The 72,089-nt window shown below is 32.4% G+C and overlaps 2 protein-coding genes across 3 annotated transcripts; both read left to right on the top strand.

The window, feature by feature from the left end:
* Nucleotides 1-20,983: 20,983 nt before the first annotated feature.
* Nucleotides 20,984-28,465, top strand: LOC139491198 (perlucin-like protein). The gene is made up of 5 exons (XM_071278671.1): nt 20,984-21,303; nt 23,433-23,509; nt 25,777-25,861; nt 27,241-27,456; nt 28,373-28,465. Exons 1-5 carry the CDS (start codon nt 21,168-21,170, stop codon nt 28,378-28,380), a joined length of 522 nt encoding a protein of 173 aa, XP_071134772.1. The 5' UTR covers nt 20,984-21,167; the 3' UTR covers nt 28,381-28,465.
* A 3,173-nt stretch (nt 28,466-31,638) lies between these two features.
* Nucleotides 31,639-63,763, top strand: LOC139491197 (sacsin-like). Of its 2 annotated transcripts, none has more exons than XM_071278669.1 (10): nt 31,639-31,706; nt 38,297-38,468; nt 38,960-39,088; nt 40,666-40,813; nt 42,328-42,532; nt 43,522-44,393; nt 46,120-46,270; nt 48,661-48,938; nt 49,455-60,391; nt 62,638-63,763. In XM_071278669.1, the coding sequence occupies exons 2-10, from the start codon at nt 38,358-38,360 to the stop codon at nt 62,914-62,916; spliced, it is 13,110 nt and encodes a 4,369-aa protein (XP_071134770.1). In that variant the 5' UTR covers nt 31,639-31,706; nt 38,297-38,357; the 3' UTR covers nt 62,917-63,763. The 2 variants fall into 2 exon arrangements, with proteins under 2 accessions (XP_071134770.1, XP_071134771.1); XM_071278670.1 differs by lacking the exon at nt 31,639-31,706 and adding an exon at nt 31,986-32,121.
* Nucleotides 63,764-72,089: the final 8,326 nt, after the last annotated feature.

The raw sequence follows: 72,089 nt of genomic DNA, 5'->3' as shown, positions 1-72,089 counted from the left end.
CAGAAATTATAAGATCCTTTATAAAAGGTATTTAGAACAAAGTGCAGGAGAATCATAATCTTTTTAATTTCATTTCATGGTACTTTTGTTAGGTTAAACATATTTATTAATTATAGTTGATTGGGAAACAAATTATTGCAACTTACATATAAATCCCTTTTCACTTTGGAACTTTTGTTGTCAAAGTAAATAAAAATTTCGAGATGAACCATAGAGTTTTTATACGGGACTTATTATGGTATCCTGTTGTCCATATTCGTCCATCGTCAGCATGTCGGTCAAAAACTCAAAAACGCTGTAACCAATTTACATGAAACTTCGGTGAATTGTCTATTGAAGTATCATCCCGTTCGAATTTTTATAAATTATTCATTTTACGTCTCCGAGTTATGGGATTTTATTAGACAGAGTTTCTCAAGAGCCTGTGTCACTCACCTTAGTCCACCTTAGAAATACTGATTTCAAATACATGAGGGGAGAAAACTGCTATAAGGGTTAACCAAAACTCTTCGACTTAAATAGGTTGAAGTTGCGCCTTATTGTAAACAGTTATTTGGCAAACACATTATATCATTTACTGTAACAGTTTCTTTTGAATAACGATAACAAGCAAATTTTAGAATTTATTACCTGACCTTTACCTTTGACCTTGACCTCAATTTCCTTCAAAATGACCAAGGACTTCATATCATAAGACTGTAGACCTCTCTGACTTGTAAAGTATGAATTGATCCAACTTATCGCCTATCTTAAATTTTCAAAGGGAAATAACTCCCATAAAATATCTTCCGATCACTCCAGTCAAAATTAACCAAATCATTCTTGGTGAAAACAGTTTGTTGAAATCTTTTACGGTTTTAGAGATATAGCGATAAAAAGAACTAGAGGCTCTCAAGAGCCTGTATCGCTCATCTGACTCTATTTAGGGTTTTTTTTTAAGTTCCTTAGTCATATAAAAAAGAGATAAAATTTGGCTACAAAGTTACAAAAATTGGTCAGCACCTCATAAGGAACATTTATGCTATGTAGGGTTTCATTCAATTTAGTGGTTCTCTAAAAGAAGACTATTGTATGCATTTCCCCTAGGGTCCTATGTTAAACTAAACCCCTCGCTGGCGGCCATCTTGGATGATGGATCGGCTACAAAGTAACAAAACTTGGTCAGCATCTCGTAAGAAACATTAATGCCATGGTTGGTTCATTCCATTCATTGGTTCTCTAAATGAAGTAATTTGTATGCATTTCCCATAGGGTCCTATGTTAAACTAAGTCCCCTGCTGGCGGCCATCGTGGATAATGGATCGGCGACAAAGTAACAACACTTGGTCAGCACTTCATAAGGAACATTCAGGCCATGTTTGGTTTCATTCCATTTAACGGTTCTCTAAAAGAAGTCATTTGTATGCATTTCCCATATGGTCCAATGTTAAACTAAGTTCCCCGCTGGCGGGCATCTTGGATGATGGATCGGCTACAAAGTATCAACACTTGGTCAGCACCTCATAAGGAACATGCAGGCCATGTTTGGTTTCATTCCATTCAGTGGTTCTCTAGAAGAAGTTCAAAATGTAAAATGTTAACGAAGACGGACGCTAAAAGATAAGAAAAACTCACTTGGCCCTTCGCGCCAGGTGAGCTTAAAAGGGGACACGGGGGGATAACTCCTATAAGAATAAGTGTTCGGTCACATAGGGTGAGTTTTGAAACCCCAATTACTGTATAACATCATTGGTCAAAAATCCATTCGATATGTTGTAAGACAAAAAAACATCTCAGACGGCAGAAGAAAAAAAAATAATCATAAAAAAAACAAAAAATCTTTCCACGGAAAGTGGAAAGAACTCATTACAACAATCTTTTGTTGGTTGATACTATACGTGTAAGTCTTTTTTGTTTAAAAGAAACAAACCGATAAAAACCCAGTTACAGCCCAATGCAATTAATAGACTGTTTTCTGCTTTAATGTCTGGTGTGGTCCTTTTGAAATGTTTTCGTCTTTCATTTATTTTTATACTTCGTCATCCCAGTATCTCAGATCGTTAATCTATGTCCTAGCTTATGCTATTTCTAACGAGTTATTTATTGTGAATTATTGCAACTGTCTTTTTAAACTGATTTTTACCGACTGCTATTGCATCGCTTTCTAAACTTAGGAGAGAATTTTGAGTCGGTAAACATATTTGTCCACCACCATAATTTATGTCGGTCATATGCTATATAAAGGCAAAAGTAGTATACTGCTGTTCAGTTTTACACTGTCATGATCGGAGTACATGTACTCTGTGCTTGACTTTGTTGCTGTTTATAATATTTGTGTTTGGTCGAACATGTTTGCCTTCTTGTTTTAATTCCCTTACCTTTCATATTGCAATATTACCATAGTTCATGGGAAATCATGACAAATTCAGGGTATCCAATTACATTTAACGACATTCTGGTGAAAATGATAAAATTTTGAAGTGTGGTTTATTTTGCGAGATATTAAACATACATCAAATAGGATTACAGTATTTTCACGCAATTTGATTTGAAGTTTGAAATATGTATGGATAAATTCAAATAAAGAATACACATAAGTTATACCCTTTTCCAGTTTGCCCTTTTTGACGCTGGATCGGATTTTCGGGAATATCGGCTGTCCATAGCCCTAACCTCCTCAACTTGCCTCTTTAACTCCGGATTGCAATTTGTCATCCCATCTTTTGTAAGCTTCCTTACTTGGTCCGCCATTCTTCTTTTCAGTTGGCCTTCTGTGCACCCGTACAACTCCATAGCAGCTTGCGGCAGTTTTGCACGCTTCCTCTTCACCTCCTCTAACACCAAACTCCAATTACATCTGGTTTTGGTGTAGGCTCTTAAGATTATAAGTTTTCTATGAAGCTCACTTCAGTGTGGGATTTTCTGGTCGGAGTAGCTATGCTCTTAGTGGGTTCGAAACGAAATGGTCAAACCGACACGTGGAAAAAAGGTAACATTGTCGCAAAGGTCCTTCATTGGTCAGTACAGAAAAAAATCGTCCGTGCATGGTACGGGTCAAAGGTAAAACAGACTAGGTTTAAGTAAATGATAAGTGAATTATTCCCCATATATATGGTTTTAATGCGCAAATATAATAGTTTATTAAAAAAAAAAAAATTGTAAGATATTTTGTTAATTTTTTTTATTTTTTTTAATACAAATAAACCTATAGATGTAAAGCATAGGTTTGCAAGTAGAATTTCTTTGGCCTTCAATAATATACACATGTTCATCTTTTCATTTTGTTTATGATTTTGAACATTCTTATAACATATCTCAGAAGTCTATAGATGTGGTTGCCGTTTAAAAAAATTTCAATCATAAATAGGATTTTAGAACACGAGGTTTCACTACCGCTACATGTATCTACTAATGATCAGTACAGAATTTTATCAGACAGACATTTTGAATTTTGGATAGTTTATGTGGAAACGTTTGAAAATTTATTAACTGTTATTTCTCCGAGAGTAAGAAATTTTATTCTCAAACTGATAAAACAGTTCCCATAACGAAAATTTCTTACTCTCGGAGTGATATAGTTGTGGAAGTTTTGTACGTAACTTTCGATCTATTAATGACATTTTTTTTATTCGTCAGATAATTTAATTTGCATCCGAAGATATTATAGATTATCCATTAATATTAAATTAAACACCACAAACGCGAACGGCGAAGAGGACACCCATACACAGAACGTTACATGCACATCTTTGTTTCAAATTACACGGCAAAATGCATTCTGATATTGAACTTAACATATAATTGTGCATTTTTTCGTTTTTAGTTACATGCCTTTTAATATCTAGTTTTTATAGGCAAAGTTAAGTTAATATATCTTATTGTTAACGACGATCGAGGCGCATGAATTGTATTATTTGTAAAATCAAGATCAAGATTAAGATTGCCATATCTTTCAATGTTGAGTTTATTGAATTATATGATCTCATATGAACAGCGTATCGCCGAAATTTGTGTATCATTGGTTTTAGAATCCAAATATTGATTTTCGTAGCATAAAGCGTGCTTTAATCGACAGTTTTGAGAGCATGATACATTTGTAGACTTTTCACCAGTCGAAGACCTATATAAACATTTTTGGTTGATTTTTATCGCTGTTGTGATGTTGTCTTGCTGTCGTATTGTTGATTGATACGCACGCACACAATTACATTTTTGAATCCGTCAACATGAAATATAAAATCAATTGAAGAAAGTATGAAATCAAAATACTAGTAAATTTGATATTGAAAATGAAAATCTTAGTTCTTCGCCTCTCTGTCTTTTTCACATATATATCTAACTATTTTGTTTTCTATTTTTCAGATAGTTATTGATAACGTACAGATATATGCTATATGTCTCTTCCGAATATCTTGGCCACAATAACGATGCCTTCTGCTATCAGCAAATCCGGCAGATTGGTCCAGGACTGGAAAATGATTTCCCAGCACACTGTTTTATACTGGCTGATAGTATCTACCAAAATGCACCACCTCTTGTAACTCCTTTTTAATATACGGATATCGTTCGAAGACCAAGACTTGAACAGAAGAGAAAACGAAAGTTTAATCTATTTCACAGAAAAAAGAAGGGTGTATGTCGAACACGTTATTAAGAAACTAAAAACATTTAGGGTAATTGGTGCCCTTTACAGACACACAAAATGGGAAATGTCATCTATTGTTGAGCTTTGTGCTGCCCTGGCTAAGAGAAGAGCTGATTTGATTAAAGACGTTTACAGGTAATACATATACATGCTATTGAATATGTTTAGATACTGAAAAAAATCTTAGTTTATGTAATTAGAGGTGGTATCTGTTTGAATTGTTTTCTCAAAGTTCACAAATGGGTTGGTTTAGATTATAAACTTGTTCAATTAGCATTGTCCATTTACTTTAAAATTCCTATTAGTGTTTAAAAAGATATACATCGTCCTACTTTTTAATTGTTCATAAATGTGTCAATAACAATACCTTGGAGAAAGCGGGGCATCTCAAAATTATCGAATAACTTATATATAATATTTTTATTTACTTTGAGCAGACACAAAAATAAATAAGCATCAAAACTAAAAAGAAGTTATTTTTTTCTGAAAAACAAAACGTTTTTTATTATTTGAAGTGCTCAAAATCCCTTTTCCATTGCAGAGGCTACCCTCAAATATTTCGATATTTTGGTTTGTTATGATAAACCTTAAATATGGTAACATTGTTTCTTTTAATAATTAAACAAAACTAAATTTAAAGGGGAACTAGCTACGAGATATATAAAAAATCTTAAAATAAGATTGTTTTTGTTCAATCAAGAATGAAAGTGAAATAGCGAAATAATAATTCGCTTTAACCAGCCGAATGGTTCAATTTTGTCAAATTAAGCTAAGAAACATTGATAATTAATTATTCACTTGCATAATAATTCACTTGCAAGTGAATAATTCGACCTCATTCAATACGTATTCATGTGAACTTCAATTTAACCCCCTAGCTTCAGATTGACAACGCATGCATTGTACGTGTACTGGTTATTTAAAGGAAAAGAATGTCAACAATGAAAGTGAAACAAAGGTAAATTATTTGATATTTGATTCGATCCACATAATATCATTATACGGGTAAAAACGATGAGAAACATATATTTGTAATTTATAAAATAAAATTAAACAGACCTATCGAAATCCAGTTGCACGAGTTGGCTTAATCTATTTATATCTTTATCTATGTTACATCGCTTATATGGTCATCTGAGGTCAACTCAATAGTTATTTAGATGGCGTCTGGACTAAAATACATACGAAACGTCAAATCGAATTAAGTCATTGAATTTGATTTATCCGTGTCCACTGGACATGGCTGTGTATTGTTGCATTTTACAACAGAACAAGTTTATAGGTTGCATTTCTGTAAATATTGACAATGCAATTTCCCATAGGAACTCCTTTTACGGCTAAAACTGTACCACTTTTACTATGAAGTTTTGAAAAAAATCTTATTCTAGAATTGAAAGTTCATATGCACCACAATTTTTTTCAAAGGTCAAAATATAGGGCTGTGCGGCATATTTTCAACGTTTATATGCCCTGAACTTCTCAGAGTTTAAACTTACACTAATTTTCTTAACTACCCCTACCTCGAATGAAAGGTTACCACAGATTTCAATGTAAACAATATGCACGTGTTTATTTACTGGTAACATTCCCAAGTTCTGTCTCTGCGATATGGAACACAGAGAGCATAACTGGGAACCAGTATGTAAACAAAATTAATTTTCTATGAATATTCTATTACTCCCCAAAAGAGGCGTGTTTTGAGAAACAGCTGTATTTACAAAGTGCAACCTATACAGACATTTTATTCAAATAGAAAACTCTCTAAAATCACTTTTTCTCACATTAATACTCATTTATCAGAATTAAAGTCTTAAAGAAATCACTGTGTATACTCTAAGTTTTTCTTTACTTTACATTTTATACCCCCTCCCCTGTTTCAATTTTTTAAAGAATTTGAAAACAAGACATTAATTATTGCCAGCTTAACCTATTGGCATATTTCTGATAAAAAATGCCTAGAACCTGTTAAAAACTGTTTTGATAACATATTGAAAGCATATCAGAATATCAGAAATGTAATGTTTAGCAATCAATCATTACAACATTTAAGATTATATAAAGTATCCAATCCAACCTCTATCTCCAGTCCACATCTTACTGTATGCCTATTTGTCAATTAAAGAACACATTTTCTGCCTCAAATGGTCAATTTAGAATTCTTGTCACAACAGTATCATCTGTAACCATATATCTGACACAATTTAGCTACTATATATAATAGAAGTGTTCAAACAAAGCCATATTTGCAATAGTTGTATGTATGCAGATACCAGTCTGAGATATAAATTCACTTAAAATGTTGTATAGATGACTGCTAACATCTGATTTTTGCATAACTTCCAAGCATAGTTATTGTTTTTTATATCAAGAACTTTAAAATCATAAAATCATAGCATTTACAAGTTAAATTATTTGTTTTATGACCCAGGGGGTAGGCAATTTTCTATGTGTTTTGCCCCCGTGGTTCCTAAATCATTCTGCTGTTTCTAGCAATTGGGAATATTTAGTACATATTCAGGATAGAACACACTATTGTAAGTTTTCTTGAGATATTTTTGTTTTTCTAGCTTGTATTTATTATGCCGTGGTGACAAAAATGCAGATTTAGGTGTTGCGGCTTACTTTTGGGTTATCGAAAGGACACAAATACCCCATAAATAATATTCAGGAAGGATCTATGAGTTTCAATGACTGCGAAGAGTAAATATAAGCACTTCTTAACAATTTAACTTATAAATATGCAAATATTATGATTTAATTTTGTATCCAGGACTTTAAGTAAACTATGCATACTGTAAACTGTGAATTTATGCTGAGTCATCATATTCAAGGCCCAGGATTCTATCAATCTTCATTAAATATTTATAAAACTTCTTATTTGAGTTAATTTCTTTAAAATCTGTGAAATAAAGCAAATTTGGTTTAATTCTGAATGTTCCCCTTTTTACCCTATATAGGTTGCATTTCTGTAAATATTGACAATGCAATTTCCCATAGGAACTCCTTTTACGGCTAAAACTGTACCACTTTTACTATGAAGTTTTGAAAAAAAATCTTATTCTAGAATTGAAAGTTCATATGCACCACAATTTTTTTCAAAGGTCAAAATATAGGGCTGTGCGGCATATTTTCAACGTTTATATGCCCTGAACTTCTCAGAGTTTAAACTTACACTAATTTTCTTAACTACCCCTACCTCGAATGAAAGGTTACCACAGATTTCAATGTAAACAATATGCACGTGTTTATTTACTGGTAACATTCCCAAGTTTTGTCTCTGCGATATGGAACACAGAGAGCATAACTGGGAACCAGTATGTAAACAAAATTAATTTTCTATGAATATTCTATTACTCCCGAAAAGAGGCGTGTTTTGAGAAACAGCTGTATTTACAAAGTGCAACCTATAATGGTTATCAAAGATACCAGGAATATAATTTAGTACGCCAGACGCGCGTTTCGTCTACATAAGACTCATCAGTGACGCTCATTTCAAAATATTGATAAAGCCAAACAAATACGAAGTTGAAGAGCATTGAGGATCTAAAATTCAAAAAAGTTGTGCCAAATACCGCTAAGGTAATCTATTCCTGGGATAATAGAATCCTTAGTTTTTCGAAAAATTCAGTTTTGTAAACAGGAAATTTATGCAAATGACCACATAATTGATATTCATGTCAACACCGAAGTGCTAACTACTGGGCTGGTGATACCCTCAGGGACGAAACGTCCACCACAGAGCTCTGCCAATTCCCTGTTAAGTACCGGCATTGTCCAAAGGAATTGATGGATTAAACCTGGTAAAAAGCAAACTAAGCTTATTATATATATATATGTTACAGTAAATTGGTGAAATTAGGAATTACACGTAATTACTAAACATTTCAGTAAATACCTGTAATTAATTACTAGCCAATTTAGTAATTACATGTATTTACTAGTTGTTTCAGTGATTACTGGTATTCACTGATTTTTTTGGTCATTTTTACAGCTATTTACTAACATGATATTTTTGTTATAAAATTAAAGAAATAATTAAAGATACCAAATAAGAAAATAAAAGGGTATTTTAGGGCTTACTTAATTAAGGATTACGGAATATAAGGCACATTAAAAGTGTATACTATTTAGTGTTTGTAACTAAAACTGGAAATGGTAGTTTTGGAACTCTCTAAAACTTGTTTTCCGCATGCAAGACAATGCTATCAATCCACTATTGAGAAATGCATTAAATTGTGAAAAGTTAATAGGCAACTTCGTCACCTCTTTTTGCTGATAGACATTCAATAATGCCAATTTTGGTTGAATAATCTTGATAGTGCTTTTTAAAAAATCTCATAATTTCTTTAAATCAAAATCTCCATCAGGCATACTAGCCCAATGCCACAAGTTAAATTCCTTTTACAAAATGGGTTTATTTAAGACTTCTTTTGTCAGACTGTTGCGATGAAGCTGACATTCTTCACAAACAAATTTATACACTTTGATGGTGTTAAGAGTCACATTTTTTATTTCTGTGTTTCTCTTTTTTGTGAGTTTTTCAAGACCTCCAAACTTAAGCTTATAAACCTGCAGCAAAATTGAACTGTTTTAACAGTTAGTAAATATGTTTTAAAAAATCATTTTAAAATTAGTAATTACTGGTAATAACTGGGCCGTTTCAGGAACTACTTGTATTCACTAAGTGCATTGGGGATAACATTTAATTCCTAAATTTTAGTAATCACATGTAATTCCTAATTTCATCTATTTTCTGTAACATATATACTATTTCAAGTTGCGATTGTCTGTCATTTGTTGCTATATCATATTACAGTGTTAATATTTTGTTTAAAATAACGTCAATTGGATATGAACGGCAATATAATTGTCAATAAAACTTCGCGTAAGATTTTTTATTTTTTTAAAAATTGAGACGGTTGATTTTACGGACGCCATCACGAGTTGGTTTACCGTTATGGAATAACCGTTTCACAAATGATATCGGATATGTTCCTTACTTCGTAACTACAACCCCCTTCCCTTTCATAAATATGACCTACCGAATTAGACTATTTACCGGATTTGTTATCTCATAAGCAACACGATCGGTGCCACATGTGGAGCAGGATCTGCTTACCCTTCCGGATCACCTGAGATCACCCCTAGGTTTTGGTGGGGTTCGTGTTGTTTATTCTTTAGTTTTCTATGTTGTGTTATGTGTACTATTGTTTGTTTGTTTGTCCTTTCAATTTTTAGCCATGGCGTTGTCAGTTTTTCGATTTATGAGTTTGGTATCTTTCGTCCCTCTTTGATCAATGATTTTCAACTTACAATTGATAACTGCCTGCACGAGTCATTAAATTTGACGTTTCCGTGTCCACTGAACGTGCTGTGTGCTCCTGATATTAACACAGCACAACCAACCTCACCCCTTAAACAGTTTGATTTTCGATCAAATTTACCCTTGGAGATATTATTTGGCATACATTAATGACCTGGCATTCCAATGACACATAAAAACAAACACCCGAACAGGCCATTATGAAGTATTTTACAACTACAGATGAATTATGTTTCTTTGTTGCAATAGTGCAATGGAAATCAATACTTGTTTAAAGGTTTTTATTTCCTACCAGTAGAATATCGGTTTATTTTTATCGATTATGACGAGCAAACTTCGTGAATGTCTCTCGTGCTATTTCATAATGAAGAATGATTATTGTCACACATATTTGTCGTCCTAACACGTGTTTAAGGAACTTTGAAAAGCAAGAATTATATCTTTGCTGAGTTTTTTTTTTTTCGATTTCATTCTTCAAAATATTCTAATACAAGAACAAGAATGTGTCCCAAATACACGGATGCCCTATCCACACTATCATTTTCTATGTTTAATGGACCGTAAAAATGAGATAAAATCTCTAATTTTGCATAAAAAGTAGAAAGATCATATCATAAGGAGCATGTTTCATAAGTTTCAATAAAATTGAGAAAGGAAATGGTGAATATGTCAAAGCGACAACCACCCGACCATAGAGCAAACAACAGCCGAAGGCAACCAATGGGTCTTCAATGTAGCGAGAATTCCCGCACCCGTAGGTGTCCTTCAGCTGGCCCCTAAAATATGCATAATAGTACAGTGATAATGGACGTCATACTAAACTCCGAATTATACACAAGAAACTAAAATTTAAAATCATACAAGACTAACAAAGGCCAGAGGCTCCTGACTTGGGACAGGCGCAAAATTGCGGCGGGGTTAAACATGTTTATGAGATCTCAACCCTCCCCCTATACCTCTAGCCAATGTAGAAAAGTAAAAGAATAACAATACGCACATTAAAATTCAGTTCAAGAGAAGTCCGAGTCTGATGTCAAAAGATGTAACAAAAGAAAATAAATAAAATGACAATAATACATAAATAACAACAGACTACTAGCAGTTAACTGACATGCCAGCTCCAGACCTCAATTAAACTGAATATTTGTTTTTTGGTATGTAGATTTATTACAAAGGAGCAAAGACTGGCGTCCAGGATATGAACCATCACACAGTAGATTAAATTGTGTAAATATGATAAAACTGTTCAAGTTGATTGGACTTCCACTTCATCAAAAACTACCTCTTTGACTTATAATAGTTTTCATTCACTAATTGTGACTTGGTTGGAGAGCTGTCCATTGCCACTCATACCTCATCTTCTCATATCTATAAATCAGAATATTCAATAAAAATCTTAAACTTTAGTTTTGTGTGATTGAAGGTCGTTTGACAAGCTATTTAAAACAGTTTAAGGAAATTCTGCAAAAGATTAAATCAAAATCGGTCGGAACTTCCCCTTTTTGTTTTAAGGTCTTTTAATGTCAAAATTAACTTATTATGTTTTTTCTCTCACCGCTGTGTTGCTTATGTAAGTGCTCGATGATTTATTTTCATAAGATTTGGTTTTTGGTTAAAATCTAGTAAAAATCTGAATATGAAATAAATACAGATGTTTTAATACACAGATGTTTCCATAATACGTTCCTAAATTTCACTTTCTTTTTTAGAAGGTTAATCGTTACATTGCGTTACTGATATATTGTATTTGATTCCCAACACAAGATTATATTTCGTTTTAATAGAGATTTCCAATAAAATGACATACGTACCTAACTCGACGTACGCACGTAACGGGTAGGTTATTGCTACATTTGTAACCAATGAATATTGTTAAATCCGTTACTAAAGTGTTTAACTAAGTATTCCTAAACTATGAAACCCATTCATAATAAATTTTATCAATACCAAATATTTCTAAGAGAATGAAAAACGAAAGAAATCATGATTTTAATGTATCACGTAATTATTGATATTCCCGTCTAAACTTCACTGTCATAAGACCACGTAACTTAACCTATCATACGAATCATTTGAGTTGTCTTTTATGGTTTAAACCATGACTTTTTTTTTCTGATATACTTTGAAAACTTTAATAAACTTTTTATTATTTGATACTTGTATTGCTTTCGTTTGTCGTTATCAGATTAATGTCCCTTCTTCTTTTCGTGTTTTAATGTTTTGTCATATTTAATTTCCGTGGGTATTTATTATTAGATATGGTTTTTTTTGCATTTTCAGAAAAAAATGAACTCAAAGTGTTAATCAGAATGTGTCTCTGTTAAAATTGATAACTGGGATTGCTTCATACTTTATAAAGCATCATTTCAAACGTTCTCTTCTTCTACAGTTAGTCTCCTTAATTTGCAATCTCCGGTTTTTCAACAGGGAAAACGTATGTCAACGGGATTTGTATATTTAAAAACAAATAATACAGGACTTTTACTTTTTTTTTTTTAATTTTTATAGTTGACATACAAATTCAAATGAAAGTCAAGGAACATTAAAGAAAAAGAATATTGAAATTGATAATAATGTATGTAAATAAATATGTACACCAATCCGTTATAAAGATTGTAATTTGGAAGGTGTACGTGATTAGCAACTGATGATCACTGATGATTAATAATCTGCATATAAACATTTACCACTGTGTTTTATCATAAGTACTATAGCTTGAGAGACTAAATCTCCGTCGTAAGTACATGCATTATATATAGCTTGAGGCTTCCACGTCGTTAGTATTATAACTTCGGGCTTAATTCCTATCTGATATTTTATCCAACTTATGTCGAGATCTTATTTTACGCATACATCTCTATGATACAATTTTTTTTTGATAAATATCCAAGTTAAGGCCAATACCGATCATAGAAGAAGGTTTATCAAATGATCATGTCACAATTAAAACAGTGAGAGCGGGTTTGACTCGTGAGATTGAAACGAATCATAAAAAAAGCAATTTCTATTATTTCAAAATAAACTCCATGTACCGAAATGATAGTATCCACAGCTGCTGAACACTATCTTAAAACAACTAATAAAGAAAGAATAATCAACCAGTTGATAATATTGATCAATAATGTCGTACTGTTACACCATTGTCCTTTTACATTTGTCATGTTGTGGCCTCTTATAGCTGATTATGCTATATAAGCTTTGTTCATTGTTGAAAGCCGTACGGTGGCCTATAGTTGTTAAAACGTCTGTGTCATTTGGTCTCTCGTGAAGAGTTGTCTCATTGGCAATCTTCCATTCATCTTTCAAATCCATTTCCCTCTGCAATTAAAACAAAGTGGAAAGGGATTAATATAAGTTGCAAAACTTGTTTCTCAATCCACTATAAATAGATATGTTTAAAGTAATTAAAACAAATAACAGCATAATTAAATATCAGTAAGATAGTACGTGTATAAGCTAAATTTTAATATCAAACTATACAAAATAATGCCCCGCACTACACTATATTATAACAAAGTCAATTTAAGACGTTCTTTGTCTGAGAGACACAATTGATGCCCTGCAGATGCAAAATGCTATTCTAAAATAACTATATCATTTAACCGCCTATACCCCCAAACTGACAAAGTTCATCTATCTCCCAAAAGAGCAAATGTTCATAAAAATCAAAACTCTGACGACACGCACACCTTCAATATATAAACAAACAGTCAACATTGTGAAAACGTCCTAGCAGTTTATATACGGCTAGGACTGTCGTGTCTGTTGTGCATTACATTTTTAGACATGTGTACTGAATTGGTCAAATGGGAAAACAAGTTAAAATGTCGATTTTGGAATCATAATACTGCAACTCTTAGTTAAAACAAAATCTTACAAGCATACCTGATCAATAGTAGATAATACAATATCAAAATCTGTCAACTTTGAAACTCCTCTTCTATTGTTTAGTCCTAGTCTTGGTAACACCTTTCTTTTTAGATATTCATATCTTTGAAAATAAAGAAAGCCTTGAATAATCAATAAGTAAAAAAAAATTATAAAAAGAAAGAAAATAATTAAATGTTTTCTTTTATAAAGCAGTTCAGTTTCTTTTTCTTTCTTTGACTTATAAGTGTCTTTTCAAAAGCAATCAAGTGATAACCCAGGTCGGAATATTAGAATTTATCATTTGTGCTATTGAAACGGTTTAAAATCATGTGCAAAACATTCGAAATCAAACATCGAAAAATTCAGGTTCATACATAATTAATAAAAGAGAAACGAGATCTATATATTGTTTTTGGGAGAAAAGTTTCAATTACTGTTCAGAGTGTTTCGCTGGCGTTTCTTTTGTATTTAGATTAGACTATTTGTAAAAAAAAACATGTACCGTTTAATTGATGAATGCATTAGAATCGATCGTACTCGTAACTTACTATGAATGATGACATTGAAAGTACAGTATTGGTAAGATGCAGTATAAATATCAACATAAAATGAATAATCATGGGGAAACAAAGATATGGTATATAATATTGTCATCTTGGAAACAACAAACTGTTGTTCTACACACATTGGCTACACTGACTTAAGTTAACTAGTATAAAGCATGTGTTTTAGCAAGCACATCTCTTCGACAACTTAAAAGTAAAAACAAAAAACAAAAGTTACTATCATTTTCCTGGGGGAAAAGAAGAAATACAGTGCATTGGAGAAAAAATAACTATTTTGTTTCATTGAAGGAAAAAACACTATTTTGTTAACTTTTTTTAATATAAAACCGAAAATACCATTGTATACTACACATATTATTATTTTCTGTCATGGAAATGTACACATAATTTCATATTGCTTTGCATAGTGGAATAATGTTTTTGATCCCCGGATATTAATGGTTTAGTTGCGTCAGGGTGTTATTTACATACGGATGCCTAACCAATCAGATTGCAAGATTGTAGCTTCTAAGAAATAATAATGTTACCTACTTCATAGGAACAGCATGTCGCTGGTTTAAAAGATGACAAATTATTGTGTGTGTATATCCGATTCTATGGTAATGTCGAATAAATGCTTCAATATCTAAAATAAAAATTTATAAAAAAGATATGATATGATGTATGCTAGCACGACATATATTTCGAAATGTAGTAATCATTATCCTAGATATACATGATATATATGTGATTTAGTGTAAATGTAATTTAATGACAATGTGCATTACATGGTCTTCTATCCAAAGTTATCCACCTCCTGTTTTTCAATTTTTACCAGCTTTTCAGAATCCTGTGATTTTATCATAATGTTGCCTTCAAAATAATGTGTCCGCTAACCCCTTCTTTTCTTTTCAGAATTTCGTTACATATAGTTTAAAAAGCCATATTTGAAATTCTTGATGTTTTCAATAGTTATTGCAACAACAAAAAAAAAACGGCCGATGTTAAAGGTATGAAAAATCTAGAGGGACACATCTTCCGCCAGATTTTCAATTGCTCATATAGGTTAGCGGCAATAGGTGAAATAAGACATTAAGTTTATACTATGCAATAAGCTAACGCCTAGGCATTAAGTAATTAAGCTTATTTCCAAAATCTGATGATGAGTATACAACCTATTTCCGAATATAATTTAAGGCAATAAGTGAACTGGAGTATTTATGTATATTCGGTGATTTATTCTTGATGTAACCTAGTAATACACATATTTCAAAGATCTTCAATTTTTTGTATTTTTCGTTTTCAAAACAGAATTAAATAAATACGTTTTGTGAAATTATACAAAAAAATAAAAAAAGATTTTAAAATTTGATTGTATCCAATAAAAAATGGGGTGAGATTCAAATTAATAATTATAATAATTATTTAGAATTGTTTTACACTTTACTACTTTAAATAATAACATATTCGGTGCTAACGACAATGCATGTTCAATGTAAATACGCCATTTGAACCTGCAAGGAGTTAGACTCGTGACCACGTTTACTAGTGGCAGGTACTTTTCTTGCTGCTTTTCGATGAGGCCACATAAAAGTAGAAGTGTATGAAATAAACGGAAACAGCAAAGGACACAGTAGAAAATGATTTATTTTATTCTTTATCTTCAGTGACGATCCGTGCCATAGTATATGATAAAGTAGAGCACCAATGTGTCCCGTCTTTCTCAAAATAGGAATCGTTAACGGAGTACTTTAAAATGACTAAAATCTGGAAAAAAAGTATAACGTTCTTTAACTATTCAAAAATGCCCATCAATCATTTATGAATTTGACTTTTCTGCTTTAAGTACAAGACTAGTAATATTTCCTTTAAGCATCGACTCGTGGTGTTTTTTTTTTTGGTTATGAGAGCCAACCTGATGAAACTTTATGCAAATGTTGGCAGTGGTGCCCCGAGGTACCAACAGCACTTAGCTTCTACAATATAGCTACCATTGCAATGGAAACCTGAGAAAAGTCTAAAATTGATCCTATGAGAAAAACATCAAACCAGCATTTTGTAAAGGAATATAAGATTAAACTAAAAAAACATCGTGAAAAGTATAACATGGCATAAGTCAATTTCCAAAATGGCCGCCGTTACCATAAAAACTGCAAATAAGTAATTCTGTTCTACTCTAAATAAACTCCTGATTTTTCTGAGGATGACATTTACATAGTTTTTAAAACATTATAAAGTCTGGCCTTATACCTTCGCTAGCCAAGGGATAAATGATCTTTATGGACACACTGAAAAACAGCTTCATACAATCTTACCAAAAAATGTTTAAGCAAGAAGTTTAATAAAGTTGAACTGAGTTGACAATCGCTTAAAATTAATCAAACATGATTGATATGGTCTTCTAGCAAAATTCAGCGATCTCATCTATATATATGTTGTCATTGAGTATTTATTGGTGAAAGATGCTGGATGTACCTGATGAGAATCACTGACTGGCGATAGGAAGTATAACGCTGTATTTAGAAAGTTACAAACTGTTAACTTGCACATTATTCCATGGTAATGCAGTAGTGTTTACGTCACTTGAAAATTGAGACGTCAAGTATAAAAAAAATTATGATTAATCGTGGAATACCAATTGCAGTTGATAGCGTGTAATAGGGAAACTATCACTAATGTGAACCCAGAAAATTCAGTATGTGAACACATAAAAAAATAAAATGTACAGGTACATGAATTACAACTTTACATGAGAGACTCAAGCTTATAACGCATGTCAAGTTTATACATATAAGCCCATTCATACCACATATTCAGCTATAAAAGGCTCCACAATGGCACACGTTAAACAATCCAAACGAGAAAACAACGGCATAATTTATGTACAAAGTAATTAACCCAGCCACAAATGACAACCAGTGAATAACAGGTGCCTGACTTTTTTAAACATATCTAGCGGAAATTGTTATTTATTATGCACTTTCATGTAGCTGAATCTTTGTGTCAAGAATAACATAAACCAGATAATTCTAGCTCTATTCAACTCTGAACAATGAAATAGTTCATATTTAAATATCAATTGGTATTGGTTTTATTATCTACTGAATAAAACATTTGAGAAAGTAATATTTTCTAGTAGGAATAATCATCGGAATATCCGTCCATAAATGATCTATTATACATTTAATCTGGAAAATATTCAGCAATAGTTAAAATTCACCCTGTAATAGTTCCCATCTTAGATATTTTTAACGCTTACCTTCTTTGACGTTTGATCCAGACCGCAGTACTGTGTTTACAAATATTTCTTTGGAGTCTCGTTCTAAAATTTATTATTTTCTCAGATAATTGCACAGATGTCAATCAATTTAAGGGCAGTCACTATCATTGATACACATACGTATTTTTTCACAGCCAGTCATGTGACTTTGTCTGTCATGGCATGTAAACCTTAAATGCTTCCGACTGAAAAAATTAACATCTGATATATTATATGCATATGAATCATGTTATCAAAATTAGGAGCGGTACTGTCAATATACCGTAACAAAAACGATATATTTTCGCGTTTTATATCGCCGGGTTGCAGGAAAGGACCGCCCCCTCCCAAACAAAATAATAAATAGATAAAATAAAATGAAACTGAGACTACTCCTTTCTAAATTATTTTAGATTAATTAAATACTGAAAAAACACTATAAGAGGTAAGAATAAAAATGGTCAAATTCATAAATAATGAGAAGGAGAAAGGCGATTGAAATCAAATACAAATATTCATATAACATAGCTGGTGTTTTCCAGGTATATATATATAGCTCAAACAGTTTGGTAGAAATGATGCAATCGCGTATATATACAATTTATATATTGTGCTGACAACGGTTCCGAATTGGTTAGGGGAAATAAATAATAATTTCGATAATTCCACGGAGATCGTTAATGGTATTATGAAATAACCACAGTGACGAGTCGGCAATAATTGCATAACACGGCCGCGACCATCACTGACTAATGTGTTAATCAAATTAATTACAATAGAGTCGGCATCAATCTTACACGGCCGCGAATGTGCTATAGCTATGTAATTAAATAAATACAGTTACATGTATCAAAGTCGGCATCTATGTCATCTTGCACGGTAGAGTTTGTTAATGAAGTCAATCTACATCATTCGCGGAGTCGGTCAGGAACTTACACGGAGTCGGTCCAAAACTTTCACGGCGTCGGTACAAAACATTCGCGGAATCGGTAAAAACATGCACGGATTCTGAAAACTTACACGGCCGTGAAAGTACTATATAAAACTTGAACGGAGTCGGGGGGGGGGGGTCCCATGTGGTTTTCCATAGAAATACGACCGCCTACAACAAATATGTAGCACTTTTGTTATTAGTTATCAAAGGTACCAGGATTATAATTTTGTACGCCAGACGCGCGTTTCGTCTACATAAGACTCAACAGTGACGCTCATATCAAAATATTTATAAAGCCAAACAAGTACAAAGTTGAAGAGCATTGAGGATCCAAAATTCCAAAAAGTTGTGCCAAATACGGCTAAGGTAATAAAATTCGACAGTCGACAATACGACAATAGAAAGGTAGAAATATATTTTGGTTATAAATAGATTGCTTGGTGAATGCACCTCCTTTTTCTAAATATATTTTTGTATTTTTATTGTAATATTTTAACCTTTTTTCACCTATTTAATATGTTCCTGTTCTTATCAAAAAGATATAATAATATAAGTAGTATTTATATGTGTTATCCATCAATTTCTATTTTTCATGTTAAAAGATATATAAGAAAGACGGACAACCTAAATAAATATATCCATCGAAATGAATGATAACAAATTAGAAAGCACATGTAGTCTATAATGCAACCATTCCTTTCGTTGTTTCGGAAGAATTCACGAGATTAATCTTTGAGTTTTTCTCATTTAACCAAAACATACTTGTTATATTTATGTGTCGCTATAAACGAAGTATTTGTTCAAATCTTAAATAAAACAAAGTTGTTTTTTTTTGTGTTTTGTCCGTGTTATAAAGATTGAATATACCATTATCAGAAAAATGGTCGATTTATTGCTTTATGATAATAAAAGTAATAATTCTAATTGTTAATCTAAAAATCATTTAATCACTATTACTGGTGATATTCAATGCATTTTTATACAATTTTTATTTTCAATATCCTGTCATATTAACTCTTACGCGACAGCGTTAATGACATCCTTGGTAGAATAGATATCTAGAATATACATGCTGAGACATGTCGCAAGTCGGTACTAACATAATCACAATGTAATCCAAAGATACAATGTAGGTCTTAGGACAACTTCGTTTAACAGGCCCTAGGTATATACGATGTATTTAATATGTTGACTAGATTCACAAGCCTTTTTCAATTTATGTGGTGAATGAGTATCAATATCCAATGTAATGATATTCCCTTCATTTCTCATTATTATCTTTATTTACGAAAAAGAATTACCAATGTTATACTGTTAATAAAATTTTAATGTACTGCTTTATTATTTCTTGATCATTTAAAAAATACTCTTTTGGAATGTGTTAGTAATAAAACTCAATTTTGATATTTCGATTAAAACTGTTAATCGATTTTCAATTCAATAAAAATGTATCTCACCCTGAAAGGTTTTATCAGCTGAGGCAGCTTTATGGTGCTGACATGGTTTAAAAAAAAATGCAGTCTAAAAAAATATTTATAAATTAAGAAATTGTGACCCTACTAAGGTTTCAACTCCTTTAGTAAAAAATGAATTCAAATGGATTTGGCTTTTATTTTTAGGTCTTTTTTGGTTACAAAGATCGTCGAATGATTAAGTGCTTAAACATGCTTATCTTAAATGCTTTGGGCGCACACACTTTATAAAGTGTTATTTTATTTACTATGCGTCGCTGAATACAATATTCCATTGATGTTCGTAAAATATTGTATCGAATGATGTATAATATAAGCAAAACATAACTTATATTCCATGAACAACTACATCTTTATGTTTTACTAAATGACAGTGGTGTCTAAGGATAACCTTTTTACTTTTAAAAATTCAAAGATTGCCTAAAGACTCTTAAGGCATATATAATTCGTTCAAATTTTTTCGAAAATCCTACAATGCTTATGTGAAAGATGATACGCATTTAATTATGAATTAAAGGAATTTTAGAAAATATTCACGAGGAATTGTCATATATTCTTTTTAATAACGAGGACGGAAATGCTTTCACATGTGCATCTCCTTTGTCATTTCAAATACGAATACTAATACAGTTTTGCACGATAAAATAATCGTCTTTAAATTATGTGCCTGTAACACTTAAAGACTTTGTTCTTATTTTGCTCTAATTTATTGGCATGTTATTCTATGTAACTAGTCTCAGGTAAAGAAGTTGGGATAATGAGACCCTTATATGCCTCATACTACAGTGCAATTGAAATAGTTCAAAACATTTTTGAATTTGTTCTTCATTATAGTAAAGGGTGCTTTATTGTTTATATAAGCACACTAAAAAAAATACTATTTCAAGACGTGGCGTGATTTTTCGTATTAATGTTGAACTTAAAGTTTACGTTTGGTTATTTTGGGTATATCTACTCATCACGGAGGACGTTATTGGTCTACCATGTTTAATTAATGAGTCAAAAGAGGATTTCGATAAATCCAGAAAAGCTCTCACAGTGGTACAAAGCGATATTGGAAAAGTTGTCAATACTCTGGAGAGTAATCATCAACAAACTATTAAAACATTAGAGTCGGCACTAATACAAACGGTCTCAACCATGGAAAATAATGTTAAAAAAACAACTGATGTTTTAAAGAACAACCTGAGGACATTACAGTCTACATTACACAACATGGGTCAGAAGATAAAGAAACTAGATACTGATTTCAAAGTGTTGGGAAAAGATTTTAGAAGTAAGTTGTTTGATATTTCATGGTGTACAACTTATTTACCACAGGCGTAGATAACCTTGACTGTTTTGGTGCTTCGGAACTTTTTAACTTTTATTTTATGGAAAAGTTTTTACTTATATGGGCGTTACTCATAAGTCTTTTAAAGACAAAACTTGCGTCTCGTGTAAAAGATTTTAAGTCCGGTATCTTTGTTGAATTTATGATGTAATATTGACAATATTCTCACCGAGTCATATAAGTTACTTTTTCGTTCTTTTTCTTCAGTTTTCTTTCAATGATGGTTATATCAGTTAGCTCCTCATGGAGCGCAATTCTTTCTTTTGTTTCGATTTGCCCGTTTTTGCAGTGACGTCATTGTTTCGATAGTGTATTCTTTGCATTAGTTCAAACTTCTTTTAAATAACGAAACCGTTATAATTTGTTTTAGAAAAACCACTACAAATTGTACCACAAATTAAGGAATAAACCATGAAAGTATTGTTTCTCTTCGAGGACTTTATTCGTAAAACTAACAATTTTGTCATTTTAGCCGAATAATCATTTTTATGACCTGTGTTTTTCACCATTAAAGCAACGTGTGATTCCTTTATGATAGTTCGTGATTAGTGGTAATTAAATTATGATGTAAACTGTTCTTGCTAACCTTTGAATTTCCTACTTTGTTTTGATAAAAAGCGACCATGCTTGAAGGCGTTACAACGTAACAAGACGTCTTTTTGACGATCATAAGTAGAAAACAGTCAAGTCTTTCTACATATCACCTAAAACTTTATCAATTAACTGATCATAAATACCAGGATTGCCATTTTATATTGCGCCAGACGCGCGTTTCGTCTACAAAAGACTCATCAGTGACGCTAGAATAAAAGAAATGTTATCAGGCAAAATAAATCACGAAATTGAAGAGCATTCAGGACCATAAATACCTAAATGTTTTGTCAAGTACAGCTAAGGTAATATATTCCTAAGGTAGAAAAGCCTTCTGTTAGTATTTCAAAATTTAAAAACATTCGGCGACCCATGCGTTTTAAAGTTTTTGAAATAAACAATTTCGATTTTGAAATATCGTATGCTGTTGAAGCAAAACCAAATCTAAGAAGTGTCTATAAGCACACTTAAAGCAATGTGTGAACACTTTTATTTCGTCAAATTTAAAAATGCTCTATCCAATTGAACTAGAGATAAATGATACAACAGATACAGTTAAGTCGGCCTCATATTTTGACTTACATCTAGAATTTGACAATGAGGGTCGATTGAAAACAAAACTTTACGACAAAAGAGATGATTTCAGCTATCCAATTGTGAACTTTTCATTTCTAAGAAGAAAACTTCAAGCAGCACCTGCATACGGTGTATATGTCTCCCAATTGATACAATATTCCCGTGCTTGCATTTCTCATGATGATTTTCTCGATAGAGGGTTGTTGCTCACAAGGAAGCTATTACATCAAGAGTTCCAAATGGTGGAGTTGAAATCATCTCTTCGTTAATTTTACGGACGCCATCACGAGTTGGTGGAACGCTATGGAATAAACGTTTCACAAATGATATCGGATATGTTCCTTACATAGTTCCTTACTACAATTCCCTTCCCTTTCATGAATGTGACCTACCGAATAAGACTATTTACCGGATTTGTTATAACATAAGCAACACGACGGGTGCCACATGTGGAGCAGGATCTGCTTACCCTTCCAGAGCAAATGGGATCCCCCTAGTTTTTGGTATAGTTCGTGTTGTTTCTTTCTTAGTTGTCTATGTTGTGTCATGTGTACTATTGTTTGTCTGTTTGTCCTTTTCATGTTTAGCCATGACGTTGTCAGTTTATTTTCGATTTATGAGTTTGACTGTCCCTCTGGTATCTTTCGTCCCTCTTTTAAGAGTTTTTTGTTGTAGCTTAATAAGTTCTGTCGTAAAGTTTTGTATACATGCAGAGCTGAATTACCTGTATGGAGAATAGTATGCTTTTGCAGATGTCTGTTTTTCACTTTTAAATGTGTCTAATATGAAGAATGTTGTAAGATATAAATGTTTTGTATTTTTGTTGCGTTTTAAAATTGTGACATTTGATAGGTATGCATATCTAAGTAATGAAAACTTTCTTTCACGACAATTTTAACTGATAGATCTTTTCAATAATTTCAAATATGATGGACATTGTTACTACTATAGTGTTGACAAAAAAGACTGGTTTACAGTGGAGGTAATAAATCGCAGAACAAAAATTCGCACGAAAACATTTAAATTATAACACACCACCCAGTTGATTACGTTATGGTTACTTGACTTACTGCGGATTCATATTTATTAGTTGAATATCAATTTCGTCGATTTTGTTGGTACAGTTGAAAAACGAATTTAGATTACCAACGAATAACAAATTTTCTACAGGCTTTGTTTCCCCAGATCGGCAAAACCGTCAAAACAATAATCCTTGAAATTTGATACATGCACCCGCAAATGGAGAGTAAAATTTAAAAAAAGTATTGAAAAATTAAAAAAAAATTGAAAGGGGAATGTCCTGTTTATAATATTTTTAGCTCACCTAACCTCGGGGGCCAAGTGAGCATTTTTCATCACTTGGCGTCCGTCGTCGTCCGTCGTCGTTAACTGTTACAAAAATCTTCTCTTCTAAAACTACTGGGCCAAATTTTACCAAACTTGGCCACAATTATCATTGTGGTATATAGTTTGAAAAATGTGTCCGGTGACCCGGCCAATCAACCAAGATGGCCGCCATGGCTAAAAATAGAACATATGTGTAAAATGTAGATTTTGGCTTATAACTCTGAAATCAAAGCATTTAGAGCAAATCTGTCATGGGGCTTAATTTGTTTATCAAGTCAATATCTAACTGCCGTGAAATTTTTAGATGAATTGGTCAACTGGTTGTTGGGTTGCTGCCCCCAATTGGTAATTTTGAAAGAATTTTTGCCGTTTTTGGTTATTACCTTGAATACTATTATAGATAAAGATAAACTGTAAACAGCAATTATGTTCAGCAAATAAGCTAATACGACCAAAATAATCAGTTGACCCCTTCAGGATTTATTGCCTTTTATAGTAAATGTTTAAACAATTTTCATTAATTTGGTAATTTTTTGTAAATTTTTACAAAATATTTTCCTCTGTAACTTATGTGCCAAGTTTATTATAGATAGAGAAAATTGTAAGTAGCAGGAATGTTCAGTAAAGTAAGATCTACAAACACATCACCATCACCAAAACACAATCATGTCATGAATCCATCTGTGTTCTTTGTTTGATATGTGTTATCAAAATTTAAAATTAGTAGTGAACGAAGATTTCACAATTTAAAAAAAAATCGCATATATATTGTGGTTGACATTTGTGCCTGTTAAAGTTTTATTTTATTTAAATATCTTCTTAACTTTATTCTTAAATTAACGATACTTTTATTTAAGCAACGATATCATAAAAGAATGATTTTTTTCTATATACTCGAACATTAAGTAGAAAATGTATTATAACAAACAACCGATAAAACTTTAAACTAGTGAACATTAACATAAAGTTTAAATTACAATCAAATGCCAATTCCAAATACGTTTATTCAAATCAAATAATAAAACATACATTTGTGATAGCGTAACCAATCTTCAAAAGTACAATACAAATCCGACATTCCATTAGAATTTTGAAATGTTTTTCATGACTAAATTTATTTGTGTTTGCTTTTGTTAAACTTTACAGGCATTCATTCATTTTTCAATCACACTTAATACATATAACAATTTATACTGCACTCGTTCTATTTGAGCAGTCAAAATGTGTTGACTGTATATTTCTATGTAATATACTGTCACTGACCCGATATAACTTTTCCTCATGAATATTTAAAAAGAAGTTGCCGAAACTAATTTGATTATTCATACGACCTCTTAAACCTGTTCTTGTTTCCAATGAATACAACGAATCGTGGAACGAATCAAACTTATTTCTTTTACAATTTTTGGATAAACATAATTTTTTTGTTAATATTTTTTTTTTTAAACCTATAAATCATTATGTTTTATGCTTATTGTTGATATTTTTGTCCAAACTCAAATAATTCGTTCACCATTTATTGTGGGTTTCAACAGGTAATGTACATTTCATTCATTGTTTTGTATATTTTTCCGCCTGATACGAGGTCCTTTTAAAGGGGTATTTTCCCTTAATATTAAAATCAAATAAATAACATTCACGTTAAACAACAATTCAAATGGTGTTTTCTTTCTAGATTGCAGTATAAAGACAATAATAGTGCATTGCCTTGACATATCAACTATATAAGGATTCGGACCGAAACGGGGAAATAGCTCGGCAGAGCCTCGCATTTCCTTGTTGCTAAGCCTCATCCTTACATCGTTGATATGTCAAGGCAATGCATTTTTATTGTCTATGTATAAATTATTCACTCTATCTCGTTTTTCATTGATATTTTTCGTATTTGTTTTTCATATGCAGAGAAAATGTAGTGAAATTGGAGGATATTTTGCAAAACTAGATAGCACTGCTGAAAATAATGAAATTTACTCAAATGCAGACAAAAGTGAGTTTATATTCAGAATTTAAAAAAAAACACATATAAATAGTTAATGGTAAACAATTGATCTTTTTTTTTATTTTTAACATTGCTTAGTGATTTGCAGTCAAATTTCCGGCATTCAATAGTAGCTGTCAATAACTTCACGATACACCCGTTCTGTTCGTTACTTGCATATATAATATATTTCAAATATTAAATGAAAAAAAGGAAACTGATACTTTAAATAATAATTCAAAAACATTGAAGACCAAAGAAGATATATACGTAAGTTTCATAACACGTAATAATATGGTATCGTTTGATATAAACTCGAGTTATAAAAGTTATAATGATATAATTTTGAACGAGCTACTATGAGTATGATGTGACTTTATGTAATGAAATAACGAGAGTGGATTTTCAAGCAATAATGAAGCCTCAAGGGTAGTTCCAAATATTTATCTCATGGTAAACATTGTATTTGTGTTAAATTAAACAAATACGTCTGAAGACTTTATTCCCTCTTCAGAATGACACACAAAGAAGATTTTGAGGTGAAAGTATAAGTGTTTTATATATTCTCGAAAAAAAAACGTCACATATATTAGACCTAACTAATGACCAATGAAAATATAGCAATTTATCCTGCAATTGGGTGTCTTAAAATACAGATACAGCCCTACAGATATCGATATGCTGTATCTGTATAATATACATATTTGCCTTTAAAGCTCCACCCTCTTCCGGACTACGTTTGACGCGTTTTGTATGAACCTGCGTGACCTCAGAATATGTATTGGAGTCGCATTCAAATGACGTATTGTTTGACCTTATACGAATTCACGATTACTTTATACGTTCTGATTGTTTTTTCAAACATTTGTTTTGAGCAGTATGAATTAAACCAATTTTCTGATAACAGACAAACATGAACATCAGTATTTTCTACAACGACAATCATCGTTCTCAAAACTTGAATGTTTACATGTGTAACAAAACCAACCATGTTAATTCCAGCATACATGTTAAGTGAATGCCAAGTTCAATGAAAAATTCTGAAGCGGAGGACAAGCCGTACACTTCTGTTTCAAATTGAACAATGTTTTGTTATTTGTTTTCAATGTTGAAATTAATTTTTCTGTTAAAATAGATAATTTTTTACCTTGAGCGATGTATTATTGTTGACTATTCTAAATTTTTGTTTTGCGAACCCGTCTGCAGCTGAATGTGTGATTGTAATATTACTAGGCGGGCCTCAAGGAATTTTAAATCGAAAATAAATGTAAAAAATGTAAATGTTTGTGTCTTTCAAAGCACAACCAATATACAGAATAGATTTTAATTATTATTACCTTAAATTCAACTGACACAATTAATCTAGACAAACTTAAATTTTCTTATAGACAATCACTATTGGATCGGTTTGACAGACCTTAAGGAAGGAGAGTTCCGCTGGACTTATGACCAGAGTAAAGCCGAGGTTAAAAATTGGCATCCATCTTATGGTAAAATAGGCACAAATAACAACTGCGTTGCAATTAGCTATCATGCGAATAAACTGCATTTTTTCGACTACACTTGTTCTGCCGAGTATCGATACATCTGTGAAAGCAACTTCTGTAAGTATTTCGATAAATAACCTACTATATTAAGTATGTTTTATATGTTAGATATGACTGATTTATAAATATTATAGTTTTCTGTGTTATGTATGTGATCTTTCACGACAAAAATGTACATGAATGAAATTAACGCAATGTAAATAAAACTTAGCTATCATATTTTTAAATTGAAATGCATCATTTATTTCATTTTGTAATTTAATGTTATCTGTAACAGGCTATGTGTTATATGTTTAATAAATGGCGTGATATATCAAGTAACGGATAAATAGTTGTCTGATTTAGAAAGGGACAAACTTGTTTTAATTCTGTGGATTTTAACATTTAAGATGGAACCAATTTGTGTGGATTATATAAACAAAAGGTGTGCAATATGTGATTCAATGGGTACGTTAGAGACTGCATTGAGAGTTTAGGAACATTGTTCATGTTCTTGTCCATTCAAAACCAATTTATACAGGTTACCCTTATTAACTTATCTAAATATATACAATGAATAGTAAAAAAAAGAAAACACCCTTACTATACTGCTTTAAACAAATTTAGCCTATAACAGTTCAACTAGAAATGAGACAACATCTAAGTTCCAATAGTTTTGTTTCTGTGTGTGTTACGTTTCGGTGTTATGTCGTTGTTCTCCTCTTATATTTAATGCGTTTCCCTCGGTTTTAGTTTGTTACCCCGATTTTGTTTTTTGTCCATGGATTTATGAGTTTTGAACAGCGGTATACTACTGTTGCCTTTATCTTTTTTATTCTTTCATTTTCATCTATTATGCACATATATTTTCTAAATAACTTTCAATCATAACATTCACGGTTCCAATTGTATTACATATGTGTTTTTGTGTATGTATAAGGTGAAAGATAAGGAATAATTGCCTTTTTCAGACATATTTCTTCATTTGTTTCAGGTTTCTAAGACTAAATGTTCTGCCGAAGAGTTTTAACGAGCTTGAAGAAACAGAATATCAAAGACGACTTTTCTCAATAAATTGTTTCTCCTCTTTTTTCGTATGCCTTCTTGTGCCAGATCGAGTAACTACTGGTGTACATACCATAGAGAGGATGGTGTGATACTATAGCATTGTCATCAACATCATTGTTCCTAAAAAAATAAAAAAGATAAACAGAAAATATTTAAAATTTCAAAACCATTTCTGGGTCTTTTCAATTCGAAATTCACCATTGTTTATAAATGAAAATAACCTGAACTAGAAAGAAGATTGAAGACAACCATGTATAACTATGGGTTGCTTGATAACCAATCTCAGGATTAAACAACCAGATATACGTACACACACATCTGGTTCATTTCAAAATAAAAATAGGTTTCTTAGATGTAAGGGCATTGAACTGTTGTATAAACAAATTGAAACATATGATTTTGATAAAATTGCGATAAAAAGTGAAACTTGGTGACTTGATGGGGTAAATAAAGCTTATCCTACACAAAATCTTGAAAATATTAGTACAGTTCGTTCTCTGACATAAACATACGATTAGCTACTTCTGACTTTCAAAGGCCATTTCCATCAATATGGTTACATGATTAATAAGAAACAAATATGGTTTCTATCGAAAAAAGAAGATTTTGTATGAATGCCGATGAAACAACTCTATGTACTTTTGTTTGAAATACAGAAATTATTTGCTACTTCCTGTAAAAAAAGGCACCTCCGATGGCAGAGGTCATCTTATATTTCACATGTTACAATCATTCAACAAATAATGGGTTTTGTATGTTCTTTTGTTTGAAAATATATACAGTGAAGGGGTTGTCATACAAGTAGCATATTATGAATATTTTTCGATGCGGAAAAGAGCGGGAAAATACATACCCAGAAAAAATAAAACATACAAAGATGGCGATGAAAAAAATCCATACCAAAATTAAAAGCTCAATCCATGGAAATTCATTTTACAGATTTAATAAGACGTTGTCGGTTAAATCAAGGGCATTTCCGGTGTCGTCAAATAATTGCTGATGATCATTTGTTGGTTCCAGTTTAAAAAAAAATCACGCCTAAATTAAACTACACATTAAAAGTTAAATTCTTCAGAGAACAACTGAAAGTCTTTCAACCCTCAAAAGACATAGCTAGACAAAAGAAATGATTACAAAATGCCCTTTTAACCTAAAAATTCCTAAAATAGGCCATCAGGACTTTTGGTGATAAAAAGATCAACATAACAGATATAAATAAATTGATACACTCGATACAAGTTACAGCTTAATTTTTTATGATTCCTAACTAAAGTGTTAATGTTTCCATATAATTTTGCTAAACACCATGGAGATAGGTCGGTCCTTAGGTTTACAATTGTTATTCCGGTTAAAAAAAGAACCTTACTTCACACTTATTAAAGCAATAGAAAGTTAATTAAGTAAACGGTAAACGAAAGTCATGCAATGAATGAATATACTTCAGGCTTATAGAAAGTGTCACGTCAAGGTCATATATATGTTATCAAATGTGAAAGACATATATGAAGTTGGAGCAAAGGTCAAATCAAACATTGACTCAATTTCAAGGTTAGAAAACAAGGTCCACAACAAAGGACGCTAGAGTTGTACAGTGTATGATTAATGAGATATATCACCATACAGGTAGTTTTGTACATTAATAAAAAGGAGAACACTCATATAATATATCTACGTATATATGTACGTGCCCTTTAACCAGAATAATTGTCTTACAACATGTCGAAACAAAATATTCATAGCAAAGGTTAAGATTTCAGATTACAGATTTACATTTAACCGGAACCTCAATCTCAAGGTTATGGATCTCAAATCAATAGATCCTTGATCTATACTAAATATGGTTTATGAGGTCGTCAACAGCTTAATGCAATCAATCTAGGGGACGATTTCTTGCCCTTCGATGTACTACACCGTGCGTCGTACACTGTTGACTTTATTTGAAGAATTAAAAAAAAATGAAAACTGTAAAGTCAGCTTCCAGAGGCATTGACAATACAACATGTGACCTAAACAATTCAAACTAAACAAACAACGACCTGATGCACGACAAAATAATAAGAAACGAAAACAAAATAGTATCCTGCAACTTGCAACTAACGACATACACTAAATGACTTTGGACAAGTACATATACAATTAGGTGCGTTTAAAAATGTATGTGGTAGCTTATAACAAGGTCCGGTACAGGGGTGTTACAGCACACAATAGGCATATATAGTTACCATGGTAACAATCAAATGAAAATGGCTTAGGTCTATAGATGGGTATCAACAAAAAAACTAAATGTACATTAAACAAAAAGACAAAAGACATAAACATAAAGTATCGATCAATGAGTACTCGCAGTAAATGAAACTGGTTAACCTAAACATAAATCATGTTCTCTCAGACAAAAAGATTCATCTGTTCGCAATAAACAGATGAAGACTAAAGACGTCATTTACATTTTGATAAAGACTTCACCTTGTACAATGCTAAAATATAAATGAATTATACATAATATAGACCGGTTGAAGGACCACAAGTTCAAGAGATTTAACTACTGTGTTCAATTGGTAATCTTTAAGGACAAGTTGAATGAAAGATAGATAAACAGTTTTAATGAATCGTCTATGCAATTATGGGCCTTAAAATCATAAGTAAAATATCATTTTCCGTTTGTAATATTTATTCTATGATTAAAGTCAGACTCAATCCGAGAACTTGTATCTCTGAAATAATTTAAATATTTTTTAAAGTTATCTGTGGTAATGAAATCAATGACTTGATTATAGGCCAGTTCATATAGGCCTTATTGAAATCTTTACGTCTACTTGAGCTTAATGAACTATTTTGTGGAAAAAACACAACAAAGGAGCAAACCCGTCCTAAAACGTAAAAATATATATCGGAACGAAAATTATCCCTTTACTCTAATTCGCCAAATTCAAACGAATATAGCACTTGTTATCAACACAATAACACTTGCAAACAGGTGAAGCTCCTGTCAGACAAGAAATATAAAGATTTCTAGATCCATAAATTTAGACATCCAACGTAGAAGCGTTTTTAATTTTTATTAACTGGGAGCTTTTACAATTTTTTTAACAAAATAGATACTGAAGAATGTATTATCTCTTAGTCATAATCCTTGACATTTATAGATTATCATGAACCAGGGTTTCCAGAAAATGTAAAATCACTTTCACTTTCGGTTTTGATAGGGGGGATAATTCATTATACACTTTAGATTGCAGACAACTGACAGTTAAGTAAAAGAGGTAAGATGTGTAATCATATTTAAATCATGTGTACATGGTGAGTATAGTATAACGATCTAATCATTTGATTTGAGTATTTAAATGATAGATGCACAGACTACGACTATCGACATGTAGGTATCAATGGCATTGTAATCCAAATACATACATGACAATTTTTTAAAACTCAACATTGACTTGTGTAGTAATCATTCTCATAGGTTTGTAACATTGTATTGTTATGGTATATTAAAGTGGTCAATCAAAGTATTATATAATACATACACATAACTTATATATGTTAACGTGTGTTATCGAAGAACCACAACATGTAAAATGTTGATTGTTACACATGCATACAATTCGATAGAAAATTGTTTAAATGCAACGATCAATGCACTCACAAAACAATTGTTTAACTTCAAAGCTATTTCAAGTAAGTTGTATTTTACTTGCATGCTATACTTAATTGTCTAATTAGATGACCCAATCGATACAGAACTGTGTAGGTCATGTTCATGTAGGATGACTTTATCTGCTATTTAAGGAAATACAGTCAGCACACACATTACTGACTTTTTAGCTCACCTGGCCTAAAAGGCCAAGTGAGCTTTTCTCATCACTTGGCGTCCGGCGTCCGGCGTCCGTCATCCGTCGTCCGTCGTTCGTCGTTAACTTTTTCAAAAATCTTCTCCTCTGAAACTACTTGGCCAAATTAAACCAAACTTGGCCACAATCATTATTGGGGTATCTAGTTTAAAAAATGTGTCCGGTGACCCGGCCAACCATCCAAAATGGCCGCCATGGCTTAAAATAGAACATAGGGGTAAAATGCAGTTTTTGGCTTATAACTCAAAAACCAAAGCATTTAGAGCAAATCTGACATGGGGTAGAATTGTTAAACAGGTGAAGATCTATCTGCCCTGAAATTTTCAGATGAATCGGATAACCCGTTGTTGGGTTGCTGCCCCTGAATTAGTAATTTTAAGGAAATTTTGCTGTTTTTGGTTATTATCTTGAATATTATTATAGATAGAGATAAACAGTAAACAGCAATAATGTTCAGCAAAGTAAGATTTACAAATAAGTCAACATGACTGAAATGGTAAGTTGACACCTTTAGGAGTTATTGCCCTTTATAGTCAATTTTTAACCATTTTTCGTAAATCTTAGTAATATTTTACAAAAATCTTCTCCTCTGAAACTACTGGGCTAAATTATTCCAAACTTGGCCACAATCAACTTTTGGGTTAGTAGTTTGAAAAATGTGTCCGGTGACCCGGCCATCAAACCAAGATGGCCGCCATGGCTAAAAATAGAACATGGGGTAAAATGCAGTTTTTGGCTTATAACTCAAAACCCAAAGCATTTAGAGCAAATCTGACATGGGGTAAAATTGTTTATCAGGTCAACATTTATCTGACCGAAATGGCCAATTGACCCCCTTAGGAGTTATTGTTCTTTATAGTCAATTTTGAACAATTTTCATAAAATTTTTAAATTTTTACTAACATTTTCCACTGAAACTAATGGGCCAAGTTCATTATAGATAGAGATAATTTTAAGCAGCAAGAATGTTCAGTAAAGTAAGATGTACGAACACATCACCATCACCAAAACACAATTTTGTCATGAATCCATCTGCTTCCTTTAATATTCACATAGACCAAAGTGAGCGACACAGGCTCTTTAGAGCCTCTAGTTTATGTCTAAGTATCTGCATGACATTGCATTATATTATAGCAGAAAAATATAGTTCTCCTCGTGGTTTGAGCATATATTTAGAAATAGTATAGTTATCCACACTTTTTTTTTTAACTTTTAAAGTAAATAGATGCCATAAATTAATGCAACGGTAGAATACTCGTTCTTTCTACTAGCACATCATATGTGTACGTGATGCTTACATTTGGAACAGGAGGATTACCCTATTATTTAATTTACAAATAAATATGCGTGTGTATATACTCACAAGTTTGCATTCATACAGTCATATCGTTTTTAGACGTTCTTTTAGCACACGGAACTGATATCTCTTTATCGTGATAACGGCAAAATCAAGATATGTTTTGCCTACCGGGCCCATAAGGCCTATCTGACCTTTTGTCATGACTTGACGTCTGTCGTCCTCGATCTTGTCGTCTTCGGTCTTCGTCTGTCGTCCGTTTATCTAAAATACAAACAAATTCTCTGATGAAAGAACTGGGTTTTTTGTTTAACTTAAAGTGAACATTTTGTCAGATAGATTTTAGTTTTGTTTCTTTCCTCATTGATCCGGCGCATAGTATTCTCAGATAAGTGCATGCCATTCTTATGTAATGTATATATATCATCATCCATAGGTGATGATATCAACACAACCGACACAGTCTCGAGTATCCATAAAGACGATAAGCTGATTAAACAAATACATCTTACGTAACATGTCATGTCGTTATAGTTTTTCTTATACTTCCTTCGATAAATATTTTGTATAAAGTTGACTTTGTTAGTGAAAAGAAATCATCAACAACTGCGGATTTTATACTGCAAACTAACATTATAGGTAGCTAATGTTGGCATATCATTTACAATAAATTGAAAATATCAAGAGAATATCCAATCAAATAGATGTGACTTGTTTAATTCTCTTCAATGTAAAAACAAATTATTTGTTTTGACCTGTTGACAAAAATTTAAGCATTTTAAAATTTAACCACACAATTCATTTAATATATACATGTAGGTCTGCAACTTGGTACCTTGTCAAGTAAGGAGTGTTTGCGATTCATTTAATGATATCATCTCCCTGTAAAAACAGAAATTATACAGACTTATCACTGATAAGCTGTGATTTTTTTTTTGTCTTCATCTTCTGATACACAAAGTCATTTTGATATAGTTTTGATTTTTTTTAATATATTTCAGATTTTCTGAAAAAAACAACTGCGTTATTTTCTCAGATTTTCCTACATGTTTTATAAGTCTCGTCTGCATTTGAGCAACCCTCATAGGAACATTCATGATTTCACATAATATAAAGAACCAAATAGGTTCCCAACTCCAAAAGGTGCCATATTGCTTACATTACCAATGTAAACATAGGTTTAACATCAGATTTGGAACTAGGTATCCCAGCTAACGTTTCATATAAATGCAAAAAAATAATTTTTCACCCGAATGTGAACCAAATTACTAAATGGTAATCGATCAATGTTTACTAGGTAAATTGTTTAGTAACCAGGTGACGATACATATACTACATGTTTATTTTTGTAATAATACATACATAAAAGGTTTAAAACTTGACAGAAGATCATGTATTTACATTGTAGATAAGCATTCTACACAATTGGTTTTGTTTTGTTTTGTTAAAAAATCCGTTAACATTTTTAATATGAAACCAATGTCTTTGTCATATTGTTCAGGACTATATTTTTAAGGCATGTACATGTAAAGGTTAATATTTTTTTATGTTTGCCCTCACTAATATTCACTTGTTTTCACCTAAATTCCCATCAAGAATATGAATATCAAGTAATCAAATGTTTAGATTGTTCTGTAAAAAGGTTGCTGACAAATAGATGTATTAACGGGTAATATTTGACGACATGTTTTAGTTTTATTTCGCATTCATTTCGACTATTATTGCTAAACCATACTGACTGTTTGTTCATATAAGTAACAGATCACCACCAATACCTACCTCATTTTAAGTTAATGCGATTTCCCAGGTTTTTTGTAATCCAAAATGGATATATGATACACTCCTATTTTCATAATTATATGTAATTCAACAAATACATCACTAATCTATCAGGTTTTGGTTAGATTTGTTTGTGATTACTGCTTTATTAAGGACAAAGAATCAAGTGACATCTGCTCTCAGTTCTAAAAACCGTTTGATAACAGAATATAACATGAGGATTTTCATGCATATATCTTATTCAAGCATTGGTTGTTTTATAAATACTCCAATGCGAACAGAAAACACGTTCACATGTACTTCCTCAACTTTGTTATTAAGTGTTTCCATCTTTGATTTTGTTCACATTATGTTTTTTTCCATTGTTTTCCCTTTATTTATTTTTCTGAAATTTATGGTTTTAAATTGCAACATATCGATCAGAAATGTGTAATACAATGCACTTTTGAAACTGAATCCTTCAAAAAACGCTTCAATAGGGGCAACTAACATGTATATACACAATGCACTTAGTGGTTTTTCCCAAATCAAAGTCAGCGAACGATACTTAATATAGTTTTTGAAAAAAAATATAAAGAATATTTTTCTTAAATTTATCTGATTAGTCAATGTTGAGGTGCATCATACTGTCTGTATTAATATGCCAAATAAGTTTGTTTTGTTTATTTTGATTTTGTGTGTTTGGTTTCTTATTTTTATGAGTACAGCAAATTTTCTACATCGACTACAATATTTGTTCTAATATGTATGTAGCATTGTATTGTTACGGTACACTATCGGTCGTCGTTCGAAATAGTACACAATGCAACATATGCACACGCCACATATATGTTAAGTGTAATAGCCATGTAAAATGTTTACTTATAAATGTTATACACATGCAAACAAAATCGATACAGCGTTCAGTAGGAAAACTGTATGTATTACTTGTGTTACACATAACAAACAAAAAATTATCTGTGTTAATTTTTATGTATTTGCGATAAAAGCAGGCGAAAATGTCATCCTCGTGACGTGTGCAAATTTAAAATATTATTGCTATCTAGATGATCATGTGGTAATAAATAAACTTTCAAATTAAATAGATGTCGAAATACTTGCATCGAGATTTGTGATAAGTCACTATATATACAAATACTTCCTCGGAGATGTGTACTAGCACACCATATATAGATGCATTTGCATTAATGCGGTACAGGAGGAAAACTGTATTTGATTTATAAATATGCGTGAGTATATGAATAGTTTTTCAAAAACAGGTAGCATGTCCTTAGCGCACGAACTTAATGTCTCCAACATCTAGATAACTACAAATAATAAACACTATCAAATTTAGTATCATATTTACAATTTTATCTTGAGTTGAAACCCCTTTGCAAAATGGATGTTTGAATTGCCCTTGGTATGTACCCATAGGTAGTTTAGTGGATAGTTTACATGCATGAAATATCTCTAACTGGACATTAAGTAGCAAATAATCAATGAAATAGATCAAATTTCTTTAATTTCCCTTCACAAGGTTTCATGGTTCACTCTATTTTTGGATACAAAGTAATTTCTTGGAAGATAAATGATTACAATTTTAGATGCCATTGTACGTACTCTAATGAAGGTATAAAGAATCATATGTGTAACTCTTTATTTAAATGAAAGAAACTTTTAATCATAAAAAAAAATTTGATCAAAAGATTAAATAGTAGTATGATTAAAATTAATTTGAAAAGTTATTACAAACTATTTAGTTTAATTTGGAACACAACATTTTTTTGAAATAGCCAACAGCAATTTTTATATCAATATCTTAATTACGATACAATGAAATCTTACCCTTGTGGTCATTCACCGTAGTTATTTAGTACACGGAAAAAGGATTAACTAGTAAAATTGGAAGGCAAATTCAAGCAATTTGATTGAACGAGAAGTTGTAAGTATCTGATAAGGTCAATCCGACCATTTGTCATGACTTTCCGTCGTTGTCGATCTCGTTATGTCGTGCAACGAAACATGTCCACTAGTCGTATCACTATGTAATCAATTTTTTCTTCACACTTTGCTAATTGCTTTTCAATAAATTGCAAGTTTTATTGTTTTGTGCTAGTACCTATTGTTGTTTGAATCAATGTGTAATCATATAGGTTTCAATGTACTTTATTTTCTTATTGAACATGTTAAACCGATCCATGGTATTATTACATGCAATTTTTGTTATCATATATATTATATCTAAAGGTGAAAATATCAACGTCAAGCCCGTATGGTAATAACGAAGGTGAGCTGATAGTAAAAAAGAATTAAATGAAAAATGTCAAGTCGTTAGATTTTTGTCCTATACTTCTGCTTCAAAACAATATCATGTATCAAGTAGATTTTGCTCAATCTAAAAGAATCAACAGTATTTGAAGATTTTATTCTGCAAACTTACAATCAGGATTCTACATCCGCAAAATTGTATAGATGAAACACTCTCAATTTAGCCCTCCCCCTAAGGGTGACTGGGGAATGGAATTATGGTCACTTGGAAATTTTGGTCCTCAATGCTATGATGAGTGTATTTTTCTTTCTTCTTCCGACGGTCTCCATGCGGTTACTTTTAACCAATCATACTCATAGAAATGTATGTAAATACCAAGTTAATTCAGAATCTGATTATAAACTCATTCCATATCTCTTGAAAAGTATATTTGTACAGAGTAACCTATAACATAACAAGTATATGTCGGCAAAATAAGTGAAGCGCTGTACTTCCGACCCAGTGATACATTGTATATATATTTTGATCCTCCAACACGACAGAAGGTGCCACTAAGTCCGGCCATCCAGGCCTAAGTTTTGATTACAGAAGTTTAATCAAGTTAAAAATCTCATAAACCAATTTTGAAGAAATAATCGTTTTCTTATTCATGATTTTTTTTCTTTTCAATTAAAGATTATTTCAACATGATTAGACAACAAAAGACACCATAGTCTATTAGGAACAAACAAGAAAGATGGAGGAAGAAGAAATCGAGCCTGAATGCACTGGGATGAAACGAACGACGCTCATTGAGGAGCTAACAAAAATTTTGCGTGATTACCCAGATGATGGACAAATTCTAAAAGTATGTATTTCATTTTTGAAAAGGAACTTTCCCTGTTTGAAAAGTTTTACACTAAGTCATATTTGGGGCCCTTTATAGCTTTTATTCGGTGTGATCCAATGTTAAGTGTTGAATGCCGTACTTTGACCTATACATGCTATAATGGGTTACTTTTAGAAATTTTGACTTGGATGGAGAGTTGTCTCATTGGCACTCTTATCACATCTTCTTATATCTATTTTAGTGGACATGCATTATTAGAAACAAACAATGTACCATTAAAAATTTCTAAAGACCATTTATAACCACTCAATAAAAGTATCACTAAGAAATGGTGTGATTTGAAAATTTACAGGAAGGAGGGAGAGAATGAAGGGTAATGTAGTCTTTAGATAATGTTGGTAAAATTCGACAAGGTAAACTAAGTATTCCCCTTTCCCATTAGACTGCTTGATGCTGGAAGTTAATGAAATTCATTTTTCATGATCGTTTTATTTATACTATTTACACAGGAGATGATTCAAAATGCAGAGGATGCAGGTGCTGTTAGAATTGCAATAGTTTACGATGAACGGCAGTTACCGTCAAACCCATACGCCCAACGTTATACATACTCATCACCTTATTCCAAATACTTTCAGGTTGGTATTTAAGAAAATTCTGTTAAAAACATAAAACAAACTAAGAGATTTTTGTCATCCATTACAGTTCTGTTTCCTCTATAAGAAAATATTGATTTTTTCCAATATAACCCATAAACAATAGCTGTAATTTCGTTTATCTCAATGTATTTTATCGACAAATAAACGTTTCCCCGCAGTTTTTAACTTGAATTTTGAAAATTTATTGACCAGAGGTCTTTATATTGAACAGTAAGAGTAAGAATTATCATCGACCAGTAACATGATTAAGACACACTAACTACTTAATACCTTAACACTTTTCTTTGGAAATATCCAATATAGTATTGTTTAAAAAGTTATGATCTAAAAACGCAGGTTGAAGTTAATTCTTTGAATTATAATGTTCAAAAATACCCATGAATCAACGATTTTATTAAATAATACATTTCCACATTTTTATATTTAAAGGAATTGTCCCGTTCCATCATTTACCAGCCAAGAGGTCAGCACTGTTGTGTTGACATGAATTATCATTGATATGGTGGCATGACACGGGTTATGTTCTTCTCATATATGTTATGATGGTATGATACTAAACCCCTAACGGGAAGGATCGTGCCTGATGTTCATATGATGAAATCATAATCTTTCAATCAGTTTAATTGAAGTCTAGAGCTGGCATGTCAGTTAACTGCTAGTAGTCTGTTGTTATTTATGTATTATTGTCATTTTGTTTTATTTTCTTTGGTTACATCTTCTGACATCAGACTCGGACTTCTCTTGAACTGAATTTTAATGTGCGTATTGTTATGCGTTTACTTTTCTACATTGGTTAGAGGTATAGGGGGAGGGTTGAGATCTCACAAACATGTTTAACCCCGCCGCATTTCTGCGCCTGTCCCAAGTCAAGAGCCTCTGACCTTTGTTAGTCTTGTATTATTTTGATTTTAGTTTCTTGTGTACAATTTGGAAATTAGTATGGCGTTCATTATCACTGAACTTGTATATATTTGTTTAGGGGCCAGCTGAAGGACGCCTCCGGGTACGGGAATTTCTCGCTACATTGAAGTCCTGTTGGTGACCCTCTGCTGTTGTTGTTTAATTGATCGGGTTGTTGTCTCTTTGACACATTCCCCATTTCCATTCTCAATTTTATTATATTTATAAATAAACTGTTTACAAAATTTTGATTTTTTTAAATACTAAGGTTTTTCTACCTCAGGCATAGATTACCTTAGCTGTGTTTGGCAAAACTTTTAGGAATTTTGGTCCGCAATGCTCTTCAACTTCGTACTTTATTTGGCCTTTTTAATTACTTTTTTGGATTCAAGCGTCACTGATGAATCTTTTGTAGACGAAACGCGCGTCTGGCGTATATACAAAATTTAGTCCTGGTATCTATGATGAGTTTATTTATAGCAATCTCCCATGCAGAGTTATCGGTTCTTTCGTTTTCTCTCTTAATAAAGAGAGAGAAAGAAAGGACCGATAACTCTTCATGGGAGATTGCATTTATAGTGGAAAACTAGATTTCGCTAGTTTGGATATTTTTGAAGTCAGAATAAAGTTGTAATTTGCTAATTATTTCTTCAAAGGGTCCAGCATTAATTGTTTATAATAATGAAGAATTTTCTGAGGATGACTGGGAAGGAATTCTTCGAATCGGTACAAGCATTAAAGAACTTGATCCATCAACAGTTGGTAGATTTGGATTGGGATTTAAGTCCGTTTTTCATATCACTGGTAAGTACAACAATTTTGAAGAATTGATTTTATTTCATTAAGAGAATAAACATATCTGTGGAGCCGACCTGTCATGATAGTATACCATTGGTTGAAATATGTCGAACTGCCTGATACTACACCATTGTTTGAATTATGTAGAATAGCCGAAACAATAAAATTAATTATTGATTCATACGATATATATGCATTTGTAGCCTAAGAAAAAAGGAGTATTGCCAAAATTGGCCAAGAAACGAAACAAAGAATTATTGGAGTATTTCTTTAATTAAAGGAATGGCTGCATATATCTACGAATGTTGTTTAATAACTGGACTTGATTCTAACAAACGTTAGACATCATTAAAAAGCTTAAATATTTTAAAAGAACGGCAAAAGATACCAGATGGACATTGAAACTCGTAAGTCAAATCTAATTAACAATGCCATGGATAAGCCCAACTTGTCAACATACTGTATGTTTTGATGTGACTGTATTTACAGGGAATAAATGAAACACACCTGTGCTTTTATTTTCCTCAAATTGTTTATCTATGTTAGGCATACTGCAAATTTGTGTCTACTGAAGAATATATAGATATACCAGGAGCTAGAAAGTGAATGTAATACCAAAATAAAACGTCGACATGCTATACTTGATATTTTTTCTTGTTTCAAGAGACTACAGTAATATTTATTAACTGGTTGTAGCTGATAGGTTAACAATGAAAAGAAGTTTCTACCAATTCATGTTAGGATTCACATCATTGGCTGTTTGTAGATAATGGCCGATTCCAAAATTATTGTTAATAGTACGGCATGCCATTCTAAACCAATGTTAGATTTTTTTCTGGCGAAAACAAAATGGGGGGAGGGGGGGGGGGTGTGATCTGGAATGGTTTTCGAATATATGTGTTTCGTTGGCGTTAGTGGCGGTTGTGACGTCATATGACTATATTTGATTATGATCCTTATAGTTAACTCTTTTTCCTCGTTTGTGATATCATTTTTATCATATATTTCAAATCTGCTATAAATCTGTGACCGACCGTATGTTGAAAAAAATAATATGACAGACGATTATGGTGTTGAAAGATGAATTCAATTACAAAAAACCACAATTTAAGATTATCAAAAGAATTCAGAAGATATGTATCTGACCTTTTTACATCTTGGTATTAGGAACACATGTCTTTATTCAAATTGAATGGTGATCAACAAGTTGTGTCTTTTAGTTGAAATAAGGTTTATGCTGATATCATAACAAAAGATTAAATAAAAGAGTAAATGAACAATCCATTTAAAGTGTAACATGAATCGTCAAGTATGCTGTGCACTTAAAAAATTCATATCAACAAGTTGATATTTAGAAAAGGAAGACGTACAGACACTGCGAAAGAGCAACAAAAACATATCTAAGAAGTATTCAATTCACTACAATTAGACACTGATAGATGCAAATACGTCTTCATTCAACATTATTTTAGGTATGGCAGAGTCTTGAGGTAAATAGAGTTTGCATTTTGTTTTTGTAGATTACCCCATGATTATAAGTGGACACCAAATGATGATTTTGAATCCATACCTAGATGAGGATAAGTGTTGCATACCACTTCGACTGTCTAAGCTACGGTTGTATCGTGGATTTTGCTTGCAAGAATGCTTCGAAGCTTTAGGCCCTGCATTCAATTTTGTAGAGAATGTGACAAAGAATGGATATTTCAAAGGAACTATGTTTAGGTAACATCTTTCATTTCTGTCTTAAACGTATATCTAACAAATTATCTAAAATATGGTGACCATTTTTTATGACCCACTTACGACAGTTGAGGGGCATTATGTTTTCTGGTCTGTGCGTCCGTTTGTCCGTCGTACCGTCCGTTTGTCTGTGCGTCCATTCGTCCCACTTCAGGTGAAAGTTTTGGTCAAGGTAGTCTTTGATGAAGTTAAAGTCCAATCAACTTGACACTTAGAACACATGTTCCCTATGATATGATCTTTTTAATTTAAATGCCAAATTAAGGTTTTGACTACAATTTCACGGTCCACTGAATATTGCAAATGATAATGCGAATGAGGCATCCGTGTACTATGGACACATTCGTGTTTTTAAATCTATCGGTGATAAAAATATTTCCACAAATAAAAACTACCAGTCTTGTACTCGTGTAAAATTTTATTAACTCCCTCCCTTTCAAAAGGTAAAATCACAAAAATACTGAACTTAGAGGAAGATCAATTGGGAAAGTCCATAATCACATGGCAAAATCAAACAAAACTCATCAAAAACGAATGGACAAGAACTGTCATATTCAAGTTGTTGTTTAATCGATATCTAAGTGTGAATTAAAAAAACCTATTCGTATTCATAATAAAAAGTTGCGCTCGAAAAAACGGTTTCCAACCTGAAGAGCATTGGCACACAAAGTTAGAAAACAAGTGTGCCAAATGTTACTAGGGTCACCGTTTATGCCTACTCAAAATGATTCAATGTATTTTTGTTTTTGAAAAATTGCACTTGTTTTTTTTTTTATTTAACTACAAAATCCGTTTTTAAAACCAATAAAATCAATGTTATCGCCTAAATAATACCTATTTAACAAACACACATTTAACAGTTGATTAAGCATTTCTATTTGCCAATCATCGAAACATCGTGTTTGTGTGCTTTGTTTTGTTTATTTTACGTAAGTCTTCTAGTCTTTTGATTATTTGTTAATTAATTTTAGATTCCCATTGCGCCAGACATCAACTGAGCTTTCAGATTCTGTTTACAATCAGGAAAAGATCAATCATCTTTTATGGATGTTCAAAGAAGAGGCTTCCCTAACACTGATATTTCTTAATTCTATTGAAGAAATATGCCTATATGAACGTTTAGGCTCTCTATTTGAGCAAAATCCTGACTATATGGTAACCATTGGTGGGTGTTATAATGATGAGGCCAGAAAAGACAGGAGAGTAAATAAACCCAAATACATTCCTAACAATTCTCTCACTAAAATGTACTTATTGAAATTAGAAACATCTGGTAAAAGACAACCGATTAAACAAACAGTATGGCTAGTTCTTAATCGTCTCGTAGGGATATCAGAGGGATCCAAAACCCTATTACGAATATCTAAAAAGCTAGCATACTTACCTTGTATAGGAATTGCAGTACCTATGTCACCGACCACGTACACTGGACATATTTTTTGTTTCATGCCATTGCCAGTACCAAACATTAGTATGACAAACCTACCTGTGCATGTTAACGGGACATTTGCACTCAGTCAGAACCGCCAAAATTTAAAATGGGGCGACAAATTTACTGTTAGTTTCAAGGAAGATTCAGTACAGTGGAATGAATTGCTGATATTTGAGGTTCTTCCAAACGTGTATACTGACGTAATTTTGACAATAATTAAAAGATGGAAAGATAACAAGCTGATATTTCGATGTATTCCTGATCCAGAGAAAGTAGACTATAGATTCAAGGAATGTGTTAGCAAGCTGTTTAGAAATATAAGTGATGTACCATTCTTATATACTGAAATCAGTGGAGGCAAATGGATTCGTTGGCAAGATGCAGTTTTTCCAATTTTCCCAGAAAATACAGGTAAACATGTAAAGTAATGAAAGATTTATCCGAAATGCATGAAAACCATTAATATGGACACTTTATTGCATACAGGATGATTTATTTATTATTATTATGCTCTTCGTACTTACCTTGATCTTTGTAGCTTTTGATGAATCTTTTGTAGACAAAACACTCGTCTGGCGTACAGCATTTTAATATTGGTATGAATGATAAGTTTATTAAAAATCAGCTTGAAGAAATGAAAGAAAAATAAATAATAATAAATTGTCTTATCTTACCAAATATGTTAGTTTTTACTGTATCTTTATGATACAAAATAGAAATGAACCTATTACGGATTACTGTTTCAGTTTTAAAATTATCACATATTGAAAGTGTCAGCAATTTGTTGCAAGAAATGTATTTAAATGCACTTGGAATTCAAAAGTTTGTTCAATAATTAAAAAAAAATTTTATCTGAACTTTCTATCGAGTTCTAAATCCCGAGTATTGCATTAATGCTTACAATACTTTTATAAGGGGAAAACATAAAACTGTGTTCTATGTTGTCATGATTTGATGAGCCTTTTCAAAACAGGCACAGTCTACTGTTGTGATAAAGATGATAAAATTGGTTCAATAATGGATATTTTGAACTAAAGTAAATCGAATGATGTTAAAAGTTTTAATATTGATGAAATATATACTATAAAAACCTTTCAATGATATTCCGTGTCAGCTAACAAGTAATGAAACATGAATGTATAATATACATTTGTATCTCATAAATTATTGTTAGATTTATTTTAAAATGCAATAAACAATATAACAAGAGATGCCGAAGATAATAAAAGAAAGGCTAACGCATTAGTCGAATACAAACTGACAAAGCAATGAACAAAAGAAGAATGACAAAAATACGAGCAACAATTTATAAAAAAAAACCATACAAATCTAAGGACTAAGAAACACAAACCCCTTAAAAAACCGTTGAGCTCAAGTGCTCCGGTAGACGCGTTGTGTTGGTCTGGAAAATACTAACATAATAAAAAGTCTAAAAAGTTAGGACACATTCGAGGAACAGTATCGTAGTGGCGAAAAATTGATAAATATCCGTCATCATTGTGAAACATATTCCATAACGGTGGTGTTGATCGTATACGTACAATTTTCGAAATAATAACTCCAGCTTTACTACTTGTATCCTTTTGTGTAATATATGTAATAGTTATCATGGTACCACCAACCTTATGGCATGTCTTACATGGATATCAAAACATGAAATATCTGATTTATCGCTTCAACTTGAAGATATAAACTTGAAAATATATGTATACTCCATACACAACCGTCATTGTCAGCAAATTTATCATGATTTTTTTTAGAGGAACACAAAGTTAAACGAAAATGCTAGCTCGTCCTGTATAAGGTTTGCCTAATACGAATGACAGAAAAGTCGTCAAAAGAGGAGCAAAGTTGGTTCCCATGATAATTCCGATTGTTTTGAACAAAATGACCTTCAAATAGACAATGAATTCTTTATTGATATGCACATATCATCTTTCTTTTATTATGTTTTATACTGTCATGATTTAACGAGTCTCTTCATCTGAATTTTGTTTGTGATTAAAAATATCTTTTATAGTTTTATGCTTGCAATATGCGGCCGATAGCATCATAGTTTATCTTCAATCGTGAAACTGTGTTATATATATTCCAAGCTATTCAGCAATACGTGAATTCAAATCTATTTTTTAAACAGAAATGAACATCAAAGAAACACTTATTTACACCATGAGACAGTATAATTGTTGCTTGATAGAAACGCAAGGGTTTCAACGACTGTATGACATTCTATGTAAGGCATATGGTACTCCACCACAAGACGCCTCGCCACAGTTCATCAGTGAAAGGTAAATTTTATAAAACATTTAGTTTGTATGCATCTACTACACACTTTTTTCTCCTTTAATATTGTATTGTTTATTGTAGTCAAAATGGCTAATTAGTAGCATTGTAATGAAAAAAGCAAGTAATTGTAAAATCGCAAAAAAATCAAAAACATTCTAGGAGTTATTAACATCAAATAGTTTTATTTTACCAATTATATCATTAACCGGATTATTCGTAGGAAAAATCAGTTAAATATTTGGAGATGTACGACTGGTTGGTTTTTGGTCGAACGGACGGGAGCATTTTTTACATGAAAAGGCTTTGGAGAATTGTTTTCATAAATATACGGATATGTTGTTTCCTGATACAAAATGAAGGTCAAATAAAATCTTCACGATTTTAGCTTTTCTTGTTGTTGATTTATTTCCCCCTTGCAATAGTCAAAAAAATTACTTATGTGATTGAGTAGATTGACTTATTTCCCTTTGACCAGAAATGGTTGATTATGCAAATAATTTTGATTGCACTTAATATGTCTTATAGATAAGTTATTATAGGTTTTTTTAGACATTGTATTATTGATAAGGGACATTTTCTTTTATTATTTTTTTAATTCTCTTTGAATAAATTGATAGAAGAACGTTGTCAAGACACGATATTACAACTAAGGCATACATAAAGTGCTACAAGGGGATGTATACAGAAATGATCAGCTACTCAAGATATATAAATAAATTATTTTTATAGAAATGGTTAATTGTTTGTTTTTTTCTGGAATTCAGCTTTTTTTTTACCGAATTCCTTTTTTCTGTCCGTAGGTGTTTTGCTGTTTTATTGGAAACTTTTAACCTGATATCGAATTTAATAATAATCAACAAACGAAAATTTATAAAACCACACTTATGTCTATTTGTTCCATTGGCAATTATACTCCATAACAATATTTTTTGTCTTTGAGTCTTAATATTTAGATTTTTAGTTTAAAACCTTTTTGCCTAGTATTATATCGATGTAAGAAGATCAGCTATGAATAAAAATGAGACAACTCTCCATCCAAGTCCTATTTTGCTTTATTAAAGTAAACAATAAAAGGTCAAAGTTCGGCCTTCAACATGGAGTATTTACACCGAACAGCAAACTACAAAGGGCCCCAAAAATAACTAGTGTAAAACCAGAAAAATATGAAAACTAACGAGCTTACCTTTATAACAAAAACGAGAACTAGAAACACGTATGAACAAAATAAACAAACGACAACCACTAAACAACAGACTCCAAACAAACAGATGCAAACAAATGCAGCGGATCTAAACGTTTTAAGATGCGGAAACCTTCAACCTAACCTAAAAATTAGTGCATCATCACAACAAATAAAAGACACTATCATAATCAATTGAGATGGTTTAACGCAATCAAAAGACATATCAACAAAAGCAATTAAACATACACTGAACAAATAACTTTGATCTATGACACAATGTTAATACAAAATTAAGAAACAAAGTGGGCGAGATGGAAAACTACATCGAAAAGACAAGTATTATCTTGGAAAAAATGACACAAAGGCATTACAAATTGTACCAACAGGTAAAATTAACACGAAAGAAAGATTGGATATTACTAGCAGTTACTAATTGCTAGTGAAAAGGTAAAAACAAGAAATAATTAAAAAAAACATGCATCAGAGACTCACATACATTTTGTTGTACATATAATATTGAAACGACAAAAAATAGACGATAACGACTGCATAATAAATAGCATGACTTTTGATAGCTTAAACTTTCATTAGCATAATTTTTATCATTCCTAATATCTCGACTGCAAGGATTGAAATCATTAATAGTTCCTCGTCATTGTTATAAATGAACAACACATGAAGATCTACAAATAATTAAATTTCAGTGACATTGTCAATTATCACTTCAACCAGATACAATACTCTCACGTTTATTGGTCTTATTGGAGATAGACTGAAGTTTCTATTTACTCCAAAAGTGAATGATAATCCTTAAATTAATAATTTAATCGATGCTATAATCTTCAAATTAACAACAGACCCATGTAAACAATAAGTAAAACCAACTAATCCAGTAATACAAGGGTCAAACAAAATCACAAAATCATCAGTGTATACTCAACTTTTGATAAATTTGCGATTTTAATATTTTTGATTATTATACTACATTTATTAATTTTTAGATTAGATTTGTGAAACCAATATTAGAGGGATATTAAACTTATTCGAAAAATTCTTTTAATTCATTTAATGTATTCTGTATGCATTTTGATAACGTTAAGCACATGGGTATGATCTATAATTGACTTTTATTTCATATATAGTATATATGTTGTTCAAACACTGCTCGAGAGGTTAAATACTAAATACCATGATATAAATATATTTTAGGCTTTTGAAATTGAACTCAGTGTACAGGAAGTTTGAAAGAGAAGATAAGCTAAATATCTTAACCTACTTGATATCAAATGAAGATTTTGACCTGCTCAAATCATTAGAACTTCTGCCACTGGCCAATGGCGCATTCACCATGTTTCGGACCAGCTATTATCCGAAAGTTTTTGTATGTTCCATATCTGTACGACAGCTCTGTCCTGGAATGGAGGAGAGTTTAGTACATCAGCTACCATCAAAGATGAATGAACAGATTCTAAAATTGGCAAAATCAGGTGACTAAATGTAGATTATTAACATGATAAATGAGCCAGTTATTGCCAAAAGGTATAACGATTGTGTTGGGATATTTGAAGGCAGTATGTTAATGATCGTTATTATATTATTTTTGAAAAACGGTTGTATCCGAAAAAAATGTATATTTATGTAAATATTCACAACATTATCAATTCTGTCCTGAATTGGTCAATTAAAATGGAGAACAAAATGAATATTACCAACCCTCGATTGCATATCTGTACAAGGGGGTCAATATTATTGATAAGTTCCTTCAAAATAGGTGTATACAATTCTGAGAAATAGTCTGGTTAAAAAAAAAGTGTGGAATAATAATAATTATAAATACAAAGAAACCATGAACAAAAAACAATGAGTCACCCGACCTCCGTCAGGGTGACATACCAATATCTAAGAAAGAGATATTACAATATGACACTTACATATCATTTGTTTACAAATTATAACCTTATGTTTTATTAGTAGGTGTTATTAATTATATATTGTGATTTAAGGTAAAATTCAATTGGCAGTGACGAATAAAGATGATGTTCTTCGACTAATTTCTCAGGCTATAGAAAAGAGTCTTGGAAAGAGCCAAGACATAAAGAGGGTTAGATGGCATAACTATACACCATTGAATGAGGAATGGTTAAGGCTCGTATGGGAATTTTTCGTATTTAAGTCGATAAGGCTTCCAAATGATCTATATATTTTACCACATAATGACAACAAATCTGGATGTAACTATCTTCTGAGACTTGATCAACCGCTGATTGTTGCTGCCGATAACCGAAACTTTCTACCGGAACCAGTCGTGAGATGTCTGAATGAAATTGGAGTCACTGTTCTGAATCGTCTTCCATTTTACGTAAACTATTGTTCCGAAGTCTACGATAAATATGTAGAGAGACCAACGGTTGATGGAGTATTGAAACTTGTATCAGCATTAAGTCAGAAACTTGTGAAAAACTTCAACGACAATGTTCAAAGTTCAGATAGGGAAGCATTTGTAGAATTTGTTGGATCTAGCTACACTTTGAGCGATGCTAAACATATCTTAAAAAGGTTGAAAATGTTTAAATGCGGAAAAACTGGCGATTTTGTTTCTGTTGAAGATGTACAGCTGGTCGCACCTGATGGTTGGCTTCCCGTTCCATTACCTGAAAAAATGATCATACATACCTTTACAGGGAAACATTTAGCAATGCACCTTGGTGCAAGACAAGTTAATTTAACAGACGTTGTTGAAACCATTGTACATAGATTAGTTGACAGGGCATTGACCTACAACGATACTCATAAACATTTAATGATGCATTACATCATGGAAAACATGTCTTTGTTCCAACACAATACTTCAATAATGTGCTTAGTCGAACGAGTTGAATTTGTTAAATCTGGAAGCGGACTCTTGAAAACACCTAATGAATTGTTTGATCCAGCAGATCCCCTTCTTGTACAAATATTTAATGACAAAGGAAAGTTCCCTCAAAATCAAGACCCAACTTATTTAAACATTCTAAAAAGGTTTGGAATGAAGTCGTCCTCACATTTGAACGCATCGGACATATATGATGTTGCCATATGTATCAACAAACAGACGTCCTCAGCACAACGACCAGATGCTCAAGTTTGGGAACAAGCAAATTGCTTCCTGAACGTATTAATGAAGAATAAACATCTTCTTGAAACTTGTTACAACCGAAAGAAATTAATAGAAATACTAGTCGACTTAAATTTTATTCCACCAATGAGAGAACCAAAGTCTTATCCAACAAAAGTATTGAAATGGTTCGGTCAAGATCTTCTTTGTAAACCTTATGATATGGTTTTTAACATGAACAATGCTGAAAGTCTTGTCGGTTCGACGATGCCACTCTTTCCAGATTTGCCTATTGACTTTATTCAAAACCTTAATCCAAATTGTTCCACTGTACCTCCGGTGAAAGTCTTTGAACAGTTACTTCTTTTGGATAAGTCTTATAGTGAAATGTACAAACCAGAGCTGCATCAGATGGTAAAACATATATATAGTTTTTTAGACGGAGCTACAATAGACAATGAATTGATTGATTCGATGAAGAATAGTTCCATTGTATGGACAGGAAATGGCTTTTGTCAACCTCAGAAAATTTATTTAAACAGCAGCAATGATGACATAGACCTTGAACCATACCTTTACCAGTTACCTAGTGAATTTGTAAATATGAAAGACTTCTTTCATCGACTTGGTTGCAAGAATTCACAATCCCCAGAACTACTTGTAGATGTCCAAGAACAGATTAAACAACACCATGTTCAGATTCGTACAAAAATAGAGTATATGAGAGATTTACGTCATAATATAAACATTCTTACTTTCTTCAAGGGGAACTATTCTAATTGTACAATAGACTACAACGTATTAATTCCTGTCGAAACTGAGATCGAAAATCAGTTATCACTTAAACACATTCATGAATGTGCTTACCGCAGTAGTCATTGGTCTGAAGACGTTAACGTGATTGATGAAGAGGAACCTTTCGCTGTCCATCCTGAGATAACTTTCGCAGAAAGCATTGGCATTAAATCAATGGAAGAACACTATTTATCGGATACAGGAGTACTTGAATGGGAACAAGAGGTGTCTCTGGTCAGCAGGATTAAATCTCTACTCAAAGGGTATAGAGATGGTCTATCTGTTCCAAAAGAATTGATTCAGAATGCAGATGATGCGGGTGCAACAAAAGTATGTTTTTTATATGATGAACGTGAAAACCTAGACTGCAGAACTAATCTTCTTAATGACAAAATGAGTGAATGCCAAGGTCCTGCTCTTTGGGTTTACAACAATGCTCAGTTCTGTGAAACAGATTTTAAGAATATTACGAAAGTAGAAGGAGTAACAAAGGATCTTTCTAAAATTGGTAAATTTGGAGTTGGATTTTGTTCGGTGTACAATCTAACAGATGTTCCAAGTTTTGTATCTGGAGACATAATGGTTATCTTTGATCCACAGGGCTCCTATCTAAAGACAAAAGGCATGAAAATTGATATGAAATCACTGAAAAATCAGAGGATGCTTAACAAATGGAGTGATCAGTTCAAACCATTCAAAAATATATTTGGATGTGACCTTAGCACTAACGGCAGTGGGATTCCTCATTTTGACGGAACACTTTTTCGACTACCTCTCAGAACAAGTCAACAGTCTGGCAGTGAACTAAGCAGCTTAGTTTATAGTCACGATGAAATGAGACAAATGTTAGAGATTTTCATAAAAAGTGCTGGAAATCTTTTACTGTTTACTCAAAACGTGAGCGAAATTGAAATTTTTCATCTTTCTGATATCGACACCAGAAGAAAACGACTTATTTTTCAAGCTTCTAGAAATTTGAAATGGCATTCCCCTTTAACGTATAAGGAAGATGAAAACGACGGAAAGAAACGTAACAAAGTACCAGTCCTGGAGTATTGTTCACAAAAAATCAATAATTCATCGGACAAGAATGCTAATTTTGGCACTTATCAATACAGTGCTGAAGTTGTAATGAAATTCAAAGAAACCGGAAAACAATTTCATGGACAGAATGGGAATTCGACTAAAACAACTTGGATGGTTTCCTGGGCTTCAGGAACAAATGAATGTATTAAACAATCAATGCATGATAGTGGAGCTCACATGTTACCTATAGCAGCTACTGCTGCAATGATACAGGACAACAACGGAAAAAAAATTGCTGTTCCGTTGTCGAATACACCGTATGGATTTTACGATTCTAGTCATTTGTTTTGTGTGCTTCCACTACCAATAGAGACCCCTTTTAATTTTCACATTAGTGGGTCATTTGCCGTCACACAAGACAGAACGCAACTCTCCATTGAAACAAGTGATGATAAACGACGTTTTGAATTAAACTGGAACCGAGCAGTCATGAAAGATGCAGTTGTGAAATCTCTGTTTTCTCTTTTGCAAGGTTTGAAAGAAATTAATGTAAAGCCGGGAAAAGATCTGCATTTACTGTGGCCTGTTAACAAGTATCGTGTGGGAGACCTAGATATTTATAAAGAAACACAAGATAGATTTATAGCTGAACTTTTGACGTCTGACCAAAATGTCATTTATCAGTCTGACCTTGACCATTGGACACAACTTAGCTCTTGCAGAATGATTGACCCACAATTATTAAACTCTGATGTTGGACATATTGCCTACAAACATAGTTTAATGTATCTCAAAGATAAAGGGGAAATCCTTATACAAATGCCGGATTGGTTACTACACCAGTTCACGATGATTGGTGGAGATACAATTAATGATTCCTTATTTAACACCGTAATGTTTTATCAGGAAGTGTTTTTACCATTAGTTCAACAGGGAAAAGTTTCAGATGAAGATCGAAACAAATTGTTATTGTTTGCAGTGGACAAAAACAATGACAAAATAAACAAAATACTAATAAACCATGCTTGCTTTTCAACAACAAGAGGGATTTTGAGGAAGCCTTCTGAGATTATCTTAAAACAAAGTTCCTTGAGTAAACTATTTGCTCCAGGTGATGCTCATTTCCTTGACTTTAGTGTGGAGCAGGAAACAGAACACCGCGTTGAGCTTTTCAAAAATTTAGGAATGCTTTATAAGAGCCTACCTGATTGTCTTATAGTTGATAGATGTTCATCAGTTGAAAAGATAGCTAAGAAATGTGTTTACTGTGCTATGCAAAGGTGCAAGGATATTTTTGAATATTTCGAAAGATACCCTCCGGAAATGAACAATGAATTAGTGAATGCATTGACAAAGATCAAATTTCTACCGGTTATGATGAAACCGAAAAATTGGCCTTTTCAATGGAAAGTCGTAGGAAATGAGGAAATGAATAAATCGTGTGGACCAAAACATAAACTGAAACACGTGTCACCGTTGATGCACTTACCTCAGTTCTTTTCCATGGAATGTTCTGAAAATTTATACTTCGAAGATTGCAAAGATTTAATTTGTTGCACCAATCTGGTTGTGTATACAAAAGCTATCTACACAAAAAATATATCCCAAATATTGCAAAGTCTGGGTCTTAAAGGGTACAAGAAAACGGGTGTTGCATTGGAACATGTTGTACGACAAACACAAATTCTTATATCGCAGTGTGATAAACAGAAAGTAAAATGTGTACGTCCTGTTTTGGAGACAATTTTCGAATGGCTTAATAATGAATGCAAAACGTCAATCGATGGTAACGAAGAGGAAATGAAATCACTATTAGCACCTTTGCAAAACTCAACATGTCTGTTGATAAACGACACATTGTGGAGTCCAAATCAAGTATCTTTGAATTTTGCTGGCAATTGTCTGCCTTATCTTGTTGGAATCAATCAGAAAGATATATACTTGAGCAGGTGTAAAACATTATTATCCTTCCTTGACGTAAAAGATAGATATTCAACAAATGATATTTCAAACGTTCTTATGACTTTTCAAGAACAGATTGATATTAAAGAACCCATAGATGAATACCATATTCATCAATATTGTTCACTGTTAAATGCTCTCTGCATTGCATTGAACGAAGATAAAATTGAAGAAGGTGTATATCCGCCATTGCAAAATGGAGAAATTCTGGTACCTGACGACGAAAACTATTTACATCCGGTGCATTTATTATGTCTCAATGACGATGTCGAAATAGAGAGATCCAAGTCAATGAAATTTGCTTGTAAACACATATCTCGCGCACAAGCAAATATCTTGGGAATTAAATCCAAGAAAAGAAAGAAAATATCAGAACATTATAAAGAAATGCCATTTGGTCAAACGGAAGACCTAACTACACGAATACAGAAATTGTTAGAAGGATATCCAGCAGATGAAGGGATTTTTAAAGAGTTGTTACAAAATGCTGATGATGCTGGGGCAACGGAGATTCATTTTGTCACCGACTTCAATAACTATTCTTCTGCAAAATTGTTTGATGGAAATTTCAAAGAGCTTCAGGGACCATCACTTCTTGTATATAACAATAGTTCTTTTGCTGAGAATGACTTAAAATGTATTCAACTGCTGGGAATAGGAAGTAAAAGAAAAGATCCAACCTCAACAGGGAAGTATGGCGTTGGTTTTAATGCCGTTTATCATCTGACAGATGTGCCCAGTTTTATCACGAAGGGAGAAAAGATGGATAAAGGTAATCGAACTCTTTGTATTTTTGATCCTTTATGCAAATATGCCAATGGTGCAAATAAGCAAAAACCAGGAAGTAGATACTATGACTTAGATGTTCTCAAGGATACAGTCCCCGATGTGTTTGTGCCGTATCATGAAGAATATCTTATGGGAGATGAGGGTACAATATTTAGATTTCCTCTTAGAAAATCACCTTCAGAGATATCGTGCAACGCGATGGATACGGATCAACTATTGTCATTACTTGGAAAATTTAAAACCGAAGCTGGACGTTCTTTATTCTTTTTGAATCATATCCGCAAGGTTTTATTTTCACGAGTTGAGAATGGGCAAATAGTAAATGAGTATTCAGTAACTATAAACATGTCTCAAGAAGACAACAGACAAAAGCGTGAATTTCATGGAAAACGACTAAACATTGCAGAAAAAATAAAAGATAGAACACAAATAACATCTGAAGAAGTTTTTCAAATAAGGACAACGATGAACCTATGTATTTTTGATGAAAATAATGAAAACGTAGAAAAAGACGAAGAAAGCTGGTTTGTTGTGGAGACAATTGGATTCAATAAAGACGTAGTTCCAGATGAAGTGCACCATGCTTACTCGACTGGTGGTTTAGGACTTTTGCCCCAAGGAGGTGTTGCACTTCCTCTCTCAAACATTGCACAAAAACAATTCAGTGCCTTTTGTATCTTACCTTTGCCAATTATAACAGGTCTACCAATGCATGTGAACGGTCACTTTGCTCTGAATCACGAGTCTAGAAGGAATCTATGGGAGGATAACAAAGAAAGTCTAGAGGTAATATGGAACCGAACTCTTATGACATCGGTAATTGCCCCATCGTACATTGCAGGACTTGAAAAACGACGTGATATCTGTGACGAATTTACAAAAAATGTAAACAGTGAGTCCTATGTCCGAAATCAGTTGAAACAATACTTTAAACATTTTCCATCCATAAAGAAAGCAGAAGATAATAATTGGAAATTTTTGTGCCTTGAAATATACCGCCAAATTAAAGAAGAGATCCCGTTGTTCCCAACAATTTCGAAAGTTTCTATGAATGTGATTGAACATACAAGTATAGCTGTGATTAAATGCAAGGTTGACTGGATTTGTCTGAGGAAAAAAGATTCTGAATTTTCAGCAGTTTTTTGTTTAGAAGAAAAACAGTCTTTGGATCATTACTCAGTAGTTAGCCTAATGAAATTACTTAATCTACAAGTCATTGATTTATCATGTAGTATTTTTGAAAAAATGTCGGTATATGAGCTCGATGTAAAAAGTGTTACCCCGGACATTGTTGTAACATTTCTTCAGTCTCATTTAAATTCGAACCATGATTCATGCAAGCTAGATGGGCTGGGAAATCATGTAGGAAGAACAACTTTAAAAACAACTTTGAATGTGGATAATCTGCTTAACTTTTGCAAAAAAAGTAGCTCTTTCATTCAACAATTGCCAGGATTACCATTGTGCGTTACAAATAATAGTACCCTGATGGCATATTCAGAGATGACACCTGTGTATGTCACCAAACATTGTAACATAATGAAAGGTTTAGAAGAAAAGTTCATCAATAAGAAAATACAACACCTTATGAAAGACATCGAATCACCATGTCTGAAAAAGTTTACTTTACTTGATTTTGAGATATTGATAAAAGATGTGATATCTCACCGGACGTACAGAGAGTCAAACACATCATTTCCGTGGAACCCAGCCCAAGAAGGCATTCCGAATCAGAATTGGTTAAGAGATGTTTGGATATTTTTTGCAGATGTTTTGCCTACACTAAAACTTGCTCAACACAAGAACGAAAATGATTCTATTGCACATGTTTTGTCAAAATGGTACTTACTTCCTATACGTAGAGGTCAACAATATGAACTTGAAAGGATTGGAAGGTCTAAATACGTTATTTACAGAGAATCCTTTACAGTTGATAAACCAATGCATGACGCTTTACAAAGGATCGAAATGCCAGAATTAGACACTCGTATATTTTGGAGGGAAAATAAAATCACAAAAAAGCTACAACATTTTGAAGGGGCATTTAAAGTAGCAAAAGGACTAGTGGTATCGTGTGATAATTCATTAGATGTTTTTGAATGTCTTGTTCACAACCTTAGAAGTCACCAAAAAGCCATATCTGAGGATGACTGTTCAGCAATCTTAGAGTATCTTAATGATAATTTAGAGACGTTTGAATTAGAATACCCTATCAATGAAATCTTGGAAAAGCTACGGAGCATCCCCGTATTTATTACAGTTGATGGATATAACACAAATGTGGGCAATTATTACACCAAAGTTCTGGTTCTACCAACCAACATCCCGTTTGTTGGATTAGAAGAATGGGCAAATTCATCAGGTATCGTACTTTTGAAGAAAATAACAAGAATAACACATCTTCATATTAAACTTAAATTTGTTGCTTGCAACACATGTGAACTTTATTCGAAATACATAATACCGAACTTTCAAAACATGCCACAATTGGCACACCTTGAACATCTAGAGTACATCAGAGATAATATATTATTGAAAGGAATAGATGGCGAATTTAAATCTTCGCTGAAAGACTTGATAAACGAATTATCAAAATGTCCGTTCTTGTTTAAAAACAATGTGTTACTCCGTGCATCATACTTTTGCAATCAACATAACGATCTATTCAGTGTCATGTGCAACGATGACACATTTCCTCCGTCTCCATATAATGATAAAGAGTGGGAATCTTTCATGGAAATCATTGGAATGAAAATGGAAGCTTCTCCGGAAATGGTAGTTATGTTTGCAAAAGAGGTTGCGAGAGAGGGACTGCAAACATTGTCTTTGAAAACAAAGTACAAATCTAAGGTGTTAGCTATGCATGTGTTTAACCGTGCAGACATTATTGAAGAGTTGAATAGTACACCTTTGTCTGAAGTTAAGTCAATCAGATTTATAGAACCATTTGAATTGGACATTGATCATCGTCTTTCATGGATTCATAAACAGTATGATAGTCGAAAGCTGGTATCGTTTGATGAATGTACATTGTATGACACGAATACAATGCCGCTTGTATGGACATCAACTTATCTGATGCCAGACTATGTAACGTGTACCATGAATGAAGTATACACATCTATAGGAGTTCAGGTATCGCCAGCAGTTGAACACGTTGTAGAAAACCTACAAAATATTGCCGTTTCCGTCCATGAAAAATGTTCCAATGAATTAGAAATCATAACAGATAACACGGCAACATTTTTTCAGGATCTGTTTGTAATGCATTATATGTATTTACAAAATAATGGACTGATGGACACAAGTTTGCTGACATTAAAGACAACACAAATAGTTTTTGTCAAGGAGGCTAAAATATGTCTTTTATGTCAACAAATTGTAATGCAACTGGAAGAAAAAGAGGTGATCAAACCATATCTTATGCGTCTTCCTGTTGTTTACCGAAGTTGCATGGATCTTTTTATAAGTCTCGGTTCAACACCAAAAGCATCATCATTTCATTTCGCAGAGGTGCTCAAATGCCTTCATAATGACAGCTTGGGAGATGACGAAAAACCAACCATACTTGGACCAAATGAGAGGAAAAATATACTTGTTCCAGCAGTGCGTAATTTGTTTTTGAATCTTCAATTAGAAATGTCTGTTGGTTTCAACATGACTGATTTGTTCCTGCCGAATCGTGACTTCATATTACACTCATCGCAATCATTAATAGTATCTGACAACAATAGAATGGAAGAAAGAGCAAAACATTTTTCAACCAACATGTTTTTTGCCGGATTTGAGAAACTTGGTTTGCAAGAAATTCCAATTTATATTTTAAAATCTTTCCCAGATGAGATTAAACCTAAATTTTTGTCTGAACTTTTAACAGAGACAATTTTTAATGCATTGGAATGTTCTACTGGATACAAAGTTCAAATGTTATCTAGATTTATCAAAACAGATGAATTTATTGAAGGTTTACTTCGTTTGGTTTTTGATGAAAGATTGAAACATTCTTTACAAATAGAAATGCACGGTGGCACTTGGAATTTTACTGAACAGGAACAAGGTATGATAGCAAAAAGAATTGGGGAAATAAAGGTTAAACAAGTGTCAGATTTAGAAACTGTACTTTTATTGGAAGGGAGGCAACTTGAAGAGAGTACTGAAAGAAAGAACGCTTGTGTGGAGTCAGTGATGATTGATGATACTCAGTCCTGGATATTATACTGTATAGACAATGAAATGGAAATGCACCAATGGTTAACTAGTATTCAGTTTGCTTTTGTGAAGCTTCTGGAACAAATCACTGTGGAAAAAATCCAAAAAAACTTGGTCTTTGTACAAATTCTACTGCACAGTATTTCCAATCCAGCCTTAATTAAAGACAAGTTAGATATGGAAAGTATTGCTCACTTAAACTCTAAGAATGTATCTGCTGATGTTTATCCAGATCCCGGAACATATGTTCCACCTACGTTACACTACTTGCTTGACAATTCTAACTCTGATTTTGCAATCAATGATTACGTTGCTCTGTTGCTTTATGAAGAGGAGGAAAATAGCACGGGACAATTTATTGACCCAGTTTATATCTATGCAAAAGTAGTAAATTGCATTAATAATTCGCAAAACCTTTCCGTAAACTGCGATATTGCGCAATTTGACAAGGTATATTTATTAGACGTTGGAGAAACTGACGAAAAACAGGTACCGGCATATAAGATATTCAAGTTTCAGAGAAGGAGATCATTGGCTTTGAAATCTAAAGATGTTGTTCTAACAGATAATGCAGTCCACTCTCCCAACTTACAGACAGTCGATGAATCATTAAAAGAAGTCAAAGAGCACTTTATTAAAATTCTGAAAATAACCGATGAAACAAAACGCAGGTTGTTAATACGAAGACTTCGGGCTAAATGGCATCCAGATCAAAACTTTGGAAACGAAGAAAGAGCAACTCAAGTTTTCAAATTCATCGAAAGTCTCATACGTGATCTTAAAGATGGTAAAATCATTGACGAAGAGTTCAACAGGCAATCTAGATATAAAGGTGAAGATATACCGAGATCTCCTTATTTTGCACCGCCACCTCAAAATAGTCCAAACAGTTTTTCATCACATAACCGTTTTGCTCATGGGGTAAATAGGGAAAAAGTTCCAATACCTAGAATTGCTCGAAAATGGTTGAGACAGGCTAAGTGTGACCGACAAGCAGCAGAGGCATTATATCCTCATGCCAGTCATATTCCAGCATTCAACTGGACATGCTACCACTGTCATCAGGTAAGACAATTTCGAAGTCACATTGCCAAATACAAGATGCACACAGTAAGTTGTAAGCAATTATATGTATCAAGTTTATATAGAAATACAGAAATGTGATCTAAATGTCAGTGAGACATGTATGCATAAGAGTCCACATGTCGTGGATGATAGCAACTATGTGTTAACGTATGGTCTTCAACCATAAGAAAAACTCTTATCCTTTAGTCAGGCACAATACATCAAGACGCAACGTAAGATATTGCTACTACCACGAAAAATAGCGTCAAGTAAATATTTGACGGGAAAATTTTTATAGAAATGCTGAAATAAATATTTCAAATTATACATGAAAATAAAGATTGATTCTTAAATTTTCACATTATGATAGAGAAAGTATAAAAATATAATATTCATAGGCTAAGGAAGACACAGATTATCCGAAAAACGTTTACTTAGCTTTTTTCCCATGTAACAAACTCGAAACATAAAACTCTATGACGTGATATATTTCAGTATTGGTTAACATGGCTGTCTCCATTTAAAATTTGTATACATATTTTCAAAAGAATATGATGTACGGAAATGTCCCATCGGAAATTTAATTTGGAAACTTGAAACATTTCAGTTCAAAAATAAAATTTTGACAGATAATTCATTAAATTGTAAGCACGATCGTTTTGTACTTTAGTGTAAGCTCCTAAAATTCGAATTGAAAAATAAGTTGAGCTACATATTCAATTCAAAACAATAGATTTGCAATGTCTTGCGGAAATGTCCGAGTTAAACTTTCATGCCTTCACAAAACTTTTACGGCCACAAAAACAGAGATTTGATTTCGTGAAGATTATTTTTCGGCTTTGATAACTATACTAATAAAAAGTACTTTTAAAGTTGAAGTTGGTACATCAAATAACATTAATATTACAGGGTTATGTATAAAAAAATATGGTTTAATGAAAATGTCTTGCAAGTTTGTCCGTTATCATAATTTGACGTCGCCACAAGCGTAATATGCTAAGACGGCATGAACTACATTTGCGTGTTCCTTCCTCCACTAAATATGAATGTCCTGCTTTCAACAAAACGAAATGATGCACACATTACAAAAATACACATCTATAAGACGATCAAAAAGTAAGAAAACTACAGTATCATAACTATAAGCTATTGTATGTCACCTGCTTGAATAAAATCATACTCGGGTTGAATATATAATGCAGCAATATTCCTCCAAAAACACATAATTACTAGCAGTAAAATTGAATATCCTATGTTAATTATAAAATCATATTGGATTGGAATCTCACGGCATTTATACTTGTGTGTTATATTTTGAATTTACCAAAAAAGGAAAGCAGGAAGAATAAGATAGTGCGCGTTGCTAATCTAACGTCATTTTATGTTACACTTAATAGTAGCAATATCTGACGTTGCGTCCCAGGCTTAACATCATGGGACATTATTCATACGAGAAAAAACTAGAGTCCTGAATTATTTTAACTTTATATGTATCTCAATCCTGATAATTGTCTAATACAAGATAAAAGAATAACAGTTCATTCAATTGAAGTTGTATGTAACGATCAAAGAGTTTATTATTTGTGCACTGAGTTTGATTAAATATTTACTTTGGTATTCAATGTTTTGAAGAAAATTAATTGACCGACTTAGCGAATTAGGAGATTTAGATATTCATGCGTGACTGGTATGATGTATGACATTCATTTTATTTATTCTGTTTTGCCGTTGATAAATTTTTAAGGTACCATCTTCTTAAAGCAAAGTTGATCTGAAATCAACTTTACTATAAAACGAAAAGGTAGATTTTTTTTCATGAAGGGGAAATGTTCAACCTATATTTAAATTTATTGATACTGAATACTTTCTTTTTCTATTAACAATGATCAGATTATCCACGAAAAGTTCTTCATTAAAACTTGATTATTCTGAAAAAGATGCTAAGTACCTAAGTATATGTTGCATGAAGCTTTGGTTGTTAGACGCATTTTAAGTAGCAACTCAAATTGGGAATTCTCTGTATATATGACTGGATTTTGAATATAGTTAAGTAAAGCTACTAAACTACGGGTTTTTGATAGATAAATCAAAGTCATGCTCTCGATAGATTATGATCATAATTATGTTCTTGTTATAGAAAATGATGTTTATAAATAACAGAGGGTTCTCTCTTCGTTTATCATGGTAATAAATTATCATCAGATTGGACTCACCAAATTATAATGTAATATTTTTACATGTTTTAGTCAGCAGAGAAGGCCCTGAAAGCCATGTGGTACAACTTGGACGCAAATAATGTATCTAACAGTCACGAATTGGCTTCAATAGCATGCGGTTTGCCAGAAGAACTAAATATTCTTGCAGGCGCTATGGTTAGGGTTGTTGGACATCACACTCGAATGAGATATCCCGATCAGATCAGTGGTGATGATATTCCATCAACAGTTTACAGTCAACAAGATGCTGACCAATGTTTTAGAATAGCAAGTGACATTATTTCGTTCGTATCACAAAGAGTTCAATAAATACGATTTAGTGAATACGTCTTTACAATTATGACAATAATATACAATTCAGAGAAAAGACACCAATGAGAACGTATCAAAATATACTGTAATTAAAAATACATATATAGTAGGTGTATTGTGAATTAGTATTTGTAAATGTAACAGTATGTTAAACAATGAAACCGTTTTACTTTAATATTGCTTTACCAGATAACGAAACTGATTGATCATAAATAACAAAGTGTATATGTTTGTGTACGTCTTCCCAAATAAGAAAATCAACAGTTACATTATATATTAAAATGAAAAAAAAAATTATTGCATAAGAATATTATAGTATAGTTTTTGCCTATCATTTCTGTATAAAGTCCGATTTTTGATTGCATGCGTATTTCCAAAGATTTGTTTAATTGTGTTTTTAATATATTTATTATACTGTTAAACATTATTAAAATTTATTACATCCAAGATAATAAGTAGAAGTACATTTATTTTTCTGTTGCCCTGTTATTCAAAAAATCGAATTTAAATAGTAAGAAATGAGTGTGGAAATAGCTTGAAATTTGGAGGAAACTATCTGTGATGAGCAACATTATTGTGTGTGAAAAATTAAGCAGAGAGGGCTCTTCGTTCGTACTATTTCGAAAATTCCAAACCATAGAGTACCCTTACAAAATCCCATCTTTCTATGAAAAACGATGTGATTTTCAGTTTTATTCACTTTCAAAGATTTTGATTTTGATAGTTCAGAATTTGACAGTTTTATCAACAAATATAAATCACCAAACTATAGAATATATTAACATATTATTAGACCCAAAAAGGATATCATTGTCGCCTATGTAAATAGTTACTTCATTTTAAGGCCACACCAATTTAATTTCTTGTTCTACGGATTTTTGGACTCCAAAAATTGGGGCGAGCGAGCGATTTGAAAATTTTAATAAAAAAATATTTAATTTGCAAATTTTTGAGGCGAAGCTTGAAAAGTAAAGGCGAGCGATTATAATTTGTTTTTGTAAACAGAAAATAGTAGGTTTTGACAATATTAAAACTTGATTTATCACTTGTACTTTGACATTTCTTTAATTTATGAAGTATTTTTCCCTGTTCACCAATAAATAATTGAATAATTAGATTTGGTATATATATGTATGTGTGCCAATTAATGAGACAATTCTCCATCCAAGTCATAATCAGGTTGGGAACAACCCCTCAATTTTATAAATATCCTTTTTTATGAGGGGTCAATATAAGTTACAATATATTTTTTTGCAAATAAAACTTTTTAGTACAAAAGAGCTCATATTTTCCCAAAGAACTATATATCTATCTGGTATTAAATGGTCAAAACATGCCCAAGAATTTTGTAATATTCCTGGACTTAGGCCATGTTAACACATTTACTTTAATATTATTCAAAATAAGTGGCCCCCTCTTTAAGAATAGTATATTGTTTAAAATATGATGTATTTCTCCTCTTTTTAAGTAAATTTTTAAAAGTTTTTCAACGGATTTGTATAGTTACACTATGCAAATCCTTGGTATTTCTTTTTTCCTTTTTACAACAGAAAATTGACCCCATATGTGCCGTCTGAGGGAGGATTGTTCCCAACCTGATAACAACAAATACAGGTCATAGTACGTACGGCAAAGCTTAGACCCAGACCAAACAGCAAGCTATAAGGGACCCCAAAATTATAAGTGTACACAATTCGAACAGGAAAACCAACGATCTAATTTATATATATACAAACGGGAAAATACCAAATAATATTTATGAACATCAACGAACGATATCTAACTGCTGAACGACATGCCCCTGAATCAATCAGGACAGGTGCATAAACATGCAGAGGGTATGGATAGTTTTGTATCGCCAGCATACAATATAATTGCAGTTGAAGGCATTTCTTTCCGAAGTTCTTTGAAGTTTATTACTAACAACGAACAGATAGGGAATATAAGTAAGGGGGAAGGAAACCAATGTTTTGTTCTGTACAGGTATTTTCCTCTGTAATATATTTATATCGGAGCACTCCCATTTGGGATAAATGGGTTTCATGCTGAATCAAATATTATCACAGACATTGACACAGTGTACTTGGGTGCTTATATGTTTAAAATCGTTATAAATACAGGTTAGACTGTGATTATAAAAACAAGTGCAAATATCTTTTTATAATATTTACAAAAAAACGGTGCGGGAAATGGACACGATTACATTTCCGGATGCGGGAAGCGGGAATATAAAAAAAATTAAAAAAATCTGTTTTGAAAAAAATAGGTGCGGGCGGGTCCGTCGAACAAGGAATTAAATTGGTGTGGCCTAAGATCAAAATCTGCAGGATTTATGATTAAAAGCCTAAATGCTTGGTGAATATCGATTTTTCCGATTTTTGCACGCTCTCCGAGAGCTGCAATCATATTTAAAACATTGTCAAATGATGAGTAGTAGAAATACGTGGACCTTCATATTGTATCCTAAATCCAAAAGTAAACCCCTCAAGCAGGAGCTGAGCATCCACCCTATTTGCATAATCACCAAGATACGTTTTTAATTCAATTATGTTTATTGGAGTCCACCCTTTATCCCATAGGTGGCGCAATAGTTTGGACTCTGAAAGTAATACAATCTTAATTCTATACAAAACTAACAATATGAACAATGTCATAAATTCTTACACATCTCTTTAAGATAAAAACATAAAAAAATATTGTGCCACAACTTAAATTGCATTCTGCTAAAGAATCACTTCATATATTGACCAGAATACGATTTCGTATTGGTGGGTTACTGCACTAGGTTGCCACCACGTGCTTGAAATCTCGGTCTAAATTGAGGCCTAGGTTGCTGAAATCTTGCATTTCCGCCTACCCTATTAGGAAAAATGTTTTGTCTTGGGCACTGTACATGTATAAGTGAAGCTGATCAGAACATCTTAAACAAGAATGAGTATTAGGACATGATTTATTCACGCATTTGCCCTGGTAATTGAATGCGTAACATTTAAAGCGCCCCGTGCTTACTGGCGCATTACTATTAGAAGACGGAGGATACATATAAAGCAGCCATAGCTCATGGTCAACAACAGCCCAAGAACCAGCTGGATCCTGTGACATTCTGAGGCGGAATTGTTCGTCATACGATTTCCAACCTAGTGCGCACCGCTTAGCACCTAACCGAATACTATGCATGTACTTTAGTAGTTCTTGAAATACATACGGGTGAGCAGTACAATATATACTTATATACACTAAATATGCGTCTGTCCAGGTATCTATGGAGTCAATTTTTTTTTGTTGCTGCTTTGGTTGTATCAAAATTTCTCCCTGCGAAATAACTAGTTTTTATACGCCCGTCAAAATTTTAACGGGACGTATTATGCTATACAAATGTCCGGTGTCCGTCCGTCTGTCTGTCCGTCCGTCTGTCCGGCGTAAACATGTCGCATCGTAACTTGAGAACGACTTATCCAAATTTCATGAAACTTAATATAGTTGTTTCTTATGATTGTCAAGTGATCTGTATACTTTTTGGTGAAAATAAGATTTAAACTTTTTGAGTTACGGCACTTTATAACTAAAACAGGGGTGTGTTTTTTTCACATGTCGCACTGTATCTCAAAAACGATTCCTGATTATGACTTAAAACTTTAAACACTTCTTAGTTATAATAATCTCAATATCTGTATACTTTTTGGTGATGATTCAAAATTTCATTGTTGAGTTATTGAGTATTTTGTAAAAAAAAAAGGGGGGAGTTTTTTTACATGTCGCGCCATATCTCAAAAACTATTTATGATTATTGCTTAAAACTTTACACACTTCTTTGTTCTATTAATCTAAAGATCTGTATACTTTTTGGTGATTATTCAAAATTCTATTTTTGAGTTATTGAGTATTTTGTAAAACAGGGGAGGGTTTTTTACATGTCGCGCCGTATCTCAAAAATAAGTTATGATTATTGCTTAAAACTTTACACACTTCTTTGATATATTAATATAAAGATCTGTATACTTTTTGGTTTTGATTCAAAATTTTATTTTGGTAATATTTAGTTTTTGTAAAAAAAAACAGGGTGGGGGGTATCACATGTCCCGCTGTGTCTCTAAAACAATATATGGTTATTGCTTAAAACTTTCTCATAAAGTATTTATAAGACTTCCACATAAGACGTCGGGCGTATCATGCGCTCATGGCGCAGCTGTTTATTGTTTATCCCCTGCAGAGGCTTGCGAATTGACTAACAGTAAGGCCAGGTCAATATACTCTCCAGTAATATTTTTTTGTCTCAAGCTTACAGGGATATTTCTAGCAAGGTCATCACTGGCCTTAATGCAAGGAGAAGGGGTTTGAAATACTGGACAATTACCTGAATGCGTAATGCCACTAATGGGTTCAGTAGCGGTTGTGGGGACCGGAGCCATAGTCATCACTTATCTAGTGTATTGGTTGCCACTGGACTCTCTGTTGATCTGATATCATGGACATCTCCAACTTTTCGACGCAAGACACACTATGATAACTTCTGTAAATATTTGATTATATATGTCAGATAATATATGATTTAAAACAATGTAAAAGAAACACAATAATTTGCCCGATTCTGCTGTGGCCGATCGAGTCTCAGCACGATGGGGAAAAAATAGATTTGCATCCACCTTAAACAAACAATATTGGAATTCTGCTATCTCCAATATTTGATGCGTTCACTGTATTTATCCAATATAATGTTAAAAATAAAAAAAAATAAACTTCTGCTAGATACAAACTAATTCAAAATGTCAAAAAATTCAAAACAAATTTTAGAAATTAACTATTTCTCTCAGAACGCAGACAAAGCCCGACCATGCCATGCCGTCTGCTGCATGAAAATTTTAGTTTGCCCTTGCGCTTCGACAATTGTAACAATCGAGTCAAAATAAACGATAAACAAATCTCTGAACAATATTGTTTGAAACACTTTAAAAATAATTAACGTTTTTAACAACTTACGTGTCAGATTTGTGTAGATTTGCTGCAGATATTTTCTGGTCTAAAACGCGTCGACTTTTGCCAAATGTCGACGTCAAAAGGAGGATTATGGGTAAAATCAATCACTTGTGAAGATCGATAATCCAACTAAAAATCAAATATTAATAATAACTGACGAAGTAGTATAACGGACATGGTGCCTGAGCACAACCGATAACTGATTTAAAATTTAGATTTTAAATGTTATTAAGATTGCATGGGGATTCGAACGCACCTTTGAATAGCAAGGACGTCAATTTCGACAGGAAAAAAATCTCCAATATATGTAGGATTTCCAGGATTTCCGGGATCCGTATTCATGTTTTGGTAGAAGAGCTTACTAGTTTAAAGTAAGTGGTGTTTCTATGTTGAAAACTTTGATGTCCCTGTTTCACAAAGACATTAAAAGCTGATTGTTTATAACTGGACCATCGACCTAGATATTAACCTAGAGAAATATCATTAATATGGATAAATTACCTGCTTTTTTGGTGAAGTCAATAGAAAACGCATGTAGTATATTTGACAATATAACATTCACAATACACGGGGATGAAGGTAAAGCAAGAATATAAATAATGTTCGGACAAAGCGATAATAAACAAAGTAGACGGAAGTCAAAATCTATGGAACGCCGAAATAACAAAAGAATGGCTGAATATATTCAAAAGTGGCAAAAAAAGATGACAATCTAGATAGAAATAAAAGTATTTTACAAGAGACTATTGATGATGATCAACTTATAGAAATTGAAACCGCAAATCTACGGAGCACAAAAACAGACACTATAGTAGAGAATGGTGCACTCAATTTACATAAAAATAATTCACCTTTTTCAAACATACATTCCGAAATGGATGAATTGGAAGATAAAAACAATTTTACAAAACAACCAGAAATGAGTGAGAATCGCTTATTTGAAACTATGAAAACAGATGATAACGATACCACAATATCAACTGCAAACGAAAATCTAGAGCAATCAGAAGAATCTGAAAAACATGATGATGATGATGATGACGACGACGATAATGATGATAATGATGATGATGATGACGTTGATGATAATGATAATGAAGACAATGATGATGACGACAATGATGATGATAATGATGATAATGATTACGTTGATGATAATGATAATGGAGACAATGGTGATGACGACGATGATGATGATAATGATGATATAATTGCAGTTAAAATCGACGATATCATTTCAAAAGCGGTGATAAAGAAAAGTAGACTGTACCCTGATAAATTTATTGCGAAATTGAAAGGGACTGGGAACATTATAAAATACGATCGAGGATCTGATGAAGTAGAACAAGTGAATCCGAATGTTGTTGATTATCAAATATATAAGAAAAACGTAGAACATGACTTTGTAGATGTAAGAACTTATGGATTTCGTCCGAATGATACTAACGATAAACTTTTGTTGATGGCTAAATTTGCCTTTGACAAAGAATTTTTCGTTTGTAAGAAATGATTGATGTTTATTTCAGATGAATTTTAAATTTTGAATATTCCATGATTTTGAAAAACTTTTTTTCTGCTATATTTCAACTAACAAGTCTTTTGAGTAAACAACTAACAATGGCTAAAATGTCAAAATAAAGTTGATTGTATGACAGAATTGGAAAACCATCTGCATACATTCAATATTTTTTTTCATGCTATAATACTTGTTGTGACTGAGAGAAATGTTGTGAAATATAAATATGAGTGATTGGGTTTTTTTGTTGGTTTTTTTTTTTTTATATATATATATTTTTTTATTTTTTTTTAAATTTAAAGATTAGAAAATAATTAAAAAAAAAAGAAACTAAGTGATAATGATGTAATGTGTAAGAGTATGCATGTGTGAAGTGTTGCATGGACTTTCTACAAAATATTATATAATTATATGATATGTATAACGATTGTATAGTATGCATAGATATGTAGTATGAATAATAATAAAAAAAAAAAAAGAAAAAAAAAAAGATTGCATCTATATGTTGTTCTTAAAGAACTGTTTGTTTTGATTTGCTTATGTAGAGGGTTGTTTGAATAAGTAACTTTTAATAAATTTTTCAATTTCAAAATTCGACATTTTTTTTTAAATGACCCATATATATTTTTTGCTCTTTTGATTCCTATATTAATCTATCAATGTAAACTACATGTAGTGTATTGAAAAGCTTATTATTTTCAAACTGAGCGAACACCCTTAAAGATAGGGTGACACAGAAAACTAAAGCACATGTCGACAATTCACTGTCCGAAGAAATACAGTTTCTTCAATATTATAGTAAAAACGGCACAACTGGCTAGTGATATATGACGACATAATTAAACGGCTCAAAGGAACCTGTGTCGCTCACCATATATTTTTGTTTACAATTGATGCATGCAATAATGCAACCATTATACTTTTGAATTAGTTTCAGAGACATAAGCCAAAAACTGCATTTTACCCCTATGTTCTATTTTGACTTGTCGGCCATGTTGATTGACAAGCGGGGTCATCGGCCACATTTTTCAAACTAGATACCCCTAATGATTAAACAGATTTGCTTAAATGTTTCAGAGACATAAGCCCAACACTGCATTTTACCCCTATATATTTTTATTTAGCCATGCCAGCCATGTTGGTAAGCAGACAAGGTCGTTGCACCCATATTTACGTAAGTACCATAATGAAGATTGTGACCAAGCTAAGTTAAATTGGGCCCAGTACATTCAGAGAAGATTTTACAAAAAAATAACGTACGACGAACGTCAATAGATATAACAGCTCACTTGGCCATTTAGGGCGCTGAAATGCTCCTAGTGACTATAAAGATGTTGTATAGAGGAGCGTTCCAGAATCTTAACAAACGGACGTAAGACCTAGTGAAAAAAAATGATAAAAAAAAGACCGTTCGGGATGAACGAGGGGCTGGTTAGCGTAGCGGGGAAAATAATGAATCACGACACTGAATATTCGCAAATACAACAAGCTTCCATGAAAAAAGTAAAATAACAAAAAAAATCAAACTCTAAGGGGAATTCAAAACAGAAAATCATAGGGTCTTACAAATATAACGAATGGAAAACAACTGTAATATTCCTGACAGGGTACAGGCATTTTCTTATGTATAACAAAATGATGAATTTAACCTGGTTTTAACAATTTAACAATGTGTGAGCAAAAACCTACATCACATTTCAACAATGAAACATAAAATGGCACATAGAAAAAGCATATAAGCAAAAAATAAAACCAGTAATTCAAATTTAGTTCGATTTTTGGCAACAGGTTTAAGAATTTGCCACTTAAGGAATATCGAGAAAGAGAAGCGAAAAATATGTACTCTACTGAAGCCATCCTATAATTTTGCTGGTAGTGTTGATAAGATTTTAACGTTTAATAGTAATACACTTGTATTTGATACTTAAAATTGCACGAAATCAAACTTGCATTGCCATAATTGCAGATGAAACTTGTGATGACAAAAATTACCTTACCAAGGTTTAACAGAACATTACTTATGTATCGTGATAATTTGATGGCTGTCATAGCACGTCTGGTTCCATAAAGGGAATATAAAGCTTGTTTCGTCAACCATCTGTATGCTCGATTTACGTAAATTGTAAGAATCACAAACTTGCAATGTTTTAAAAGGTAAAGGAGTACTACTGCGTACGCACACTCTATTTTTATATAAAACCGATGCATGCCTCGTTCCTTTTGCAATGATTTTTTTTAGTATATTGCCCATAATGATAATGGGCTAGGTAACGTAAAGTTAAATAGGTTATCTAACCCATTAATGAGTATGTACCCATGTGTAGATTCAATGCTAAACATGTGGAAATTTGTTAGAAAATCCACGACTTTTCCCCTTTTACTCTCATATTTTGGCGATGCTGAGTGTGCTTGATAGATAGCAGATTATTGCTTGAAGTGCTTGCAATGATTTCAAGTTTATAAATTTAGAAATTGGTTAAAACAAATTTAAATATCATCCATAGCAAGTACACCTTTCTAGGGTGCGCTCGCCTATTAGTTACTCAGCAGAATTTTATTTTAGAATTTAAAGGTTGTTTATAACTTGTTGGTTAACAATAAACGCTAGCCACATCAATTTCATAGAAAAACAAGTCAGTAGTCTGTTTTAAATTTTATAACAAAAGTCTCTGTATTAAAC

This window comes from Mytilus edulis, chromosome 10, assembly GCF_963676685.1.
Source record: "Mytilus edulis chromosome 10, xbMytEdul2.2, whole genome shotgun sequence".
NCBI lineage: Eukaryota > Metazoa > Mollusca > Bivalvia > Mytilida > Mytilidae > Mytilus > Mytilus edulis.
This window is presented reverse-complemented; position numbering and strand designations above follow the sequence as displayed.

What these genes read in the sequence shown, in the direction of transcription:
- LOC139491198 (XM_071278671.1), top strand. Translation starts at nt 21,168, where the DNA reads ATGGAAAATAATGTTAAAAAAACAACTGATGTTTTAAAGAACAACCTG. An exon ending in GTTGGGAAAAGATTTTAGAA is followed by an intron (nt 21,304 to 23,432) that starts GTAAGTTGTTTG and finishes TTTAACTGATAG; the next exon opens with ATCTTTTCAATAATTTCAAA. An exon ending in TTACTCAAATGCAGACAAAA is followed by an intron (nt 25,862 to 27,240) that starts GTGAGTTTATAT and finishes ATTTTCTTATAG; the next exon opens with ACAATCACTATTGGATCGGT.
- LOC139491197 (XM_071278669.1), top strand. Translation starts at nt 38,358, where the DNA reads ATGGAGGAAGAAGAAATCGAGCCTGAATGCACTGGGATGAAACGAACG. An exon ending in CCACAGTTCATCAGTGAAAG is followed by an intron (nt 46,271 to 48,660) that starts GTAAATTTTATA and finishes AATATATTTTAG; the next exon opens with GCTTTTGAAATTGAACTCAG. An exon ending in TCTAAAATTGGCAAAATCAG is followed by an intron (nt 48,939 to 49,454) that starts GTGACTAAATGT and finishes TTGTGATTTAAG; the next exon opens with GTAAAATTCAATTGGCAGTG.